General features: G+C 48.4%; 2 protein-coding genes across 5 annotated transcripts in view; one reads left to right on the top strand and one right to left on the bottom strand.

The window, feature by feature from the left end:
- The first annotated feature begins 19155 nt into the window (after nt 1-19155).
- LOC139268003 (netrin-G1-like) lies at nt 19156-59927 on the top strand. The gene is made up of 6 exons (XM_070885967.1): nt 19156-19398; nt 45626-46269; nt 52226-52398; nt 53765-53791; nt 56001-56066; nt 59647-59927. The coding sequence occupies exons 1-6, from the start codon at nt 19156-19158 to the stop codon at nt 59874-59876; spliced, it is 1383 nt and encodes a 460-aa protein (XP_070742068.1). The 3' UTR covers nt 59877-59927.
- An 8220-nt stretch (nt 59928-68147) lies between these two features.
- LOC139268394 (leucine-rich repeat and IQ domain-containing protein 3-like) overlaps nt 68148-72089 on the bottom strand; it is a 74593-nt gene continuing 70651 nt past the window's right edge. For all 4 annotated transcript variants that reach the window (XM_070886487.1, XM_070886489.1, XM_070886490.1 and 1 more), the window contains one exon: nt 68148-70721. In XM_070886487.1, coding sequence (XP_070742588.1) covers nt 70484-70721 — 238 coding nt within the window. In that variant the 3' untranslated portion in view covers nt 68148-70483. The remainder of the gene's footprint in view (nt 70722-72089) is intronic.

The raw sequence follows: 72089 nt of genomic DNA, 5'->3' as shown, positions 1-72089 counted from the left end.
TCGTTCCTAAATGGCTTACCCCTTATCCTTAGACTGTGATCCCTGGTTCTGGACTTCCCCAACATTGGGAACATTCTTCCTGCATTTAACCTGCCTAAACCCGTCAGAATTTTAAACGTTTCTATGAGATTCCCTCTCATTCTTCTGAACTCCAAGTTGATACAAGCCCAGTTGATCCAGTCTTTCTTGATACGTCAGTCCCGCCATCCCAGGAATCAATCTGGTGAACCTTCGCTGCACTCCCTCAATAGCAAGAATGTCCTTCCTCAAGTTGGGAGACCAAAACTGTACACAATACTCCAGATGTGGCCTCACCAATGCCCTGTACAACTGTAGTAACACCTCCCTACCCCTGTACTCAAATCCCCTCGCTATGAAGGCCAACATACCATTTGCTTTCTTAACCGCCTGCTGTACCTGTATGCCAACCTTCAATGACTGATGTACCATGACACCCAGGTCTCGTTGCACCTCCCCTTTTCCTACTCTGTCACCATTCAGATAATAGTCTGTCTTTTGTTTTTACCACCAAAGTGGATAACCTCACATTTATCCACATTATACTTCATCTGCCATGCATTTGCCCACTCACCTAACCTATCCAAGTCACTTTGCAGCCTCATAGCATCCTCCTCACAGCTCACACTGCCACCTGTAAATAGTGTCATCCGTAAATTTGGAGACACTACATTTAATCCCCTCGTCTAAATCATTAATGTACAATGTAAACAGCTGGGGCCCCAGCACAGAACCTTGCGGTAATTATACTGTGAATGGGAGTGGGCTTGGGGCTGGGGGAACAGGGCCACAGGTCATTAAAGGCAGCACCTCAGGGGAATAATGCTGTGTAAAAAGTTAATGGAATTCTAGGTTTTATCTCCAAGTATAGAATATAAAAGCCCAGAGGTAATGATGAGTTTGTCTAAAACCTTAATAACTCTCAGTTCGAGCACTGTGTGCAGTATTGGGCTCCACACTATAGGGAGGGTAGTGAGGCTTTAGATAGGGAACAGCACAGATTCACTCGGATGCTGCCTGGTGTGAGGGAATACAAATATGGAGAAAGACTTGGAAAATAGCTCTCTGTTTTTCTCTACCTGTGTCTCTGTCGGTCTCGCTGTATCTCTGTCTGTTTTCTCTCTCTCTCTCTCTTTGTCTGTTCTGTATCTGTCTCTGTTTCTCAGTCTCACTTTTTCTGTCTCTGTTTCTCTATATCTGTATCTGCACCTGTCTATCTATCTACTTCTTTCTACCTATCTCTTTCTCTTTCCCTCGCTCTCTCTATCTCTCTTGGGTTGAATGAGACAGGATCTTACAGAGCTGTATATGACATAAGTGAAATAGAAAAGGTGTATCCCCCATCACTATGTGAAGTTAAGTGGTGACTGCAGGACAAGGAGACAAAGGGACAGGCTGGGAAAAGGCAGGTTCAGGACTGGTGTCACACCGACAGTGACCAATATGTGAAATGGGCATGGGGCAGGGAGTGGGATTGAAACCTCTGGGGCCATTCACAAGGGTCAGTGGGAGGCTGTGATGGGCGGGGCTGGGGGATTTGAAGGATTTCTGGGAAAGTGGGCCTTATGGGCTGAACGGCCTCCCACTACATCTCTCTTAAAGCTGCCGGACTTGCCTTCATTTCTCGAGTTAAATGCCGCAAGCACAAAGGGTCCAAGAACCTCTCACTCCAAGATTTATGTGTTTAATACTTCCACAAATTTGCACAGCACAGGAGGAGGCCATTCGCACCATCATGCCTGTGCCGGCTCTTTGAAAGAGCTACCCGATCAGTCCCCCTCCCTGCCCTTTCCCCAGAGCCCTGTATAGATGGGACATTAGTCAGCTCTCCCGGGAAGATTGTAAACAGAAACAGGACAGATCCCTGAAGCAGTGCAGGAATCTGATCTCCACCCTGGACTTTCACCTCCGCTCCCCCGTATTATTAAACTTGTAATTACCGCATTTCATGTGGGTTTTATATATAAATAACAGCAGAACACTTTTCACCGCACAAACCGTGCTGAATATCCGAGTCATTGTGATTGGGGCAGACGAATGTTAAAGGAATGGGACAGTGTAACCGGGCGGGCTTACGGACCTGGCGGGCTTTAGGGCCGCGCGGAATGCTGAGCTGGGATGTTCCCAGTCTGAGCCCCTGGATTGAGATTTCATTTTTCTCTCTGTGAATTTCGGGAGCTCTATTTCTCTCTCTCTCTCTCGTTTTCTTTCCCCCTTTTCTCTTTCTCTCCCAATCAAATTTTCTCTTTCTGTTTCTCATTCCCTTTACTCACTTCTATCCATTTCTCCTTTCTCTTTTGCTCTCTTTCCTCACTCATTCTCCCTCCCTCTCAATCTTTCTCCCTCTCCCTCTCTCTCTCACTCACTCTCTCTCTATCTCCCTCTCACCCTCTCTCTCTCCCCCCCCCCCCCTCTATCTCACTCCCTCCCTCCCTCCCCCTCTCCCTCTCTCTCTCTTTCCCTTCCTCTCTCTCTCTCTCTCTCTCCCTCCCCTGAGTGCGGATTCTGATCTAAACTCCTCGGGTCCATTGAAGAGCCTCCTGGACTTGTTGCTGAGCGCTGCGGAGCTGGCTCCGGGATCTCGCCCCGTCCGGAGCTCGCTGATCTCCCCCAGAGTGAGTCAGACTCTGTCCCGGGATCTCCCGGGATCGCCTTACTGTTTCCAGCAGCGATTGGCGGGTTGGCCCGGGGATCAGACGCGTTCCTGTGTGTATTGTGTGGGAGGGCTGGAGAATTGGAGAGGAAGATTCTGTGTGCATTCGGGAGCAGCAATGTCCCATTGGATAAGGGGCTTCTGTGCATTGTATCTGAGGGTTGCAGCATTGTATCGGGGGGGGGGGGGTGTGAATTGTATCGGGGGCTGTGCATTGTATAGGGGGGTCTGTGAATTATATAGGGGGGCTGTGAATTGTATAGGAGGGCTGTGAATTGTATAGGGGGGCTGTGCGTTGTATAGGGGGGCTGTGCGTTGTATAGGGGCTGTGAATTGTATAGGGGGGCTATATGCATTCTATAGAATGAGTGATCGCATTGTACAACAATGTGCATTTATATAGCGCCTTTAACGTAGTAAAGGCGCTTCACAGGAGTGTAAATCGACAAACTTTGACACCGAGCCACGTAAGGAGAGATTAGGACAGATGATCAAAAGCTCGGTCAAAGAGGGAGGTTTTAAGGTGCGTCTTAAAAGAGGAGAGAGAGGTGGAGAGGTTTAGGGAGGGAATAGCAGAGTTTAGGGCCCAGGTAGCTGAAGGCACGGCCACCGATGGTGGAGTGAAGGAGCTGGGGGAATGGACAAGAGGCCAGAATTGGAGGAGCGCAGAGATCTCGGTGGGTGTCGGGCTGGAGGGGGATCCAGTGATAGGGAGGGGCGAGGCCATGGAGGGATTTGAAAACAGGGAGCCAATGTGGGTCAGCGAGCACAAGGGCGATGGGTGAACGGGACTTGGTGCGAGTTTTGGATGAGCTCATGTTTATGTCGGGTGGAGATGTGAGGCCAGCCAGGAGAACATTGGAATAGTCGAGTCTGGAGGTAACAAAGGCATGGATGGGGGTTTTAGCAGCAGATGAGCTGAGACAGGCGCGGAGACGGGCGATGTTATGGAGATGGAAGTCGGCAGTCTTGTTATTGGCGAGTATATGGGGTCGGAAGCTAGTCTCGGGGTAAAATACAACACCAAGGTTGTGAACAGCCTGGTTCAGCATCAGACAGTTGGCAGGGAGAGGGATGGAGTCGGTGAATAGGGAATGGAGTTTGTGGCGGGGATTGAAGATAATGGATTTGATCTTCTCAATATTTAGTTGGAGGAAATTTCTCCTCATTCATTTCTGGATAAGAGGATGACATGCATTGTAGAAGGGGCTGTGTGCATTGTACAGTGGGATGTGTACATTGTATAGGGTGTGTGTGCATTGTATAGGGTGTGTGTGCATTGTATAGGGTGTGTGTGCATTGTATATAGACGTATGCATTTTATAGGGGTGTGAGTGCATTGTATGGGAAGCTGTGAGAAGTGCAGGGTGAGTTACACTGCTTCCTGCAATCTGCCAATCACCAACACTCCCAGAGTCACATTCCCATTCACCCTGGGATGGAGCGGCTGGAACACTGAACAGCGCCCCCTGCCGCTCGGGCCCAGTCTCACACCCTGGACCACTCCCAGTGATGGGGACAATTGGCTCTCACTGAGCCTCTCCCCATTCACTCATTCCCACATTGTCGGACTTTAGAAATGATCGGAGATGCAGAAGGAGCTTTCTTTGTTTCATGGTTAATGAAGAAATAATCCTGAACACACAAACACTGGGATTGGATGAGCCTTAAATCAGCGCTGATAGAAATGAGTTTTTGATGAAGAGCCTGACCCTGAACTTGTTCTGTTTTCCCGCCGTGTGTTTAATGCTCCTGTCTGGCATTAGATTCACTTTCTCCCACATTTCATTTAACGTTAAATCAGAGAGTGTCCAGAGCGAGGGCATCACACCAGCCCACATCCCAGAACCACACACTGGGCAAGATTCAAACTCCCCTCAGCTCTGAGCTCTCTATAAAATCAAACCCAACTCGCCTGTTCTCAAGGTGTCATTATTTATATTGATCTGCAGCTTGTGAAGATAATGTGATCACTGAAAATAATCTCCCCTCAACTAGGCAGAAAATATCACCATCTCATCAAACTCTAGTGATGTCTGACTGTGAGAACATCAGCCCTACAACCCCTCGAGATCTCTGCACTCCTCCAATTCTGGCCTCTTGTCCATCCCCCACTCCCTTCGCCCCACCATTGGCGGCCGTGCCTTCAGCTGCCTGCGCCCTAAACTCTGGAATTCCCTCCCTAAACCTTTCTGCCTCTTTAAATCTCTCTCCTGCTCTTCAGACTCACCTTAAAACCCACCTCTTTCACTAAGAACATAAGAAATAGGAGCAGGAGTAGGCCATACGGCCCCTTGAGCCTGCTCCACCATTTAATACGATCTTGGCTGATCCGATCATGGACTCAGGTCCACTTTCCTGCCCGCTCCCCCTAACCCCTTATTCCCTTATCGGTTAAGAAATTCTATCTTAAATGTATTCCATGTCCCAGCTTCCACAGCTCTCTGAGGCAGCGAATTCCACAGATTTACAACCCTCTGAGAAAAGAAATTTCTCCTCATCTCAGTTTTAAATGGGGCAACCCCTTATTCTAAGATTATGCCCCCTAGTTCTAGTCTCCCCCATCAGTGGAAACATTCTCTCTGCATCCACCTTGTCAAGCCCCCTCATAATCTTATATGTTTCGGTAAGATCACCTCTCAATCTTCTGAATTCCAATGAGTAGAGGCCCAACCTATTCAACCTTTCCTCATAAGTCAAACACCTCATCTCGGAATCAACCTAGTGAACCTTCTCTGAACTGCTTCCAAAGCAAGTATATCCTTTCATAAATATGGAAACCAAACTGCATGCAGTATTCCAGGTGTGGCCTCACCAATACCCTGTCTAACTGTAGCAAGACTTCCCTGCTTTTATACTCCATCCCTTTGCAAAAAAGGCCAAGATTCCATTGGCTGCCTTGATCACTTGCTCTACCTGCATACCAGCCTTTTGTGTTTCATGCATAAATACCCACAGGTCCTATTGTACTATAGCACTTTGCAATCGTACTCCATTTAAATAATAACTTGCTCTTTGATTTTTTTCTGCCAATGTGCATGACCTCACACTTTCCAACATTATACTCCATCTGCCAAATTTTTGCCCACTCACTTAGCCTGTCTATGTCCTTTTGCAGATTTTGTGTGTCCTTCTCACACATTGCTTCTCCTCCCATCTTTGTATTGTCAGCAAACTTGGCTACGTTACATTCAGTCCCTTCTTCCAAGTCATTAATATAGATTGTAAATAGTTGGGTCCCAGCACTGATCCCTGCAGCACCCCACTAGTTGCTCATTGCCAACGCGAGAATGAACGATTTATCCCAACTCTCTATTTTATGTTCATTAACCAATCCTCTATCCATGCTAATATATTACCCCCAACCCCGTGAACTTTTATCTTGTGCAGTAACCTTTTATGTGGCACCTTGTCCAATGCCTCCTGGAAGTCCAAATACACCACATCCACTGGTTCCCCTTTATCCACCCTCTTCGTTACATCCTCAAAGAATTCCAACAAATTTGTCAAACATGACTTCCCCTTCATAAATTCATGCTGACTCTGCCTGACTGAATTATGCTTTTCAAAATGTCCTGCTACTGCTTCTTTAATAATGGACTACAACATTTTCCCAACCACAGATGTTAAGCTAACTGGTCTATAATTTCCTGCTTTTTGTCTGCCTCCTTTTTCAAATAGGGGTGTTACATTTGCAGTTTCCAATCTGCTGGGACCTCCCCAGAATCCAGGGAATCCACTACTCCTGCCACTACTTCTGTTAAGATCCTAGGATGCAAGCCATCAGGTCCAGGGATTTATCTGCCTTAGTCCCATTATCTTACTGATTACCACCTCTTTAGTGATTGTGATTATGTTAAGCTCCTCCCCCCTATAGTCCCTTGATTATTCACTGTTGGGATATTGTTAGTGTCCTCTACTGTAAAGAATGATACAAAATATTTGTTCAGAGTTTCTGCCACCTCCATGTTCCCCATTACTAATTCCCCGGTCTTGTCCTCTAATGGACCAACATTTACTTTAGCCACTCTTTTCCTTTTTATATACCTACAGAAACTCTTGCTATCTGCTTTTATATTTTGTGCTAGTTTACTTTCATAGTCTATCCTCCCTTAATCATTTTTTAAAATCATTCTTTGCTGGCTTTTAAAATCTTCCCAATCTTCTGTCCTCCCACTAGTTTTGGCCACTTTGTATGCCCTTGTTTTTAATTGGATACCGTCCTTTATTTCTTTAGTTAGCCACGGATGACTATTTTTCCTGTTACACCCTTTCCTCCTCACTGGAATATATTTTTCTTGAGAGTTGTGAAATATTTCCTTAAATGTACACGACTGTTCATCAACCGTCCTACACTTTAATCTATTTAGCCAACTCTGTCCTCATACCTTCATAATCTCCTTTATTTAAGCTTAGTACGCTGGTTCGAGATCCAACTTTCTCACCCTCCATCTGAATTTGAAATTCAATCATGCTATGATCACTCACTCCAAGGGGATCCTTTACTATGAGATCATTTATTAATCCTGTCTCATTACACAGGACCAGATCTAAGATAGCCTGCCCCCTGGTTCCATTCCATGCTGCTCAAGGAACCCATCCCTTATGCACTCTATGACCCCTTCTAAAGGCTACCCTGTCCAATTTGATTTGTCCAATCAATACAGGTCACCTGTCCTAATATCTCCAGACATGTCGCGGTGATACATTTTATCAGATTTATGCACCTGTGAAGCACCTTGGGGCGTGTTACTATGTTAAAGGCGCTATATAAGGCAAGTTGTGGTTGTGTGTGTGACTGGAGATGGTGAGTGTGTGTTGGTGTAACTGGGGATGGTGAGCGTGTGTTGGGGGTGTGACTGGAGATGGTGAGTGTGTGTTGGGGGTGTGTCTGGAGATGGTGAGTGTGTGTTGGGGGTGTGTCTGGAGATGGTGAGTGTCTGTTGGGGGTGTGACTGGAGATGGTGAGTGTGTGTTGGGGGTGTGACTGGAGATGGTGAGTGTGTGCTGGGGGTGTGACTGGAGATGGTGAGTGTGTTTTGGGGATGTGACTGGAGATGGTGAGTGTGTGTTGGGGGTGTGACTGGAGATGGTGAGTGTGTTTTGGGGATGTGACTGGAGATGGTGAGTGTGTGTTGGGGGTGTGACTGGAGATGGTGAGTGTGTGTTGGGGGTGTGACTGGAGATGGTGAGTGTGTGTTGGTGAGACCGGCGATGGTGAATCTTATGACATATTATTTACGACATCACAAACACATAAGACTCCAAAGATGGCTGTTAACTCAGGAACTTTTCAGGTGACCTAACACCTGATGTCTTTATTGCATTTACAGCTATGGCTGCATTATCGCAGTAGTCCACTAAGCGGAGCAGTAGTCCATTAGGTGGAACTATGACCCTGAAATCCCGGTCCTCTGCTGCCCCCGGGCACTCGCCAGAAAATGGCTAAAAAGATCTGCACCTAGCTTTTCCTGCTGCACTCACCAGAGATCCCGGACTCTCAAGGCTTCGTCCTCTTGCGCAACGGAGCGCATTCACTTTGGGACGTCCGGAGGAGACATGTGGGCCTGGACACTCAGTCAGGTTACAATATTTTCTCATTCATAGTAGTCGGAGTTTCGTAAGTTTTGTAAGTACTGTGAACGAAAAACATCCCACAAACATCCAAACACTACATAACATTTTTTTTTAAACTCTTTATCTAAATACATTATCGAAATTAAAGTTGATAGAAATGTTTTTGAAAAAAATATATATTTGCCGATTTTTAAAAAACATTTTAATTATGGTTTAAAATAAACTTGCCTTCGTGGGCAGGGTTTTCAAACATTAAAATGTGCTTTAAAAGTTGTATTTTTATATGTTTTTGTGTGTTTTAAAACTCTTACGCTGGTAACAGTAGGCTTTGGGCCTGCTTTTTCCAGGCACAAGAGTTTTAAGGACATTCGCAGCGCAGGAAATGGGCAAATAGCCCAATCTCTGCCGTGGGAATATCCTTCTCCCCGAGATGCATGCCATCTGTCCAGCCAGAAACGTGACAGATTGGAAAAGCCGGTTTTCGGCGCATGTGCATTGCACGCCGAAAACCAACTTTTGCGATGCCTTCCCGGTTCCATACACACTCCTACGGACCCGGGGAGGCCAGGATTTCAAGACCACTATATTACACTTCTCCCTCCTTAATGGAGAATTAATTATAACAAACAATCATCATACATAACTTGCATGGTTATATAAAACAAAAGATATGGACATATTTTGCCATATTTAGTAATCATACTTAACCATTGGTTTTCTGTTTCAAAGAGGATACCATCATTCTCGAACAGAACTTTCCAAACAGGGTGTCAAACTTAGACTCATTCGAGGCTGATCCTGAGGAAAGTTTTCCTCCAAGGGATGCCCTTTTGAACTCTCTACAATTTCAGACTTTGTCTGCCTAACTCGGACTCAGATTAAATTCTGACTTTCTCTTGGACTTGTTTCTAGTACATTTGATGAAAGATTTGCTATTGGTACTTTACTTGTAATAAGACTATCTGGTGAGTCAGAAATAATCGAATCATTCCAACTTTCAACTCCTTCCACATCTGTAGGTAAAATATGATCAATGTGAACAAACCTAACCTGTCCATGATCAAACATCTTGAGCAAATATGTACGAGGACCACATATCTTCATCACCTTTCCTGGTAACCACCTTAACCATTTATGGTGATGGTTCTTCACTTTCAGCTTCTGATTTAATTTCACGCTTCTCTCTCTTACTCTACCTCTATCATGATTCCATTTAGATACTTCATAGTGGACTAACATGGTGTTCTCTGCCAACTGGCTTTTACACTGCTTGAATGCTGCATCACATTCTTCTGACCACTTCCAATGATTTGTTTTGTTCAACAGCTCATTCAGTGGATGTAACACTGTAGCCAAATTTGGTAGGAACTTCTCCAAATAGTTCAGAAGACACACAAAAAGATCGAAGTTCAGTAACATTCTTGAGAGTGGGTGCATTTTTAATTGCTTCCAGTTTTCCCTTGGTTGCATGTAAACCATCTTTGTCTACTCTGCCCTAAGTACGCCACTGAGTTTTGAAATAACTCACACTTGCGAGCAGTCACTCGTACTATGTGCTTCTCTAGCCATTTGAGGACTTCATTCAATATGTTATTATGGGTTTGCCGATTTGGTGCTGAAATTAGTATATCATCTAAATAACATACTACCCCTTCAATGCCTTGCAAAATCTGGTTCATTATCCCTTGGAATATGGCAGGGGTGGAAGACACTCCAAATGGTAGCCTATTAAATTGATATAGGCCTAGATAAGCATTTATAGTCAAGCATGACTTGGACTTTTCATTTGGCTCCAATTGTCAGTCGGCATTTGTAAGATCCAACTTTGAGAAGCTCTAACGACCTGTCAGTGTTGTGAACAAATCTTCTACATTTGGCAATGTATTGAGGAGATTATCCTCTAGAACCTGGTTTACAGTTACTTTATAATCACTACACAACCTTACCTTACCATCAGACTTAGGTACAACAAGAATGGGTGCAGCTCAATTACATAGATCTATCTTAGAGATAATGTTCTCAGTCTCTAGTCTTTTGAGTTCTTGCTCAACTTTCTCCTTGAGTAAATATGCTACGGGACGTTGCCCGCAATAAACTGGTCTAGCGTCCTTCTGTACCCTGACACTCGCCCTGAAGCCTTGGATCGGACTATCTGTTTTGCAGAAAACCTTCGGATTCTTCATGATGACATCATCCTTTGATGCAAATCTCATTTCAATACGAAAAATCTTGCTCCAATCCAGCTTCAGTGATCCCAACCAATTTCTACCTAGCAAGGCAGGCTTGTCTCCTGCCACTACTAAGAGAGGCAAACTCTGAAATTGAACCTTGTATTTCACCGGTACGGTGATACGACAAACCACAGGAATGTTTCTCCTGAGTAGCTTCGCAGTTCTATCTTGGATTTCTCCAATGGGAAAACATGAAATTTGTCGAGAAATAGCGATTCTGGTACTACACTCACGGATGCATCAGTGTCGATTTCCATGGGTATCTTGGTTCCTGCAACATCTACTTGGATGATGATACATTTCAAATCGCTGTTAGATAACTTCATGATCCTGATGACATGCATCTCCTGTTGCTTTTCTTCCGTGCTATGTAGTCTCTGGGGATTTCTACTTAAAGCCTTGAAAGTTGGTTTACTCTTCAGTCGGCATGCCTTCGCAAGATGCCCAGTTTTCCTGCAGAAGAAACACTCTTCACATATGGGTAACTTTGAGCAATGTGTTGTCCCAGGCACCAATAGCATGACTTTAGTATATTGTTACTTTGGACAGTTGCTGAGGCCTTGGGGCCCAACTGCCTTTTACTTTTAACCTGCAGACGATTCACTTCGGTTGTCTGATGACTGGAAATTATTGTGTTACTAACACAGATGAGGCTGCACACAAGGAGGTTAAAGTAACAGTGACCTCAGTCTTTATTAAGACACTCCAGAGTGAGGAACAGGCCTTAGGGGCCGGCTTATATACAGTGCACCCAAGGGATGCTGAGATCCCTTGGGACTTCAGGGGATGAGCTCCCTGGTGGCGGAACATGGGAGTGCATGCTTTACAGATACACAACATCACTCCCCCCCAAAAGTCAAAGTGAAAACTATTTACAAGGTGAGGCGGTCGGGAGCCTTTCTTTCCCTGGTGGCCTGCCTCGGTACAAATGTCTGTTCTGGTGTGTTGGCTGTGTCCTTGCTGGGCTGACGTGTTGTGGGCCCTGCAAGGCTGCTAGGTGAGCCTGGCCTTGCTGGGCTGTTGGCCGTGATGGGTTCGATTTCCTGGTCCGGCGTGGTGTCGTTGATCCTTTGGGTGTGTGTTGTGGGCTCAAAAGATGGTGTCTGCAGTGGCTTGTTCAGAGCAGTCTGTGAACCGCAGCCTCGTTTGGTCCAGGTGCTTTCTGCAAATTTGTCCATTGTCTAGCTTGACTACAAACAGCCTATTCCCTTCTTTTAGCTATCACCGTGCCCGCGATCCACTTGGGACCATGTCCATAGTTTAGCACATACACAGGGTCATTCAGATCAATTTCCCATGACACAGTGGCACGACCATCATTTACATTTTGTTGCTGCCGCCTGCTCTCTACCTGATCATGCAGGTTGGGATGAACCAGCGAGAGTCTGGTTTTAAGTGTCCTTTTCATGAGCAGCTCAGCTTGGGGCACCCCTGTGAGCGAGTGGGGTCTCGTGCGGTAGCTGAGCAGTACTCGAGACAGGCGGGTTTGGAGTGAGCCTTCTGTGACTCGTTTAAGGCTCTGTTTCATGGTTTGTACTGTCCGCTCTGCCTGCCCATTGGAGGCTGGTTTAAACGTGGCCGAGGTGACATGTTTGATCCCATTGCGGGTCATGAATACTTTAAATTCGGCACTGATGAAACATGGCCCGTTGTCACTGACCAGTATGTCAGGCAGGCCGTGGGTGGCAAACATGGCCCTCAGGCTTTCAATGTGGCGGTGGCAGTGCTTCCCGACATTATTTCACGTTCAATCCATTTGGAAAAAGCATCCACCACCACCAGGAACATTTTACCGAGAAACGGGCCCACATAGTCGCCATGGATCCTTGACCATGGTCTGGAGGACCAGGACCACAAACTTAGTGGTGCCTCTCTGGGCGCGTTGCTCAACTGAGCACATACGCTGCATTGCCGCACACAGGACTCTAAGTCAGAGTCGATACCGGGCCACCACACGTGTGATCTGGCTATCGCTTTCATCATTACTATATGCGGGTGTGTGCTGTGGAGATCCGAGATGAACGTCTCCCTGCCCTTTTTTGGTAGCACTACGCGGTTACCCCACAACAGGCAGTCTGCTTGAATGGACAGCTCGTCCTTTCGCCACTGGAACGGCTTGATTAGCTCTTGCATTTTAATGGGGACGCTGGCCCAGCTCCCATGCAGTGCACAATTTTTTACTTGGGACAGCAGAGGATCTTGGCTGGTCCAAGTCCTAATCTGGCGGGCCGTGACAGGTGATTAATCATTTTCAAATGCTTCCATGACCATCAACAAGTCTCCAGGCTGCGCTAACATGAACAAGTTTGCAGGCTGCGCCATTTCCACCCCCTTGGTGGGCAATGGTAGCCAACTGAGAGCATCCACACAGTTCTCGGTGCCTGGCCTGTGGCGGATGGTAGAGTTATACGCTGATAGCGTGAGTGCCCACCTTTGTATGCGGGCTGAGGCATTAGTATTTATCCCCTTGTTTTCAGCGAACAGGGATGTGAGGGGCTTGTGATCGGTTTCCAGCTCAAATTTGAGGCCAAACAGGTACTGATGCATTTTCTTTACCCCGAACACACACGCTAATGCCTCTTTCTCAAATCATGCTGTAGGCCCTCTCGGCCTTAGACAAGTTCCTGGAGGCATTGGCAACAGGTTGCAACATCCCCGCAACGTTAGCTTGTTGTAATATACACCCGACTCCGTACGACGACATGTCACATGCTTCCACAAGTCTTTTACACGGGTTATACAATACAAGCAGCTTGTTGGAGCATAAAATGTTTCTGGTTTTCTCAAAAGCAATTACTTGGTATTTTCCCCATACCCAGTTCTCACCTTTGTGCAATAACACATGTAGGGGCTCTAAAAGGGTGCTTAACCCCGGTAGGAAGTTACCAAAATAGTTGAGGAGTCCCAGGAACGACCGCAGCTCCATGACGTTCTGTGGCCTGGGCACCTTCCTGATAGCCTCTGTCTTGGCGTCTGTGGGCTGAATGCCGTCCGCCGCGATCTTTCTTCCCAAAAACTCCACTTCTGTTGCCATGAAGATGCATTTCGACCTCTTCAGCCGCAGCCCTACGCGATCCAGTCGCTGGAAGATCTCCTCCAGGTTTTATAGGTGCTCAGTGGTGTCCCGACCTGTGACTAATATGTCGTCCTGAAAGACCACCTTGTGCGGTACCGACTTGAGTAGGCTCTCCATGTTTCTCTGGAAGATCGCTGCAGCCGACTGAATTCCAAACGGGCATCTGTTGTAGATGAACAGTCCCTTGTGTGTGTTGGTGCAGGTGAGGCCCTTCAAAGACTCCTCCAGCTCCTGTGTCATGTAGGCCGAAGTCAGGTCGAGCTTGGTGAATGTTTTGCCTCCTACCAGCGTCGCAAATAGGTCGTCTGCCTTAGGTAGCGGGTATTGGTCCTGTAGCGAGAAACGATTAATAGTTACTTTATAATTACCGCAAATCCTGACCTTCACTTTTGTGTACTAGAACAATCGGGCTGGCCCACTCACTGAATTCCACTGGGGAGATGATGCCCTCGCGTTGCAGCCTGTCCAGCTCGATTTCCACTCTCTCCCTCATCATGTGAGGTACCGCTCGTGCCTTGTGGTGAATGGATCGTGCCTCTGGGACCAAGTGGATCCGCACCTTCATCCCGGAAAAGTTTCCAATGCCTGGCTCAAAAAGGGAAGGAAATTTGTTAAGAACCTGGATACATGAGGCCTCATCAACATGTGATAGAATGTCATCCCAGTTCCAGCTGATTTTGCCCAGCCAGCTCCTTCCAAGCAGTGTGGGGCCATCGCCCGGGACAATCCAGAGTGGCAGTTCGTGCACCGTGCCCTCATAGATGACCTTGACCATGGCGCTGCCCAGGACAGTGATAAGTTCTTTGGTGTTCGTTCTCAGTTTCGTGTGGATGGGGCTCATGGCTGGTCTGAATGCCTTGTTGCACCACAGTCTCTCAAACATCTTTTTACTCATGATGGATTGGCTAGCGCCAGTGTCCAGTTCCATGGCTACGGGTAAGCCATTCAATTTTACGTTTAGCATTATAAGTGGACATCTCGTCGAAAATGTGTGCACCCCGTGTACTTCAGCATCTGCCTCCTCTCTCTGAGGCTCAAAATTGCTTTGATCCACCATGGACCGATATTCCTCTGCCACGTGGTGGTTAGCAGGTTTTTCAGAGCTTTCAGCTCGTTTGCAAGCTCGTTGGATGTGCCCCATTGTTCCATAGCTCTTTCAAACATATCCTTTGAAGCAGCATGAATAGTCTGAATGGAAGCCTCCAGAATGCCAACAAGGTGTGAATTGCCTTGCATTCATCCTTTGTTGGGGACTCAGTCATCTGGGTCACCTGAGGCCTGCTGGCAGTTGCAGACTTGTGGTTTCTGCCCTGTACATTTCTGCTCGTAAACACAGTTCCAGTTAATTTATGAACATTGCTAGCACTTGTGTGCTGAGAGATTTGTTTGGTGTTATCACTGGTGGACATAAACGCCTGTGCTATCGCAATGGCCTTACTGAGGGTCGGTGTCTCTGCAGTCAAAAGTTTTCGTAGGATAGTTTCATGGCCAATGCCCAGTCCAAAAAAGTCTCTGAGCATTTGCTCCAGTTAGCCATCAAACTCACATTGTCCTGCAAGTTGCCTTAGCTCGGCGACGTAGCTCACCACTTCCTGACCTTCAGTTCGCTGGCACGTGTAGAACCGATACCTCGCCATCAGCACGCTCTCCCTCGGGTTAAGTGCTCCCGAACCAGTGTACACAGCTCTTCATACGACTTATCTGTGGGTTTCACCGGAGCCAGAAGACTCTTCATGAGGCTGTAGGTCGGTGTCCCGCAGACCGTGAGGAGGACCACTCTCCTTTTTGCAGCGCTTCCTTCTCCGTCCAGCTCATTGGCTACAAAGTACTGGTCTAGCCATTCGACATAAGCTTCCCAGTCCTCACCCTCCGAGAACTTCTCCAGGATGCCCACAGTTTGCTGCATCTTTGCGTTGGATTCGTATTCTCGTTGCCAGTTATTGTCTTCCTAACACAGATGAGGCTGCACACAGGGAGGTTAAAGTAACAGTGACCTCAGTCTTTAATAAGACACTCCAGAGTGAGGAACAGGCCTTAGGGACCGGCTTATATAAAGTGCTCCCAAGAGATGCTGGGATCCCTTGGGACTTCAGGGGATGAGCTCCCCGGTGGCGGAACATGGGAGTGCATGCTTTACTGATACACAACAGAAATGGTATGAAATTCTCGGGAATATTGGTCGGCCATATCCATTGACATAACCTTCTGACAAGCTAAATCAAAAGTTAGGAGTTGTCAACAACTTTTTTCTGATTGTTCATCCCACAAACAAAGCGGTCACACAATGCTCGGTCCTGAAAGTTTACGAAATGACAGTGAATGGATAGCTTTTTGAATGCTACAATGTACTGACTGATATTTTCATCAATTACCTGATCTCATGTTCCAAAATGATAACTTTCAGCAATTTCCAGGGCCTCAGGACTTTAAAGCTGTTCTAACTTCCTTAGAATCTCCATAAATGAGGTGTCCTTTAGCTTGACGGGCACAAGCAACTTTTTCAGGGTTTCATACAACTCGGGGCCTGCTTCAGTCAGGAAAATAGTCCATTTTCTTTCCAACACCACCCGGCTAAGGTTTTCATCATCGAGGACTTCAATGATACTATTCATGGTGAAAAACATTTCTAGCTGCTTCTCATACGCTCTGAATATTTCAATGTCACGTTGAAACTCCACCAAGCGCCCTATTATACCCATAGGTGTGGATATTTGGATGCTGGCAGTTCAGTCAAGTGTGCTTGTAATTTACCTTCGACTTCAAAGTATCGCTCTGTTATTTCGCTGGAATTATTCACCAACAAAAATATCAGCTAGGGAATCAAGAAATCCTATCCGTCGTCACCAATGTGATATATTGCTTACAATATCACAAACACTCAAGATTCCAAAGATGGCTGTTAACTCAGGAACTTGTCAGGTGACGTATTAGAATGGATAGAGGATTGGCTAACTAACAGAAAACAGAGAGTCAGGATAAATGGTTCATTCTCTGGTTGGTAATCAGTAACTAGTGGGGTGCCGCAGGGATCAGTTCTGGGACCCCAACTATTTACAATCTATATTGACGACTTGGAAGAAGGGACTGAGTTTGCCAAGTTTGCTGACAATACAAAGATGGGAGGAGAAGCAATGTGTGAGGAGGACACACAAAATCTGCAAAAGGACATAGACAGGCTAAGTGAGTGGGCAAAAATTTGGCAGATGGAGTATAATGTTGGAAAGTGTGAGGTCATGCACTTTGGCAGAAATGATCAAAGAACAAGATATTATTTAAATGGAGAAAGATTGCAAAATGCTGCAGTACAGCGGGACCTGAGGGCACTTGTGCATGAAACACAAAAGGATAATATGCAGGTAGAGCAAGTGATCAGGAAAGCCAATGCAATCTTGGCCTTTATTGCAAAGGGGATGGAGTATAAAAGCAGGGAAGTCTTGCTGCAGCTATACATGGTATTGTTGAGGCCACACCTGGAATACTGCGTGCAGTTTTGGTTTCCATATTTATGAAAGGATATACTTGCTTAGTTCAGAGAAGGTTTACTAGGTTGATTCCGGAGATGAGGGGGTTGACTTCTGAGGAAAGGTTGAGTAGGTTGGGCCTCTACTCAATGGAATTCAATAGAATGAATGGTGATCTTATTGAAACATATAAGGTTGACAAGGTGGATGCACAGAGGATGTTTCCACTGATAGGGGAGACTAGAACTAGGGGGCATAATCTTTGAATAAGGGGCCGCCCATTTAAAACTGAGATGAGGAGAAATTTCTTCTTTGAGGGTTGTAAATCTGTGGAATTCGCTGCCTCAGAGAGCTGTGGAAGCTGGGACATTGAATAAATTTAAGACAGAAATAGACAGTTTCTTAAACGATAAGGCGATATGGGGAGCGGGCAGGGAAGTGGACCTGAGTCCATGATCGTACTAGCCATGATCGTATTAAATGGCGGAGCAGGATCGAGGGGCCGTATGGCCTACTCCTGCTCCTATAATTCTTATGTTGTTATGTTCTTATGTCTCTGTTGAATTTACAGCAATGGCTGCATTACCATATATTACAAGTTTGTATTGGGGGTGTGATTGGTGATGATGAGTGTGTGTTGGTGTGACTGGAGATGGTGAGTGTGTGTTGGTGTGACTGGAGATGGTGAGTGTGTGTTGGGGGTGTGACTGGAGAGGCTGAGCGTGTGTTGGTGTGACTGGAGATGGTGAGTGTGTGTTGGGGGTGTGACTGGAGATGGTGAGTGTGTGTTGGGGTTGTGACTGGAGATGGTGAGTGTGTGTTGGGGGTGTTACTGGAGATGGTGAGTGTGTGTTGAGGGTTTGAGCAGGAGGAGTGACGTCGGGCCCAGAAGGTGACTGTGGATTATGATGCTCGAGCTGAAGGGGAACAGCATTATCGGGGAGGTCGTGAGACATTCAGAGACTATTCCTGCTCGCAGTGTAGCAGTTTATAAAACCCGTGGTATTTATTATAGAAACTGGGTTATAAATATCCCCATTACTAGTCTGTATATCAGTCACAACCCAGAGTAACACCTTATGTCATAAAACAGACCGTAGGAGAGTCACCAAACTTGGAATGTGTCAGTGTTTAAAGGGGAATTTTTAAAATCAAAATGAGAATAATTTTGCTTTTCCAGTGTGAGCTGCGGCTGAGATTGAGATGAGATGATGGAGGAAGGAAAATCGATTTTGCTTTTGCAGTTCCTCCCCCTCCCCTGCAGGAGCTGACTCAATCCCAGTCCAGAGACTCGAGCCTAGAATCCAGGCTGACGCTCCTGGTGCAGTACTGAGGGAGTGCTGCACTGTCATGGGGGCAGTACTGAGGGAGCACTGCACTGTCGGAGGGGCAGTACTGAGGGAGTGTTGCACTGTCAGAGGGGCAGTACTGAGGGAGTGCTGCACTGTCTGAGGTGCCATCTTTTGCATGAGACATTAAACCTCGGCCCCATCTGCCCTCTCTGGTAGATAGAAAAGATCCCATGGTCATATAAAGTCATGAAATATAGGATAATTGACATTTGTCTCTTTTGGGATCTTAACAAGAGTCAATTAGCTGCTTCCTATTGGCTGCTGTGATTCTCAACTGATGATTATTCCTGCAGCCAATGGGAGACGTAGTCTGAGATTGGGGATCGAAGGTCGGAGGTCGAAGGTCAGGAGCAGCACCTGTTCCGAAATGCATTGATTTTATTTCTCCCCTAACAGGGAACTGATGCCAAAAGGGAGAGATGATCGATGGGAAACAGACTCTGGTCAGGAGACAGTCACCTCATTGGGTCCCAGTACTGACTGACCAGCCAATCAGAGCATCTGTCTGACACTGTGAACAGCTGGGGGAAACAGTTGGAGTCCCAACACCTGGCACATCTGCACCAATACTCAGAAAAACAGCTGATATCCCAACACATCTGCATCAACACTGGGAAAACAGCTGGAATCCCAACATACGTAACATCTGCACCAATACTCAGAAAACAGCTGGAATCCAAAGACCTGGAACATCTGCACCAACACTGGGAAAACCGCTGAAATCCCAACAACTGTAACATCTGCAAGCACCGAGATCCCTCTCTCTGAGCGGGGTCCAGTCAGAGCGATGCTTCTGTCTGGTTTGTTGCCCCTTCAGGCCCTTTGGGCGGCCCTGTCTCTCGCTGCGCAGCACTTCCCGTCCTGGGGTCACTACGACCTATGTAAGGCTGAGCTTCACTGGGACCAGGGGATGAGTTGGGATTACATGGCCTGCCAGCCCGAGGCCACCCTGCTCACCAGGTTCTTGAAGGTCAGCTTGGATCCCGTCGATAGTACGTGTGGAGAGACCCCCGAGATGTACTGCTCGCTGGTGAGTAGAAGCCTTTCTGAGACAGCCTCTGTTGCCTGTGGTGCTGTGAATGAACGCTCACTGAACGGCCTTTATCAAAGTCAATTCCATCCAAACTCCTACATTTGCTTCATTAACAGAGGCATCGAGTACAAAAGCAAGGGAGTTATGGTGAACCTTTATAAATCACTGGTTAGGCCCCAGCTGGAGTATTGTGTCCAATTCTGGGCAGCGCACTTTAGGAAGGATGTCAAGGCCTTGGAGAGGGTGGAGAGGGGATTTACCAGAATGGTACCTGGGATATGGGACGTCGGTTATGTGGAGAGACTGGAGAAGCTGGGATTTTCCTCCTTCGAGCAGAGAAGGTTAGGGGGAGATTTAATAGAGGTGTTTAAAATCATGAAGTGATTTGATCGAGTAAATAAGGAGAAACTGTTTCCAGTCGGTAACCAGAGGACACAGATTGAAGGTAATTGGAAAAAAAGCCACAGAGGGAGATGAGGAGAATTTTTTCAAGCAGCGAGTTTTTATGATCTGGAATGTGCTGAAAGGGAATTGTAAACAGATTCAATCATAACAAGTCAAAAGGGAATTGGATAAATACTGGAAAAGGAGATGTTTGGAGAGCATTGGGATAAGAGCAGGAGAGTGGGACTAATTGGATAGCTCTGAGCTAGTGGCAGAGAGAGACGATATTAGTGGGAGGAGGATACAGGGATAGGGAGGGGTGTAGGGTGGGAGGGGGTTACAGAGATAGGGAGGGGTGTAGGGTGGGAGGGGGTTACAGAGATAGGGAGGGGTGTAGGGTGGGAGTGGATTACAGAGATAGGGAGGGGTGTAAGGTGGGAGTGGGTTACAGAGATAGGGAGGGGTGTAGGGTGGGAGGGGGTTACAGAGATAGGGAGGGGTGTAGGGTGGGAGGGGGTTACAAAGATAGGAAGGGGTGTAGGATGGGAGGGGGTTACAGGGATAGGGAGGGGTGTAGGATGGGAGTGGGTTACAGAGATAGGGAGGGGAGTAGGATGGGAGTGGGTTACAGAGATAGGGAGGGGTGTAGGGTGGGAGGAGGTTACAAGGATTGGGAGGGGTGTAGGGTGGGAGGGGGTTACAGGGATTGGGAGGGGTGTAGGGTGGGAGGGGGTTACAGAGATAGGGAGGGGCGTAGGGTGGGAGGGGATTACAGGGATAGGGAGAGGTGTAGGGTGGGAGGGGGTTACAGAGATAGGGAGGGGCGTAGGGTGGGAGGGGATTACAGGGATAGGGAGAGGTGTAGGGTGGGAGGGGGTTACAGAGATAGGGAGGGGTGTAGGGTGGGAGGGGGTTACAGAGATAGGGAGGGGTGTAGGATGGGAGGGGGTTACAGGGATAGGGAGGGGTGTAGGATCGGAGTGGGTTACAGAGATAGGGAGGGGTGTAGGAAGGGAGTGGGTTACAGAGATAGGGAGGGGTGTAGGGTGGGAGGGGGTTACAGGGATTGGGAGGGGTGTAGGGTGGGAGGGGGTTACAGAGATAGGGAGGGGCGTAGGGTGGGAGGGGATTACAGGGATAGGGCGAGGTGTAGGGTGGGAGGGGGTTACAGGGATAGGGAGGGGTGTAGGGTGGGAGGGGGTTACAGAGATAGCGAGGGGCGTAGGGTGGGAGGGGATTACAGGGATAGGGAGAGGTGTAGGGTGGGAGGGGGTTACAGGGATAGGGAGGGGTGTAGGGTGGGAGGGGGTTACAGGGATAGGGAGGGGTGTAGGAACTGGAGGGGGCTACAGAGATAGGAGGAGTTTATGGTGGGAGGGGGTTACAGAGATAGGGAGGGGTATAGGGCTGGAGAGGGTTACAGAGATAGGGAGAGATGTAGGGCTGAAGAGGGTTACAGAGATAGGGAGAGGTTAAGGGCTGGAAGGGGTTACAGAGATAGGGAGGGGTGAGGCTATGCCATGATTTCAAAACGAGGATGAGTATTTTAGAATTGAAGCGTTGCTGGACTGGGAGCCAATGTCTGTCAGCGAGCACAGGAGTGATGGGTGAACGGGACTTGGTGTGTGTCAGGATATGGGCAGCAGAGTTTTGGATGAACTTACAGAGGGAGCAAGCTGGGACGCCGGCTGGGAAAGTGTTGGAATAGTCGGGTCGAGAGGTAACAAAGGCAAGGATGAGGGTTTAAGCAGCAGTTGAGCCAGGGGCAGGGACGGGCGATGTGACTGAGGTGTAAGTAGGTGGTCTTGGTGAAGGAGGAGATATGGGGATGGAATAACAGTCTGATAAGTTGCAGTTAGTGGAACAATGAGGAGATGTTACACTGCTGGACTGAACAGGAAAGGTCAGGACAGTTAAACCCCAAAATTCACTGGTTCCCAGTGTCACACCGGAAGGGGGGCAGTGTTTGTAAAATTAGACACGGTAATAGATGTGAGGAGGGTGGTCGAATGTTTATAAACACCCCCTGGAGCCCCTGACCCTGTGTCTGAGCCCTGTCCCATATCCCAGTGGGGAATATGTCCCATTGTGTCTGAGCCCTGTCCCATATCCCAGTGGGGAATATGTCCCACTGTGTCTGAGCCCTGTCCCATGTCCCCAGTGGGAAATATGTCCCATTGTGTCTGAGCTCTGTCCCATATCCCCAGTGGGGAATATGTCATTGAGATGTAAATTCAGGCCTGTTTCTAAATATTAATGATCCTCTCGGTGAGTTAATCATCTCCTCAGGATAACTGGTTCCGACATCACTGTTCGAGGGGAAATTCCTGGTTTAATAATCAGCTGTATTATTCAGCAATAATTGAAATGTATAATTTATTGCAGAACATGCAGTTTATCGGAGGGAATTATTCTCCAGCTCAATTAGTGATCTGTTATAAAAACAATCCAAGTCTTTGAGGTAAACCTTCCAGCTGTTGCATATTGCACTGTGGGAGCTGTGTGTGAAACACTGCCCGGACCCAGTGAGACCAGACTAGGTGTTACTGTGTCAATCTCACACCTCAGGACATCCCAAAGCTTTTTTCTTAATTTTGCACACCAATCTCTTGTGTGGGACCTTGTCAAAAGCCTTTTGAAAGTCCAAATACACCACATCCACTGGTTTTCCCTTGTCCACTCTGCTAGTTACATCCTCAAAAAAACTCCAGAAGATTCGTCAAGCATGATTTCCCTTTCACAAATCCATGCTGACTTGGACCGATCCTGTCACTGCTTTCCAAATGCGCTGCTATTTCATCCTTAATGATTGATTCCAACATTTTCCCCACTACTGATGTCAGGCTAACTGGTCTATAATTACCCGTTTTCTCTCTCCCTCCTTTCTTAAAAAGTGATGTTACATTAGCTACCCTCCAGTCCATAGGAACTGATCCAGAGTCGATAGACTGTTGGAAAATGATCACCAATACATCCATTATTTCTAGGGCAACTTCCTTAAGTACTCTGGGATGCAGACGATCAGGCCCCGGGGATTTATCGGCCTTCAATCCCATCAATTTCCCTAACACAATTTCCCGTCTAATAAGGATATCCTTCAGTTCCTCCTTCTCACTAGACCCTTAGTCCCCTAGTACCTCCGGAAGGTTATTTGTGTCTTCTTTTGTGAAGAGAGAACCAATGTATTTGTTCAATTGGTCTGTGATTTCTTTGTTCCCCATTATAAATTCACCTGAATCCGACTGCAAGGGATCTACGTTTGTCTTCACTAATCTTTTTCTCTTCACATATCTATAGAAGCTTTTGCAGTCAGTTTTTATGTTGCCAACAAGCTTCCCCCCGTACTCTATTTTCCCCCTCTTAATTAAATCCTGAGTCCTCCTCTGCTGAATTCCAAATTTCTCCCAGTCCTCAGGTTTGCTGCTTTTTCTGGCCAATTTATATGCCTCTTCCTTGGATTTAACACTATCCTTAATTTCCCTTGGTTAGCCACGGTTGAGCCACCTTCCCCATTTTATTTTTACTCCAGACAGGGATGTACAATTATTGAAGTTCATCCATGTGATCTTTAAATATTTGCGATTGCCTATCCACCGTCAACCCTTTAAGTATCATTTGCCAGTCTATTCTAGCCAATTCATGCCTCAAACCATCGAAGTTATCTTTCCTTAAGTTCAGGATCCTAGTTTCTGAATTAACTGTGTCACTCTCCATCTTAATAAAGAATTCTACCATATTATGGTCACTCTTCTCCAAGGGACTATGCGCAACAAGATTGCTAATTAGTCCCTTCTCATTACATATCACCCAGTCTAGGATGGCCAGTTCTCTCGTTGGTTCCTCAACATATTGGTCTTGAAAACCATCCTTAATACACTCTAGGAAATCCTCCTCCACCACATTGCTACCAGTTTGGTTAGCCCAATCAATATGCAGGTTAAAGTTGCCCATGATAACTGCTGTACCTTTATTGCACACGTCCCTTATTTCTTGTTTGATGCTGTCCCCAACCTCACTACTACTGTTTGGTGGTCTGTACACAACTCCCACTAGCGTTTTCTGCCCTTTGGTATTCCGCAGCTCCACCTATACCGATTCCACATCATCCAAGCTAATGTCCCTCCTTACTATTGCATTAATTTCCTCTTTAACCAGCAACGCCACCCCACCTCCTTTTCCTTTCTGTCTATCCTTCCTAAATGTTGAATACCCCTGGATGTTGAGTTCCAAGCCTTGGTCACCCCGGAGCCATGTCTCCGTGATGCCAATTACATCATATCCGTTAACTGCTATCTAGGCAGTTAATTTGTCCACCTTATTCCGAATACTCCTCGCATTGAAGCACAGAGCCTTCTGGCTTGTCTTTTTAACATACTTTGTCCCTTTAGCATTTTGCTGTAATGTGGCCCTTTTTGTTTTTTGCATTGGATTTCTCTGCCCTCCACTTTTACTATTCTCCTTTCTATATTTTACTTCTGCCTCCATTTTATTCCCTCTGTCTCCCTGCATAGGTTCCCGTCCCCCTGCCATATTAGTTCAACTCCTCCCCAACAACACTCGCAAACACTCCCCCTAGGACACTGGTTCCGGTCCTGCCCAGGTGCAGACTGTCTGGTTTGTACTGGACCCACCTCCCCCAGAACTGGTTCCAATGTCCCAGGAATTTGAATCCCTTCTGCACCACTAATCAAGCTGAGCTATCCTGCGATTCCTATTCTGACTAGCACGTGGCACTGGTAGCAATCCTGAGATTACTACTTTTGAGGTTCTACTTATTAATTTAGCTCCTAGCTCCCTACATTCATCTCATCCCGTTGGACCTCATCCCGTTTTTTTACCTATATCATTGGTACCTATATGTACCACGACAACTGGCTGTTCACCCTCCCTTTTCAGAATGTCCTGCACCTGCTCAGAGACACCCTTGACCCTTGCACCAGGGAGGCAACATACCATCCTGGAGTCTCGGTTGTGGCCACAGAAACGTCTATCTATTCCCCTTACAATCGAATTCCCTATCAGTATAGCTCTCCCACTCTTTTTCCTGCCCTCCTGTGCAGCAGAGCCACCCATGATGCCATGAACTTGGCTGCTGCTGCTCTCCCCTCAACAGTACCCAAAGCGATGTATCTGTTTTGCAGGGGGATGACTGCAGGGGACCCCTGCATTACCTTCCTTGCACTGCTCTTCCTGTTGGTCACCCATTCCCTAACTGGCTGTGTACCCTTTACCTGCGTTAAGACCAACTCGCTAAACGTGCTATTCATGTCATCCTCAGCATCGTGGATGCTCCAGGGTAAATCCACCCTCAGCTCCAGTGCCATAATGCTGTCTGTCAGGTGCTGCAGGTGGATGCACTTCCTGCATATGTCGTCATCAGGGACACTGGAAGCGTCCCTGACTTCCCACATATTACAGGAAGAGCATAACACGTGTCCGAGCTCTCCTGCCATAACTTAATTTGGCAACAACAATGCTAAAGGTTACTTACTGATAAAGGAAAAGAAAAAGAAAAGCTACTCACCATTTTCCAGCCGATCACTTACCCCCTTGGCTGTGACGTCATCTTTCGATTTCTTTCTGCTTTTTTGCCTTCTGCCCTTGGTGCAGCTGCACCAGCTAGCTTCCTCGACCACAAACTCCTGCTGGGCCTTTTATAGGCCTCCCCACGCTGCCTCCGACTACTCTGCTCGAACTCCCCTCTTGCCTCCTGTTCTGCCCACCTGACCAGTACATTGATATCTTCCTGCAGTCTACAGCTTTCTTCTTCATTATCAACCACACATCCGATTTTAGTATCATCTGCAAACTTCTTTACCATACCCAGTCCATTCAAGTCTAAATCATTGATATATACCACAAAAAGCAAAGGACCTAGAACTGAGCCCTGTGGAACCCCACTGCGAACAGCCTTCCAGTTACAAAAACACCCATCAACAATTATACTTTGCTTCCTGCCTCTGAGCCAATTTTGAATCCATCTTGCCACTTTGTCCTGGATCCCATGGGCTTTTACTTTCGTGACCAGTCTGCCATGTGGGACCTAATTAAAAGCCTTGCTAAAATTCATATACACTACATCAAATGCAGCACCCTCATCGACCCTCTTTGTTACCTCTTCAAAAAATTCAATCAAGTGACCTTCCCTTAACAAATCCATGCTGACTGTCCTTGATTAATCCGTGTCTTTCTGAATGAAGATTTATCCTGTCCCTCAGAATTTTCTCCAATAATTTTCCCACCAGAGGTTAGGCTGACTGGCCTGTAATTACTCGGTCTATACCTTTCTCCCTTTTTAAACAAAGGTACCATGTTCGCAGTCTTCCAGTCCTGTTACTGGACCAGTAATCCAGAGAACGAGACTTCCAATCCCACCATGGGCTTTGAGACTGGGCAGAGGGAGATACTGCCGGTCCTGCTGGGAGACTCAGTCCCAGTCACATTCTTCATTTTTTAAACATTTGTTCACGGGATGTGGGCGTCGCTGGCAAGACTGGCATTTATTGCCCATCCCTAATTGCCCTCAAGAAGGTGGTGGTGAGCTGCCTTCTTGAACCACTGCAGTCCGTGTGGTGAAGGTACTCCCACAGTGCTGTTAGGGAGGGAGTTCCAGGATTCTGACCCAGCGATGATGAAGGAACAGCGATATACTTCCAGGTCAGGATGGTGTGTGACTTGGAGCGGAATCTGGAGGTGATGCTGCTCCCATGCGCGTGCTGCCCTTGTCCTTCTCGGTGGTAGAGGTCACGGGTTTGGGAGGTGCTGCCGAAGAAGCCTTGGTGAATTGTTGTAGTGTATCTTGGAGATGGTACATACTGCAGACACGGTACGTCCTTGGTGAGGGACTGAATGTTTAAGCCGCTGGGTGGGGTGCTGATCAAGCGGGCTGCTTTGTGTTGGATAGTGTCGAGCTTTTTGAGTGTTGTTGGAGCTGCACTCATCCAGGCAAGTGGATGACTTGCGCCCTGAAGATGGTGGAAATACTTTGGGGAGTCAGGAGGTGAGACACTCGCCACTTGGGTGTTGCCGGACCGGGAGCCAACGTTGGTCAGTGAGCACAGGGGTGATGGGGGAATGGGATTTGGTGTGAGTTAGGATACGGAGAGGCTGAGTTTTGAACAAGCTGAAGGTTACGGAGGGTGGAAGGTGGGAGGCCGGCCAGGGGAACACTGGATTAGTCGAGTCTGGAGGTAACAAAGGCTTGGATGAGGGTTTCAGCAGCAGATGAGCCGAGGGAGGACGGAGACGGGCGATGTTACAGAGGTGGAAGTGGGTGATCTTGGTGATGGAGCGGATATGATTTTTTTTTAGTTTTTCCAGACCAAAGGTGTCAGTTAATCCTCATCGATCTCATTGTGGGAAATAGAATCTCCCGCTGGCTCTGTAATCCTCAATTTGTTCATCTCTGGCACCAGCTCAAAGGATTTGCCTCCTATTCCACTTCAGTGCCGATTTGTTCATTCATTTGAGTGTTTCTCGTGCTGCAAAGCTAAACTCACAGTGACTCTGCACAAACCGAGGGAGAGGCACATCTGGAATACTGCGGGCAGAGTGGGCTCCTCATTGTAGGAGGGGCACAGTGACACAGTGTGACCGGGGGGAGGGGAGAGAGAGATGGGACACGGGGCACCGTGACACAGTGTGCCCAGGGGTAAGGGGAGAGAGAGATGGGACACAGGGCACAGTGACACAGTGTGCCCAGGGGTGAGGGGAGAGAGAGATGGGACACTGGGCACAGTGACAGTGTGACCAAGGGTGAGGGGAGAGCGAGATGGGACACAGGGCACAGTGACAGTGTGACCAAGGGTGAGGGGAGGGAGAGATGGGACACGGAGCACAGTGACACAGTGTGACCAGGGGTGAGGGGGTGAGGGGAGAGAGAGAGATGGGACATGAGGCACAGTGACAGTGTGACCAAGGGTGAGGGGAGAGAGACATGGGACACAGTGATACAGTGTGACCAGGGGTGAGGGGGTGAGGGGAGAGAGACATGGGACACAGTGATACAGTGTGACCAGGGGTGAGGGGGTGAGGGGAGAGAGAGATGGGACACAGGGCACAGTGACACAATGTAACCAGGGGTGAGGAGAGGCAGATGAGATACAGGGCACAGTGACACAGTGTGACCAGGGGTGAGGGGGTGAGGGGAGAGAGAGATGGGACACAGGGCACCGTGACACAGACTGACCAGGGGAGAATTAATTTATAAAGTGACAGATTCACCTCACTATTTCGCTCCCTTTAAATTCAGTCACTCTCGATGAGTTTGAAGGATGATGTGGTTAACTAGAAATCCTCATCTCAGTGAATTCACTACATGTGTTGTGAGGTTTGCTCGAACTGTCGAATTAAAGGGAGGATCATCACTACTTCTATAGAAACACAGTCTGGGCCTTGCTCAGCTAAAAGGCTGACAAGACAATTATTTCTGAATCCGAGCACCAATTATGGAAATCCCAGCGAGTCGTGACAGCAGGTGAATGTAAATATGGAGTTTCTCCTTCTCAACTTCAAAATAAAAAGACTTGCATTTCTGTATCACCTTTCATGGCCTCACAATGTCCCATTGTGTGATTGATAGGACAGTGTAGAGGGAGCTTTATTCTGTATCTAACCCCGTGCTGTACCTGCCCTGGGAGTGTTTGATGGGACAGTGTCGAGGGAGCTTTATTCTGTATCTAACCCCGTGCTGTACCTGCCCTGGGAGTGTTTGATGGGACAGTGTCGAGGGAGCTTTACTCTGTATCTAACCCCGTGCTGTACCTGCCCTGGGAGTGTTTGATGGGACAGTTTAGGAGGAGTGTTACTCTATTTCCAACCCATGCTGTACCTGTCCAGACCACAGCGTGAGCAGCGAATACAGTATACTAAATTGAAAGAAGTACAAGTAAATCATTGTTTCACCTGGAAGGAGTATTTGGGGTCCTGGATAGTGGGAAGAGAGGAGGTAAAAGGGAAGGTGTTGCATTTCCTGCGCTTGCACGGGATAGTGCCGAGGGGGTGCTGGGGGTGACTGCGGAATGGACCAGGGTGTTGCAGAGGGAGCGATCCCTTCGGAATGATGAGGGGGAGGGGAGGGGAAGGTGGTGGGATCACACTGGAGGTGGCAGAAATGGTGGAGGATGATCTGTCCAAATTAACCTTTTTCTAACTTCTGCCATTACCTTTTCAGTTCAGCCCATCATCCCATTTGTCTCTCTAATCTCTCCTGCCTTCCACCCTATCACAGACCTTCCCTTTTGTTCTTGCCTCCTCTCCCCCTTTCACTGCTCCTTAAAAATCTGTTCTTTTCGAACATTCGCCATTCTGACGACGGGTCATCGACCTGAAACGTTAACTCTGTTTTTCCCTCCACAGATGCTGCCTGACCCGCTGAGTATTTCCAACATTTTACTTGGAAACATAGAAAATAGGTGCAGGAGTAGGCCATTCGGCCCTTCGAGCCTGCACCACCATTCAATGAGTTCATGGCTGAACATGCAACTTCAGTACCCCATTCCTGCTTTCTCGCCATACCCCTTGATCCCCCTAGTAGTAAGGACTACATCTAACTCCTTTTTGAATATATTTAGTGAATTGGCCTCAACAACTTTCTGTGGTAGAGAATTCCACAGGTTCATCACTCTCTGGGTGAAGACGTTTCTCCTCATCTCAGTCCTAAATGGCTTACCCCTTATCCTTAGACTGTGACCCCTGGTTCTGGACTTCCCCAACATTGGGAACATTCTTCCCTCATCTAACCTGTCTAAACCCGTCAGAATTTTAAACGTTTCTATGAGATCCCCTCTCATTCTTCTGAACTCCAGTGAATACAAGCCCAGTTGATCCAGTCTTTCTTGATATGTCAGTCCCGCCATCCTAGGAATCAGTCTGGTGAACCTTCGCTGCACTCCCTCAATAGCAAGAATGTCCTTCCTCAAGTTAGGAGACCAAAACTGTACACAATACTCCAGGTGTGGCCTCACCAAGGCCCTGTACAACTGTAGTAACACCTCCATGCCCCTGTACTCAAATCCCCTCGCTATGAAGGCCAACATGCCATTTTCTTTCTTAACTGCCTGCTGTACCTGCATGCCAACCTTCAATGACTGATGTACCATGACACCCAGGTCTCGTTGCACCTCCCCTTTTCCTAATCTGTCACCAAAGTGGATAACCTCACATTTATCCACATTATACTTAATCTGTTTTTATTTCATGTTCCAGCATCCGCAGTATTTTGCTTTTATATTATATAGAATTAGGGAAGTCCTGCTACAACTGTACAGGGCGTTGGTGAGGCCACACCTGGAGCACTGCGTACAGGTTTGGTCTCCTTATTTAAGGAGGGATACACTTGCATTGGAGGCAGTTCAGAGAAGGTTCACGAGATTGATTCCTGACATGAAGGGATTGCCTTATGAAGAAAGGTTGATAAGTGAGTCAAGGGTTATGGGGAGCGGGCAGGGAAGTGGATTTGATGCCCAGATCAGAGGGACCATAAATGGCAGAGCAGGTTTGAGGGGCCAAATGGCCTACTCCTGCTCCTATTTCTTATGTTCTTATTTTCTGTGCTGTGAGATTCTGTGATATTTCCCCTCTTTTAAGGGAGTTTGCTTTAAGCAGGTTGGAACAGCAGACGGGATGTCAGTCTGAACGAGCCAAACATTCACTCTGTAATATCGCAGTCCATTCTATTGGGTCTGGGACTAAACCTTTAACACTCAGACAGGAAATCGAGGGCCCGGGAGAGGCGACAGTAAGTGGATTAAACCTGAGACTATAGACTTTATCCCCATAAATCCTGTCCCTGACCAATGTCTCACTCACTGCCCACTGTCCCCAGTAAACCGGCTGCACATTAAACTTTCCCAGTCTCTTTATTCCTGGATCAGAGCTCCCTCACTGCGCTGCTGTCTCTGACAATGTTCTGCTCACTTTAGCAGCTCAGACAGGAGAATGTTTGAAGAATGATTTACTGTTGTTGTGGCGAAGGCTGACTGACCCCTGACCCTGTCACCAGCGGATGGATTTTTCTATCGAGCAGTTTGAATGATGAGGAGTCTCGGTTCCATCTCCTGTTATTCTCTGTTTCCCGTTCTCTGTATTGCCCACGCGCAAATTTAATCATAAACACAGATAGAGGCAGACAAGCAAGGTCGAGAGTTCAAGTCCCACTCCAGAGACTAGAGTACATAATCCAGACCGACACTCCCAGTGCAGTACTGAGGGACTGCTGCACTGTCTGAGGCGCAGTACTGAGGAAGTGCTGCACTGTTGAAGGGGCAGTACTGAGGGAGTGCTGCATTATCGGAAGGACAGTACTGAGGGAGTGCTGCACTGTCGGAGGGGCAGTACTGAGGGAGTGCTGCACTGTTGGAGGGCCAGTACTGAGGGAGTGCTGCATTATCGGAAGGACAGTATTGAGGGAGTGCTGCACTGTCGGAGGGGCAGTACTGAGGGGGCGCTGCACTGTCATAGGTGCAGTACTGAGGGAGTGCTGCACTGTTGGAGGGGCAGTACTTAGGGAGCGCTGCACTGTCGAAGGGGCAGGGCTGAGGGAGCGCTGCACTGTCGGAGGGGCAGTACTGAGTGAGCGCTGCACTGTCGGAGGGGCAGTACTGAGTGAGCACTGCACTGTCGGAGGGGCAGTACTGAGGGAGTGCTGCACTGTCGGAGGGGCAGTACTGAGGGAGCGCTGCATTGTCGGAGGGGCAGTACTGAGGGAGTGCTGCACTGTTAGAGGGTCAGTACTGAGGTTGTGAATGGTGCTTTAGAATTCATTCTTCCCTCTCCCTCTCCCTCCCACATTATGTGAGCTCATTCACCAGAAGCACTGTGTATTTTGTGGGTGGAGTTCAGTTCTCGCTGCCAGCTCCTATTTGATTCATCCCCCCCCCACCCTCCCCGCCCACCCCTCCCCCACCCAGTAACCCGCTCACTGACGGAGCTGAAATGAGCCTGGGATTACAGTGTGTATTTAAATCTGGTTTGTCAGACAGTCGGTGGGTTCCTTGAACACCTGCTCACAGCCCTGTTTCCCCGTGAGGCTGGGGCACTGGGGAAATTAGTTTGGGGAAAAGGCCCTTTATTGGCGACCTTCCATTAGCAGGAGGTCACCCATTGGGGACGGACGGTTTACAATTGGAAGCTCAGTGTTTAATGAACGATGGCTGTGGTCTATAAGGACCGATCGACACAGGCCTGTCAGTAATGTGGGATTACACCACAGCCTGTTGAAGGTTTGGTGGAGATTTTCATTCTTTCCCCAGTCTGGTTTCCGTTCTCTGAAACCTCCCTCTGGGCTTCTCATTGCTGAAATGTTTAGACACAAACACCAGGTGCAGAGGTCTAGGTTTAATTAACTTGAGCAAACATTCATTTCTGCCGGCTCACATTATTTGTAATTAAATTCAAAAGCATCGAATCCCATCAAGCTCCCTGGGAAGATGTTGACTTAAAACCGCCGTTCCTTTATTAAATTCATTCTGGGGATGTGGGTGTCGCTGGTATGGCTGGCATTTATTGCCCGTCCCCAAATGCCCGGAGAAGGTGGGCGTCAGCCTTCTTCTTGAACTTGGAGTGTCGGCCTGGATTACGTGCTCCAGTCTCTGGAGTGGGACTCGAACCTTCGATCTTCTGACTGGGAGGTGAGAGTGTCGGGTCAGCGTCTCGTGATGGGGAGTCTGACGATGGTCTCCCAGGTGTCAGTGGTGATGTCACACTTTATCAGGGAGGCTTTGAGCGTATCCTTGTAATGCTTCCGCTGCCCACCTTAGGCTCATTTACCATGAAGGAGCTCCGCATAAAGCATTTGCTTAGGGAGTCATGTATCTGGCATGCGAACTATGTGGCCTGCGAAGTTGATCGAGTGTGGTCAGTGCTTCAATACTGGGGATGTTAGCCTGGACGAGGACACTGATGTTGGTGCGCCTGTCCTCCCAGGAGATTTACAGGATCCTGCGGAGACATCGTTGGTGATATATCTCCAGCAACTTGAGGTGCCTTCTGTACATCGTCCATGCCTCAGATCCATACAGGAGGGTGGATATTACTACAGCCCTGTACACCATGAGCTTGGTGGTAGATTTGAGGGCCTAGTCTTCAAACACTCTTTTCCTCAGACGACCGAAGGCTGCACTGGCGCAATGGAGGCGATGTTGAATCTCCGCATCAATGTCTGCCTTTGTTGATAAGAGGCTCCCGAGATATGGGAAATGGTCCACGTTGTGGATCTTGATGATTGGAGCGCAGTGCTGTGCGGCGGGGACAGGCTGCTGGAGGACCTTTGTCTTACCGATGTTAAGCGTAAGGCCCATGCTTTCATATGCCTCAGTGAATACATTGACTGTATCCTGGAGTTCAGCCTCTGAATGTACGCAGACGCAGGCATCGTCCATGTATTGCAGCAGAGGTTGGGGTAACCTTGGACCTGGCCTGGAGGCGGCGTAGGTTAAACAGCTTCCCACTGGTTCTGTAGTTTAGTTCCACTCCAGCGGGGAGCTTGTTGATTGCGAGATGGAGCATGGTGGTGAGGAAGATTGAGAAGAAGGTTGGAGCGATGACGCAGCCCTGTTTGACCCCGGTCCGGATGTGAATTGGGTCTGTAATGGATCCGTTGGTAAGGATCACAGCCTATATGTCATCGTGAAGCAGGCGAAGGATGTTGACAAATATTTGGCGGCATCCGAAACGGAGGAGGACATTCCAAAGACCCTCATGGTTGAGAGTGTCAAAGGCCTTTGTAAGATCGAAAAAGGCCATGTATAAGGGCTGGCGCTGCTCCCTGCATTTTTCCTGCAATTGTCGCGCTGCAAAGATCATGTCTGTTGTGCCCCGTAGGGGACGAAATCCACACTGTGATTCCAGGAGGAGCTCCTCGGCCACAGGGAAAAGACAGTTGAGGAGAACTCGAGCGACAACCTTCCCAGTGGCTGATAGCAGAGAGATTCCCCTGTAGTTGCTACAGTTGGATTTGTCCCCTTTTTAAAAAATGGTCACAATCACTGCATCTCTGAGAACTCCTGGCATGCTCTCCTGCCTTCAGATGAGAGAGATGAGGTCATGTATCCGCGCCAACAGCGCCTCTCTGCCATACTTTAGTGCCTCAGCAGGGATTCCATCTGCACCCATAGCCTTGTTATTCTTAAGCTGTTTTATGGCTTTGCCTACCTTGTGCAACGTTGGAGTTTCACTGAGCTGGTGGTGGGTGGCATGCTGCGGGATGGAATCGAGAACACTCGAGTCAAAGGCAGAGTCTTGATTGAGGAGACTTTCAAAGTGCTCCTTCCATCGGGCCCTGACAGCCTCAGTGTCCTTGATGAGTGTTTCCCCGTTCTTGGCCAGGAGTGGGGTGGGGCCTTGGGAGTTTGGACAGTAGGTGGCCTTGGCTGCAATGAAGAATCCTCGCATAACGTGGCTGTCGGCCAGTTGTTGTATCTCTTGTGCTTTCTCCAATCACCACCTGTTCTTTAGGTCCCGGGTTTTTTGTTGGACCTTGTGATATATTCACAGAGCACAGCACACACAGCTTCTAACATGGCAGGCAGCTCTGTCAGAAGCTTCCGGAACATGCCTGGTTCTGTTTATTATTAACTCTGTAGTTGCAGTACACAATACGTCCACATCCACAGTGTGGAGCCACAAACATTACAAGCTTACAGACATTACACTTCTCCCTCCTTAATGAAGAAGTTATTATTACAACATCATACATAACTTGCATATTTATACATAACACAGGATATAGACTCTTTTTTCCTCTTTACAAATTTAACTTAACCACTTGTTTTCTGTTTCGAAGAGGATACCTTCACTCTCGAATAGAACCTTCCAAACATGGTGTCGAATTTACTCTCATTCGAGGCTCATCCTGAGGAACATTTTCCTCCACAGAATTTCCTTGATTTTCATTTGAACTCACTCTAACTTCTAGCTAGGCGTACATTCAGACTTACATTCTGATTTTCTCTTGGATTTGTTTCCAGTACATTAGATGTAGGATATGCTACTGGTATATCAAAACTATCTGATAAGTCAGAAATAATTGAATCATTCCCACTTTCAACTCCTTCCACGTCTGTAAGTAAAATATGATCAATATGAACAAACCTAACCAGTCCATGATCAAACATTTTGATCAAATATGTGCGAGGACCACATATCTTCACCATCTTGGTAACCACTTTAACCATTTATGGTGATGGTTCTTCACTCTCGCCTTCTGGTTTAATTTCACATTTCTCTCTTTTACTCTACCTCTGTCATGATTCTCTTTCTGTCTTAATTGTGTCTCTTCTACCGATTGTGCCAAATTTGGTTTTAACAACGAGAATCTGGTTCAAGGCTGTCATTTGAGAAACAACCAGTAGTTGTATGAGGAGTATTACGATATGTTATCAAAAAATTTGCCAATTTGTGATCCAATGACAACTGTTGTTTCTTTGGATTTGGATCTAACATTTGTTTTATGAGGGCACGTTTTACAATTTGTACAGTGCGCTCTGCTGCACCATTCGAAGCAGGGTAATAAGGTGGAACCTTGGTCTGTTTCACACCATTTTTGCTTGTGAACTGTGCAAATTCTTCTGAACGAAATTGTGGTCCATTATCCAAAACAATTTCTTCAGGGAGGCCAAATGAAGAAAATAAACTTCGCAAAATGTCCAGTGTTTTACTTGTTATTTTCCCACATTGGAAACACATCAACCCACTTCGAATGGCTATCAATCACAATGAACAATTGTTGTTCTTCTAACTCAGCAAAATCAATATGTAGCCTTAACCACACCCTGGGAGGCCATTTTCATGGCTATAATGGTACTAATGGTGGTTGCTTGCTTACCGATAGAATGTCGTACATTGACTCACGATGTACTCTACATCTTTATCAAGACCTGGCCACCATAAATAACTGCGTGCAAAACTCTTGGTCAAGCACATTCCCAGGTGCTGGTCATGGAGGTCTCCTAATAAGTTGAACCTAAATTTATTTGGTATAACCACTCTTGCACCCCACATGATACAATCTTTCTCGACTGATAATTCATTCCTACGAATGAAGAATGGATGAATAGCTTTGTTTGATACCTGGTTTGGCCATCCATTTGCAATAAAATCATACACCCTTGACATCACTGGGTCACGTTTGGTTGCTCTACCAATCTCTTCAGCCTGAACTGGTAGCTCATCAATGTATGAAAAATAAAACACTTCTTCCCTATCGGGTGTAACTTGTGATGGGGAAGGCAATCTAGACATTGCATCAGCATTACTGTGATCATCTGTACTCAATGCTGACAAAATCAAGGCACATCTCTGCATTCAGGCTGCAGCTAATGTTGGAACTGGGGACTTTGGATGGAGGATTGCTGTTAGGGGCGTATGTTCCGTAACAATGGTAAACTTACGACCATATAAAGTATTTGTGAAACTTCTTGACCCCAAAAATTAATGCCAAAGCTTCCCTTTCAATTTGCGCATAATTACTCTCACTGGCACTGAGAGTGCATGAAGCAAAAGCAATTGGTCTCTCCTCCCCACTACGTGGAACATGAGAGATCACTGCCCCAACTCCATACGGAGAGGCATCACATGCTAGCTTAATCTCCTTAGATTTGTCATAGTGAACTGACATGGTGCTCTCGACCAATTTGCTTTTACACTCCTTGAATGCTGTATCACATTCTTTCACTTCCAATGGACCTGTTTTTTACAATAGCCAAATTTGGTAGGAACTTCCCATAATAGTTCAAAAGATCCAAGAATGAACGAAGTTCAGTGACATTCCTGGGAGTGGGTGCATTTCTAATTGCATCCAGCTTTCCCATGTTTGGATGTAAACCATCTTTGTCTACTCTGTATCCCAAGTACTCCACTGAGTTTTTAAATAACTCACACTTACGAGCAGACACTCGTACTCTGTGCTTCTCTAGCCGTTTGAGGACTTCATTCAATATGTTATTATGAATTTGCCTATTTGGTGCTGAAATGAGTATGTCATCCAAATAACATACTACCCCTTCAATACCTTGCAAAATCTGGTTCATCACCCCTTGGAATAAGGCAGGGGCGGAAGACACTCCAAACGGTAGCCTATTAAATTGATATAGTCCTAGATGAGTATTTATAATCAAACATGACTTGGACTCCTCATCTAGTTCAAGCTGTAAGTAGGCATTCGTAAGATCCAGTTTTGAGAAGATCTGACACCTGTCAGTGTTGTGAACAAAACTTCTATATTCGGCAATGTATTGGGAACATTACCCTCTAGAACCTGGTTTACGGTTACCTTATAATCATCTCACAATCTTACCTTACCATCGGACTTGGGTACAACAATGGGTGTAGCCCAATTATATCGATCTATCTTACAAATAATGTTCTCAGTCTCGTCTTTTGAATTTTTGCTCAACTTTCTCCTTGAGTGCATATGGTACGGAACGTGGCTTGTAATAAACCGATCTAGCGTCCTTCTGTACCCTGACACTCACCTTGAAGCCTTGGATCAGACTGCCCGTTTTGCAGAGCACCTTCGGATACTTTTTGATAACATCATCCGTTGATGCAAATCTCGCTTCCACACAGGAAATCTCACTCCAATCCAGCTTCAGTGATCTCAACCAATTTCTTCCTAGTAAGGCAGGCTTGTCTCCTTTCAATACTATTACAGGCAAGTTCTGAAATTGATCCTTCTATTTCACCAGTACGGTGATACGACCTACCACAGGAATTTTCTCTCTCAGTAGCCTCGCAGCTCTATATTGGCTTTCACCAATGGGAAATCCCGCAATTTGTCGCGGTATAGCAACTCCGGTACTACACTCACGGATGCACCCGTGTCGATTTCCATTGGTATCTTGAATCCCGCAACATCTATGTGGATTTTGATACTTTCCGAATCGCTGTCCGTTAACCTCGTGCTCCTGATGACGTGTAACTCTAAAATCTCCATGTCCTGTTGTTCTTCTTCCATGCTTCTATGTAGTCTCTGGGGATTTCTACTCATAGCTTTTAACGCTGGACTCACAGCTTTGAAAGCTGTTTTACCCTTCAGTCGGCATGCCTTCGCAAGATGCCCAGGCTTTCTGCAGAAGAAACACTCTGCCTTCACATATGGACAACTTTGAGCAATGTGTTGTCCCAGGCATCTATAGCACGACTTTAACACTCTATTCGAATTTCCAGTTTCTGAGACTTTGGGCCCCCCAACGCCTTTTACTTTGAATCTGCAGGCAATTCACCTCGGTTGACTGACGACCGTAATTATTATGAAATTCTCGGGAATATTGATCGGCCATGCCCATCGAGCTTGCTGTCTGACAAGCAATCACAAAAGTCAAGTCATCTGTCGTCAATCATTTTCTTCTGATCGCATCATTTTTCACCCCAGACACAAAACGATCCCGCAATGCTCGGTTTTGAAAGTCTCTGAAATTACAGTGCATAAATAGCTTTTTTAATGCTACAATTCATTGCGAGATGGATTGAGTACAAAAGCAGGGACGTCCTTCTGCAACTGTATAGGGTATTGGTGAGGCCGCACCTGGAGTACTGCGTGCAGTTTTGGTCACATTACTTAAAGAAGGATATACTAGCTTTGGAGGGGGTATAGAGACGATTCACGAGGCTGATTCCGGAGATGAGGGGGTTACCTTATGATGATAGATTGAGTAGACTGGGTCTTTACTCGTTGGAGTTCAGAAGGATGTGGGGTGATCTTATAGAAACATTTAAAATAATGAAAGGGATAGACAAGATAGAGGCAGAGACATTGTTTCCACTGGTCGGGGAGACTAGAACTAGGGGGCACAGCCTCAAAATACGGGGGAGCCAATTTAAAACCGAGTTGAGAAGGAATTTCTTCTCCCAGAGGGTTGTGAATCTGTGGAATTCTCTGCCCAGGGAAGCAGTTGAGGCTAGCTCATTGAATGTATTCAAATCACAGATAGATAGATTTTTAACCAATAAGGGAATTAAGGATTATGGGGAGTGGGCGGGTAATAGAAACATAGAAACATAGAAAATAGGTGCAGGAGCAGGCCATTCAGCCCTTCTAGCCTGCACCGCCATTCAATGAGTTCATGGCTGAACATGAAACTTCAGTACCCCCTTCCTGCTTTCTCGCCATAACCCTTGATCCCCCGAGTAGTAAGGACTTCATCTAACTCCCTTTTGAATATATTTAGTGAATTGGCCTCAACTACTTTCTGTGGTAGAGAATTCCACAGGTTCACCACTCTCTGGGTGAAGAAGTTTCTCCTCATCTCGGTCCTAAATGGCTTACCCCTTATCCTCAGACTGTGACCCCTGGTTCTGGACTTCCCCAACATTGGGAACATTCTTTCTGCATCTAACCTGTCTAAACCCGTCAGAATTTTAAACGTTTCTATGAGGTCCCCTCTCATTCTTCTGAACTCCAGTGAATACAAGCCCAATTGATCCAATCTTTCTTGATAGGTCAGTCCCGCCATCCCGGGAATCAGTCTGGTGAACCTTCGCTGCACTCCCTCAATAGCAAGAATGTCCTTCCTCAAGTTAGGAGACCAAAACTGTACACAATACTCCAGGTGTGGCCTCACCAAGGCCCTGTACAACTGTAGCAACACCTCCCTGCCCCTGTATTCAAATCCCCTCGCTATGAAGGCCAACATGCCATTTGCTTTCTTAACCGCCTGCTGTACCTGCATGCCAACCTTCAATGACTGATGTACCATGACACCCAGGTCTCGTTGCACCTTCCCTTTTCCTAATCTGTCACCATTCAGATAATAGTCTGTCTCTCTGTTTTTACCACCAAAGTGGATAACCTCACATTTATCCACATTATACTTCATCTGCCATGCATTTGCCCACTCACCTAACCTATCCAAGTCACTCTGCAGCCTAATAGCATCCTCCTCGCAGCTCACACTGCCACCCAACTTAGTATCATCCGCAAATTTGGAGATACTGCATTTAATCCCCTCGTCTAAATCATTAATGTACAATGTAAACAGCTGGGGCCCCAGCACAGAACCTTGCGGCACTCCACTAGTCACTGCCTGCCATTCTGAAAAGTACCCGTTTACTCCTACTCTTTGCTTCCTGTCTGACAACCAGTTCTCAATCCACGTCAGCACACTACCCCCAATCCCATGTGCTTTAACTTTGCACATTAATCTCTTGTGTGGGACCTTGTCGAAAGCCTTCTGAAAGTCCAAATATACCACATCAACTGGTTCTCCTTTGTCCACTTTACTGGAAACATCCTCAAAAAATTCCAGAAGATTTGTCAAGCATGATTTCCCTTTCACAAATCCATGCTGACTTGGACCTATCATGTCACCATTTTCCAGATGCACTGCTATGACATCCTTAATAATTGATTCCATCATTTTACCCACTACTGAGGTCAGGCTGACCGGTCTATAATTCCCTGTTTTCTCTCTCCCTCCTTTTTTAAAAAGTGGGGTTACATTGGCTACCCTCCACTCCATAGGAACTGATCCAGAGTCAATGGAATGTTGGAAAATGACTGTCAATGCATCCGCTATTTCCAAGGCCACCTCCTTAAGTACTCTAGGATGCAGGCCATCAGGCCCTGGGGATTTATCTGCCTTCAATCCCATCAATTTCCCCAACACAATTTCCCGACTAATAAAGATTTCCCTCAGTTCCTCTTCCTTACTAGACCCTCTGACCCCTTTTATATCCGGAAGGTTGTTTGTATCCTCCTTAGTGAATACCGAACCAAAGTACTTGTTCAATTGATCCGCCATTTCTTTGTTCCCCGTTATGACTTCCCCTGATTCTGACTGCAGGGGACCTACGTTTGTCTTCACCAACCTTTTTCTCTTTACATACCTATAGAAACTTTTGCAATCCGCCTTAATGTTCCCTGCAAGCTTCTTCTCGTACTCCATTTTCCCTGTCCTAATCAAACCCTTTGTCCTCCTCTGCTGAGTTCTAAATTTCTCCCAGTCCCCAGGTAAGTGGAGCTGAGTCCACGGCTAGATCAGCCAAGATCTTGAGTGGCGGAGCAGGCTCGAGGGGCTAGATGGCCTACTCCTGTTCTTAATTCTTTTGTCCTTATGGGTCATCAAGGCACACAAGATTGGCTGTGAGGCACTGGCTGCATAGGGCTCTCTTAGCTGGGTCTCTCAGTGCCCCGGCATTAACTTTTTTGCGGCACTGCTTCTGCTGTCCCCTCTGCTTTGGGGCAATGTTAATGTTGATGATGGATCGGATTAGGCGGTGGTCCGTCCAGCAGTCATCAGCTCCTGTCATGGCGCGGGTGATGCGCACATCCTTGTGATCGGACAATGACCTAGTCAAGCAGGTGTGTGGAGCGAGGGTGTTGCCACGATGTCCTGTATTGTCCCTCTGGTAGAACAGGGTGTTGGTGATGAGGAGTTCATGTTCCAGACATTTTGTCAGGAGTAGGGTACCGCTGGAATTCCCTTTCCCTACCCCCTCTCTGCCAATCACACCTCCCCAGAGGGCTGTGTCTTTACTGACCCTGGCATTAAAATCACCCAGGAGGATCAATTTGTCGCCCGTGGGGATGCGGGACAAGGATGTCTCGAGGTTGGAATAAAAACCCTCTTTAGCCTCATCCATTGCATCGAGTATAGGGGCGTATGCACTGATGATTGTGGCACATTGTTTCCGAGATGGGGTGAGACGAATAGTCACGAGGCTTTCGTTAACCCCACAGGGGAAGTCTTTGAGGCGATTGACCAGCTCATTCTTGACGGCAAAGCCGACTCCATTACGGCGGCATTCTTCCTCTGGTTTTCCTTTCCAGAAAAAGGTATAACCTCCACCATGTTCCTTCAACTGTCCTTCCCCTGCCTGCCGTGTCTCGCTTAGGGCAGCGATGTCAATGTCAAAACGTCTGAGTTCCCAGGGTGTGTGATGGGCTGTTGGGAGGAGCTTTGTGCAGTGTGTTCAATCACTTACTTCTGTTCCCTCATTAATTCCCACCGCCTGTCGACAGCAGCTCCGGAATCCTGTGCTGTCAGCCCCGCTCCCTCTGCCTTGTCCCCATGAGCTGCCGGCTGCTTCACTGATTTGTGTGAAGGAGAATGGAGGCAGAAACGTCACCATTCCATGGACAGTTTTGTTAATATTTCCCCATCACAGACAGAGTCCCAGAAACCAAACAATGCGGATAAATGTCAGGGCGGCTCCAGCACACGAGGGAAGATATCCTGGAGCGTCACTCACAGGGGAGCTCGCCCAGCATTTATCTCACAGGCTGCTGACATGTCAGATCCATCTGCTAATGTTGCAGTGTATGCTGGCAGTGTTGGGCAGGCCAATTGGCTCTGAAATTGGCACTGACAGCAGGCAGTGCAAATCTGGGAATCACAGGATCCGATCCGTTAATGATCACCTCCGAGATTGGGAGAGAATCAGTTTTATCTAATATCCCATGGATTATTATGTTCCAAGATACTGAGGCCCTAAGCTCTGGAATTCCCTTCCAAAACCTCTCTGCCTCTCCTCCTAAAAGACACTCTTTAAAACCTTCCTCTTTGCTGTGGCGAGATGAACCTTCTCCCTGACCCACTGTGGGCCGTGGGAAGATGGACCTTCTCCCTGACCCACTGTGGACCGTGGGGAGATGGACCTTCTCCCTGACCCACTGTGGGCCGTGGGGAGATGGACCTTCTCCCTGACCCACTGTGGGCCGTGGGGAGATGGACCTTCTCCCTGACCCACTGTAGGCCGTGGGGAGATGGACCTTCTCCCTGACCCACTGTAGGCCGTGGGGAGATGGACCTTCTCCCTGACCCACTGTGGGCCGTGGAGAGATGGACCTTCTCCCTGACCCACTGTGGGCCGTGGGGAGATGGACCTTCTCCCTGACCCACTGTGGGCCATGGGGAGATGGACCTTCTCCCTGACCCACATAATTGATGACTGATTCCTGGGATGAGGGGATTGTCCGATGAGGAGAGATTAAGGAGACTAGGCCTATTCCATAGTATTTAGAGAAATAAGATGTCATCTCTTTGAAACATACACAATTATTACAGGACTTTACAGAGTAGATGCAGGAAGGATGTTTCCCCTGGCTGCGGAGTCTAGAACTAGGTGTCACAGTCTCAGAATAAGGGGTCAGCCATTTAGGACTGAGATGAGGAGAAATGTTTTCACTCAAAGGGTTGTGAATATTTGGAATTCTGTACCCCAGAGAGCTGTGGAGGCTCAGTCATTGAGTATATTAAAGACAGAGATTGATAGATTTTTGGAGACTAAGGGAATTAAGGGATTTGGGGATAGTGTTGAGATAGATGATCAGCTATGATCTTATTGAATGGTGAAGCAGTCTCAAGCGGCCGAATGGCCTCCTCCAGCTCCTATTTCTTATGTAAACAAGCCATCACTCAAAATAGTGGGGTTTATGATAAAAGTCAGCGATCCGTCACAATAATGAGCAGGATGTCCATGTGCTGTTGGGGTTTGTCAATGAGTTGGTGCAAAAGTCTCGGGGTTTGGAGCTGATTTATTGTCTCTTTAACCCTCAGACAGTATCAAGTATCTGGGTGAATCTCTGACCCCTTTTATCATCTCGCTGCCTCTGTCCTGTCGCCATTCCTGGAGAACCTTTCAGCTCAGCACTGGCCCACTAAATGCTGCTTATTGTATTCTTGGCCCAATCATTCACCTCCTAACTGAGCAACTCTGCTCGACAATTAACCCCAACAAAGGGCCTGATTACTGGGTGATGGGAAGTGACAGCAACCTGCGGGGTGTACTTTATGGAGCCACTAACTTCTGTACTCAATAATACACTGATTCACATCATTAACCAGGGACTGAACCGTGCTGATAGCGAGGGCTTTAGTTAGTGATAACACCAGGCCCTTCGTCACACCACAGTGTTAATCCCCGATAGCAACACTTAAAGCCCGGAAATAAATGTCAAGGGCTGAGTGGATTTGTAGAAGTAACAATGATTCATAAGATGCTCCATTTACACTCCAGTGTCACAGGAGCAGTTTCTGTAATATATGATCCTTATATTGAAATATCTTCCCTTCCCTTGTTGATGCAGCCACACACAGCAGGAGCCTGTTGTGTCTCTCTCTCCCTGGGCTGTATGGTGATGTTTCATTACTGCTTCAACAACAACTGCCATTTATATAGCACCTTTAACAAAGTAAATCCTCCCAAAGCTTTTCAAAGGAGCAAAAATCAGACAATAATTGGCACCAAGCCACATAATCACCGTTCCATTATTCATTCTTACTTTACACAGCTTTAGGATTCTGTTACTAATGTTCACTCCATTCTTTCTACACAGAGAATGAACAATAATCTATTCCAATATGCGACTTTAGTCAAAGCCTTTAGTCGATGCTGTGCTAATTGTAGATTCATTAATCTCGATGATCTCTGTATTTTGCCGCGTTCTCCATATTTATCACACGCATTAGTTTTATTGATTGCTGCAACAGCCACTTGCAGGAGATTGGGGTCTAACAGGCGAGCTGTCTGATCATTGGGAAAAGGATGTTGGGCTGATTCTGTGTTGCCGATGTCAGATAGAGTCGCAGTGTGTCCGATCCACAAGATGCACTGCAGCAACTCACCAAGGCTTCTTCAGCAGCACCTCCCAAACCCGACACCTCAACCACCTAGAAGGTCAAGGGCAGCAGGTGCCTGGGAACACCATCACCTCCAAGATCCCCTCCGAGTCACAAACTGTCCCGACTTAGAATCACAGAATCATTGAATGATACAGCACAGAAAGAGGCCATTCGACCCATCGTGCCTGTGCCGGCTCTGTGAAAGAGCGATCCGATTACTCCCACTCTCCTGCTCTTTCCCCATAGCCCTGTAAATCTTTCCTTTTCAAGTATTTATCCAATTCCCTATTGAATCTGCCCTTTCAGATTCACAAGGATGATTCCAGAACTGAGAGGTTAGAACTATCGGGAAAGGCTGAGCAGGCTGGGAAATGTCAGTGTCATGAAGCTATTTTTAGTTCGACAGCTAACATCGTTCTTCGACACTCCAGCGATTATAATTACCCAGCTGTCTAACTGTCCAGCACACAGTGCAGTGCGGGGGAGTGCGTACAGCTTTATTATCATCCCTGAGAAATGTGGAGTGCGTGGAAATTCCTGGATTGCAAGACACTGTCAAGGGAGCTTTGCTCTGTATCTAACCCGTGCTGTACCTGCCCTGGGAGTGTTTGATGGGACAGTGTAGAGGGAGCTTTACTCTGTATCTAACACGTGCTGTACCTGCCCTGGGAGTGTTTGATGGGACAGTGTAGAGGGAGCTTTGCTCTGTATCTAACACGTGCTGTACCTGCCCTGGGAGTGTTTGATGGGACAGTGTAGAGGGAGCTTTGCTCTGTATCTAACCCGTGCTGTACCTGCTCTGGGAGTGTTTGATGGGACAGTGTAGAGGGAGCTTTTCTCTGTATCTAACCCCGTGCTGTACCTGCCCTGGGAGTGTTTGATGGGACAGTGTAGAGGGAGCTTTACTCTGTATCTAACCCGTGCTGTACCTGCTCTGGGAGTGTTTGCTGGGACAGTATAGAGGGAGCTTTACTCTGTATCTAACCCGTGCTGTACCTACCCTGGGAGTGTTTGCTGGGACAGTGTGGAGCGAGCTTTACTCTGTATCTAACCCGTGCTGTACCTGCCCTGGGAGTGTATGATGGGACAGTGTACAGGGAGCTTTACTCTGTATCTAACCCGTGCTGTACCTGCCCTGGGAGTGTTTGCTGGGACAGTGTGGAGCGAGCTTTACTCTGTATCTAACCCGTGCTGTACCTGCCCTGGGAGTGTTTGCTGGGACAGTGTAGAGGGAGCTTTACTCTGTATCTAACCCATGTTGTTCCTGTCTCGGTTTCCAGGACAACCCATACATGTGCAACAATGAGTGTGATGCTCACACGCCCGAGCTCGCACACCCGCCCGAGCTGATGCTGGATGCCGAGGGGCGGATTCCCAACACCTTTTGGCAAAGTGTCTCTTGGAGGAGTTTCCCCGAGCCCCTCCTGATCAACATCACTCTGTCCTGGGGCAAGACCATCGAGCTGACCGAGGACATGGTCATCACCTTCGAGTCAGGCCGGCCGGAGCAGATGGTCCTGGAGAAGTCTCTGGACCACGGCCGGACGTGGCAGCCCTACCAGTTCTACGCGGCCGACTGCCTCACCTCCTTCGGGATGGAGCCGAGAAGGGCCCGGGATCTGAGCCCGGTCTCGGTGCTGGACATCATCTGCACAGAGGAGTACTCCAGGGGCTACGTGTGGAAGGTGGACAAGATGGTGCGCTTGGAGATCCAGGAGCGTTTCGCCCTGTTCGGGGGGCCCCGTCTCCGCGATATGGCCTCACTGTACGGCCAGCTGGACACCACCAAGGACCTGAGGGACTTCTTCACCCTGACCGACCTGCGGGTCAGGCTGCTCCGGCCGGCCACTGGGGCCACCAGTGTTGACCAGCACAACCTCTCCAAATACTTCTACGCCATCTCCAACCTGGACATTCGCGGCCGGTGAGAGCTCCTCGCCCCTTCTGGTCAGAGTCGCTGATCCCACACTTCACACGCAGGGGGAGCCGTCGGGCCAACATCTGGGGCACTCGCCGGGCAACATCTGGGGGCCACTCACAGGGCCAACATCTGGGGGCCACTCACAGGGCCAACATCTGGGGGCACTCACAGGGCCAACATCTGGGGGCACTCAGAGCAACATCTGGGGCACTCACAGGGCAAATTCTGGGGCACTCATAGGGCCAACATCTAGGGAGGCAATCACATGGGCAACATCCTCGGGCACTCTCGGGACATTATGTCAATGCTATTCAACCGGGGCCAACATCTGGGGAATATTATCATTTTATCATCATGGCAATAATCCAACAGGGCAAACATTTGGGGGAATACTCTCAGGGCTAACATCTGGGATACTATCAGGGATAACATCTGGCAGGACACTCTATCAGTTATCATCTGGAGGGTACTTTATTGGAGTTAACAGCAGACAAGGCAATCTCAATTAACATCTGAAGGGCAGTCTATCAGGCCCAACACCTAATTACGAGGAGAGATTACAAAATCTCGAATTGTATTCCCTGGAATTTAGAAGGTTATTTGATCGAAGGTTTCAATTTATTAAAGGGAACTGAACGGGTAGATAGAGAGAAACCATTTCCAAGAATTCCACTGGTTGGTTATTCTAGGACTTGGGGCAAAGTCTGAAAATTAGAGCCAATCCTTTACGGAGTGATGTTGGGAAACAGTTTTACACAAAGGGTGGTCGAAGGTTGGAATTCTCTACTGCAAACGGCAGTTGATGCTAGATCAATTGTTAATTTTAAATCTGAGATTGATAGATTTTAATAACCAGAGGTATTAATGGATATGGGGCAAAGGCGGGTATATAGAGTTAGGTCACAGATCAGCCATGATCACATTGAATGACGGAGCAGGCTCGAGGGGCTGAATGGCCTCCTCCTGTTCCTATGTGAGCGCTGGGTAACTGGGAGGTTTTACAGCGATAGATGGTGATCCCTCCCCCGGCCCACTTGGCACGGTCAGCTGCCCGTGTCGGGTGTTTGAGCTTCCCTGAATGGCTGTGTGACACTGTGCACAGACCAGCACTGTGCCAGCTCCCCCTGCCCCTGGTGATGGGCTCGGTAGCGAGCTTTCACAGTCCTGCTAGCTGGCTGGCGATGAGTCAGCGAGTTCCTGCTCAGTGTTCAGCCAATCGAGCAGCACGGAGCGAGCAGAATCTGTCCCTTTACTCTCAACACTGCCGAGCTCCAGTCTCATCAGGATTCAGAGAGTCCGAGAATCAGACCGCAAAGGAGGAGGCCATTTGGCCCATCGGGCCTGTGCTGGCTCTGTGAAAGAGCTCTCTAATTAGTCCCACTCCCCACTCTTTCCCCATTGCCCTGCAAATCTTTCCCTTCAAGTATTTATCCAATTCCCTTTCCAACTCGCGGTGTAAATAAACTCTTCTCATCTCCCTCTGGTCCTTATGCCAATGACCTTCAATCTGTGCCCTCTGGTTCCCGACCCTCCTGCCACGGGAAACAGTGTCTCTCTATTTACTCTATCAAAGCCTTTCCTGGTTTGATGAATGATTGTGACTCAACACCCCCTTCGTGTTCAATCTATATTCAGTCTGGCTCAGTGAGTTCCCATTGGCCCATCACACAATCTGCTGGGCTCTGAGCCATTCCCTCATTATTCTACACTCAGTTTCTGGGAGGCTCGCTCCAGCTTTTAGTCACGGAGAATCTTCAGGCACTAATTGGAGACCAGGAGCAGTAAAATGTTTACGCTGCCGTTAATGTGACTCCAAGGAACTGTCTGGGTTTCTGCTTAGTTCAGCAAACAGAGCCCAGAACTGCCAATTTGCTGAATGTGCAACGTACAATGTGCGGATTGTGAAGCTTCACCTTCGCAGTAAGTTAAACAGCGGCTCGATGCTGTTAGCACAGAGTCACCGAGACCAGCGTTCTCACGCTTCACGGCAGAGAGACCTTCACAGCATGTTGGGCCTTTCCAAATCGCATTTACTGAAAAACAACAACTGCCATTTACAAAGCGCCTTTAACGTAGTGAAACGTCCCAAGGTGCTTCACAGGAGCATAAATCAGACACAATTAACACCGAGCCACAGAAGGAGATATTAAGACTGGAGACCAAAAGCTTGCTCAAGGATGTTGGTTTAAGGAGCGTCTTAGAGGAGGGAGAGGCGGAGAGGTTTAGGGAGGGAAACATTGCTGTTTGTGGGAGCTTGCTGTGCACATATTGGCTGCTGAGTTTCCAACATTACAACAGAGACTACACTCCAAAAGTGCTTCATTGGCTGTGAAACGCTTTGGGACGTCCTGAGGAGGTGAAATGCTCTATAGAAATACAAGTTCATTCTGTTTTAGAATGAGGGGCCAGAGAAAGATGAAATGTGAGAGATTGAGGAGGGGGCAGGAAAAAGGTCTTCACACAGAGCATGGTGAGGCTGTGGGATTCACTCCCAGGGTCAGAGGGTGAGGAGTTGGCGATTGGGGGAGGGGAGGAGCCGGGACAGAGTTCCCGCTGTGTGGGGTGGGGGTAAACTCCATCCTTTCATCTTTTGGAATGTGGGATTGTACAGGAGTAAAGTCGATCAGCGAATCTATCCACTGATCCCAAATCTCACACTGTGCTTCCTCTTTATATCCTGAATCACTGAGATCCACGTCTGTTAGTTTCCCTGTCCCGTTTCCTGGTGATTTGTGTGGAAAAGGAGAGTAATTTGTTGTGTAAACCACTCATTCTCTCGCTGTAAATGTCCCGTCATTGATGATTGAGGAATCATTCAATATTAACTCTCTCACACTAAACACTGAACCAATACGGGCCACCTCTTTTGCTGGCTGTTTTATAAACTCTCATTCATTCATTCATTTGAAGATTGAATTCTCTGTTGTGGTTCCAGTGTTAGTTCACCATGAGCTCCTCGCCCAGTGGGTTGCAAAACATAAAAACAGATAGTAAAAGCTTTTACAAATATATAAAACGGAAAAGAGTGACTAATGTAAATGTTAGTCCCTTAGAAGATGAGAAGGGGGATTTAATAATGGGAAATGTGGAAACGGCTGAGACCTTAAACAATTATTTTGCTTCGGTCTTCACAGTGGAAGATACAAAAACCATGCCAAAAATTGCTGGTCACAGGAATGTGGGAAGGGAGGACCTTGAGACAATCACTATCACTAAGGGGGTAGTGCTGGACAGGCTAATGGGACTCAAGGTAGACAAGTCCCCTGGTCCTGATGAAATGCATCCCAGGGTATTAAAAGAGATGGCAGAAGTTATAGCAGATGCATTCGTTATAATATACCAAAATTCTCTGGACTCTGGGGAGGTACCAGCGGATTGGAAAGCAGCTAATGTAACGCCTCTGTTTAAAAAAGGGGGCAGACAAAAGGCAGGTAACTATAGGCCGGTTAGTTTAATATCTGTAGTGGGGAAAATGCTTGAAACTATCATTCAGGAAAAAATAGCAGGACATCTAGATAGGAATAGTGCAATCAAGCAGACACAGCATGGATTCATGAAGGGGAAATCATGTTTAACTAATTTACTGGAATTCTTTGAGGATATAATGAGCATGGTGGATAGAGGTGTACCGATGGATGTGGTGTATTTAGGTTTCCAAAAGGCATTCGATAAGGTGCCACACAAAAGGTTACTGCAGAAGATAGAGGTACGCGGAGTCAGAGGAAATGTATTAGCATGGATAGAGAATTGGTGGCGAATAGAAAGCAGAGAGTCGGGATAAATGGGTCCTTTTCGGGTTGGAAATCGGTGGTTAGTGGTGTGCCACAGAGATCGGTGCTGGGACCAAAACTGTTTACAATATACATAGATGACCTGGAAGAGGGGACAGAGTGTAGTGTAACAAAATGTGCAGATGACACAAAGATTAGTGGGAAAGCGGGTTGTGTAGAGGACACAGAGAGGCTGCAAAGAGATTTGGATAGGTTAAGCGAACGGGCTAAGGTTTGGCAGATGGAATACAATGTCGGAAAGTGTGAGGTCATCCACCTTGGGGGGAAAAAAAACAGTAAAAGGGAATATTATTTGAATGGGGAAAAATTACAACATGCTGAGGTGCAGAGGGACTTGGGGGTCCCGTGCATGAATCCCAAAAAGTTAGTTTGCAGGTGAAGCAGGTAATCAGGAAGGCGAATGAAATGTTATTGCGAGAGGGATGGAGTACAAAAGCAGGGAGGTCCTGCTGCAACTGTGTAGGTTATTGGTGAGGCCGCACCTGGTGTACTGCGTGCAGTTTTGGTCACCTTACTTAAGGAAGGATATACTGGCTTTGGAGGGGGTACAGAGACGATTCACTTGGCTGATTTCGGAGATGAGGGGGTTACCTTATGATGATAGATTGAGTAGACTGGGTCTTTACTCGTTGGAGTTCAGAAGGATGAGGGTGATCTTATAGAAACATTTAAAATAATGAAAGGGATAGACAAGATAGAGGCAGAGAGGTTGTTTCCACTGGTCGGGGAGACTAGAACCTCAAAATACAGGGGAGCCAATTTAAAACCGAGTTGAGAAGGAATTTCTTCTCCCAGAGGGTTGTGAATCTGTGGAATTCTCTGCCCAAGGAAGCAGTTGAGGCTAGCTCATTGAATGTATTCAAGTCACAGATTGATAGATTTTTAACCAATAAGGGAATTAAGGGTTATGGGGAGCGGGCGGGTAAGTGGAGCTGAGTCCATGTCCAGATCAGCCATGATCTTGTTGAATGGCGGAGCAGGCTCGAGGGGCTAGATGGCCTACCCCTGTTCATAATTCTTATGTTCTTATGGATCGAATAGTTTCACTTTAAACCTTGAAAGAGATTCCCAGGTTTAACCCTTTCTGAGCAAACCCTGGGGACAATCCGGCCGCTTTGGTGTTTGGGTGAAAATGGGGAAAGTGGGGACTGAGCCAGGAGAAGAGGGAAGGTGGAGATTATCAGTCTTTCCATCTTCATCTTCAGTCTCCGAGTTTTTCCTCCTCATGTGTCCCGGTCTCAAATTCTGCCTGATTTACGCTGCTGTGAAGCACCTTGGGACGTTGTACTATGTCAAAGATGCTATATAAAGGCAAGTTGTTGTAGTTGTCATTTGTTGTTGTTGCTGACCTACATTGGCGACTGGTCCGCAAACGCCCCGATTTTTAAAATTCTCATCCTTATCTTCAAATCCCTCCATGGCCTCTCCCCTCCCTATCTCTGAAACCTCTTCCAGCCCTACACCCCTCCGAGATCTCCACGCTCATCCAATTCTGGCCTCTTGCACAGCCCTAATTTCCATCGCCCCACCATTGGCGGCCGTGCCTGAGCCCGAAACTCCAGAATTCCCTCCCTAAACCTCTCCGCCTCTCTCTCCTTTAAGACACTCCTTAAAACCTACCTCTTTGACCAATCTTTGGGTCACCTGCCCTAATATTTCATGTGTCCGGGTGTCACTTTTTGTCTGATTTATGTTCCTGTGACGTTTTACTACATTAAAGATGCTATATAAATGCAGGTTGTTGTAGTTGTAGTTGCAGGTATTTTTGTTGTTAAGAATGTACTTACATTTCTATCGCACCTTTCACGCCCTCAGGACGTCCCAAGGTGCTTTACAGCCAATGATCTATTTTGCTGGGAGATGCTGAGGGTTTTGAGAGGCGCTACATAAATACAAACTCTTTCTCTGAGGGGCCTGGAACGCTGGAGCTGATCAGAAACTCTCTCCTAACTTGTTCTTGTTGCTGCCCAGAATCTGATCGTCAATCAGCGGAAACACACCCAGAAACTGTCCTGCCACCTGGTTTGAAATGCAATAATTGGGAGAAAAATGTTGCTGTTTGCAGAGTGAAGCTGGAAAAGGGAGAGCGGACTCCCGGAGCGGGCAGTCCCCAGTCTAACCCAGCTGCTCAGCTTATTTGAAACCAGCTTGCCCTTGTTTTTTGCCAGGTGTAAGTGCAATCTTCACGCCAACAACTGTATCTGGGAGAAGGGGAAGCTGAGTTGCGAGTGCGAGCACAACACGACGGGGCCGGACTGCGGGAGATGCAAGAAAGGCTTTCAAGGCCGAGTGTGGAGAGCGGGCTCGTACCTCCCAATCCCCAAAGGGACGGCCAATGTCTGTGAGTAACCAGAGCTGCTCCGGCCCGGCCCAGTGCCGGCGCTAGATTCCATTCACATTTCATTCTCAGCCCAACTCCCGACAACACATCGACTCCAAAATACAGCCCCATGGGTGTCTGTGATTGTGTTAATGTGGGAACAGAGGCTCACAGCGGGAGATTGGACAGAGCCAGGGACAGAAATAGAGTCCGTGTCCACGGCTCCACACTGAGTGAGAGGGAAGGAGAGGGAGTGAGAGAGAGAGAGAGAGGGAGAGAGGTAAGGGGGGGGGGGGAGAGAGGAGAGGGAAAAAGAATGAGAGATAAAGAGAGAGAACAAAGGAAATGAAAAAGAAAGTGGGAGACAAAAAGAAATAAAGAAAGTGAAAAAGAGTGAAAGAGAGGAGAGAAAGAAAGTAAGAATGAGAGAACGGAAGAGATATAGAGAGGGAAAGAAAGAAAAATGATCCAATTAGTCCCACTTCCTGCTGTTTCCCCACAGCCTTTTGAAAGTTACTATTGAATCTGCTCCCACCGCCCTTTCAGGCAGTGCATTCCAGATCACAACAACTCGCTGTGTAAATAAACTCTCCTCACCTCCCCTCTGGTCCTTTTGCCAATCACCTTCAATCTGTGACCTCTGGTTCCTGACCCTCCTGCCACTGGAAACAGATTCTCATTATTTACTCTATCGAAACCCTTCCTGATTTTGAAGCCCTCTATCAATGTAATGTCGGGGTCAGTGAGTGAGGGGGAATCACTGGCATTATGTAGAGGGTGAGGTTAGAATAGCTGCAGGGGTTCAATTTGATGGAAGCTCACTCCGGACACACCTACAGATACAGAGCCAGCACTGAGGTGTAGACTGATGTGAGAATGGAATGTTAATGGCTGGATGAACAGCTGGGGAAGAGCTGGGGAGGGTGAGAGGAGAATAAGCCTCTGTGTAATCAATATCTGAAGCAGATCAGGAAGTGAAGGTTGTGAGGGACATCTGTGGCCATTGCTGTGTGTGGAATGTCCCGAGATCAATATCCAGATAGTGACATGACTGGGCAGTGGGAGAGGGGTCTCTGTGATGACTGATGCCCTTGCGTATTAACCCAGCGTACTTACACACTAATCGCACATAGTGGGAGTGTACCCACGCACTAACCTCACGCTCACCTTACGGGAGCACTATAGCAACTCTACCTGGTCTCACATAGGGCTGGTGTGAGCTCTCAGAGGGTGCAGTACGCAATCCCCGATGTGTTCTTTGTTCGTGAGTTTAAGTGATGTCGATCTCATGAACACTCCGTGTGACGGGTTGTATTAGTGTGTTTATTGATAAAGATTGTTAATCAGACGTCTCTCTAACTTTCATTGTTTCCGTTTCCCTCTCCAGGCCTCCCTGACACTGTCGCAAGTGGCCGTAAGTAGGATCTACGCTCTCTGACCTGCTGACCCAGAGCCCATTTCTGTATCAGGAACAAACCGCTCCCCTCAAACCTCCCTCATCGTCCACTGACCAAGGGACAAGTGTAGGTGTGAACAGGGACTGAGTGTGAACAGGCGTGGGTGTGAGCAGGGCTGGGATCAGGAGGCTGTGTGTCCATGTATCTATGGAGTAAAGTATAATCTCCTTGAGCGGGACAGCAGATATGAAGCAGGGAAGATGTAATATATACGACGCACATCTTAGCTGAGAGGAAAGTGCTTCTTAACTCTGTCTCAGTGAGAATGTTCAATGGGAAGTGGAGGGAAGATTTGTAGAAAGCTGATTGGTTGCTGAGGCAAAGATCAACGGGGATCTGTTGTAATCCCGTTATCCCAGATACAGGAATGGGAACTGGGTGAGTGTCTCAGATTTTGCATCAACTTGTTCCTGTTTATTTAACCCTTCGCATGCTGTCCGTGTCATTCCAAACCATTCTCCACATTGAATCCCCAAACCAACACACAGACTGACCGGAAGTGACCATATATCTCCCATACTGACCGGAAGTGACCATAACTCCCCACACTGACCGGGAATGACCATAACTCCCCACACTGACCGGGAGTGACCATAACCCCCCATACTGACCGGGAGTGACCATAACCCCCCATACTGACCAGGAGCAGCGTGACCATAGCTCCCCACACTGGCCGGGAGTGACCATAACCCCCCATACTGACCGGGAGTGACCATAACTCCCCATACTGACCGGGAGTGACCATAACTCCCCATACTGACCGGGAGTGACCATAATTCACACACTGACCAGGAGCAGCGTGACCATAGCTCCCCACACTGGCCGGGAGTGACCATAATTCCCCATACTGACCGGGAGTGACCATAACTCCCCATACTGACCGGGAGTGACCATAATGCCCCATACTGACCTGGAGTGACCATAACTCCCCATACTGACAAGGAGTGACCATAATTCACACACTGACCAGGAGCAGCGTGACCATAACTCCCCATACTGACCGGGAGTGACCATAACTCCCCACGGTGACTGGGATTGGGGCTCTGGGGCACCCTGGGCTTCGATGAAACATTACACTTTGACCCCAATCCTGCCCCTTTCCTGCCCAGGTACAGCCAGAACCAACAGGAAGAAACAGACACTCAAAACCTTTATCACTGACACAAACTGAACTGAAGATAAACGAGTTCTAATGCCTGCCGATGAATTTCTATGTTGCACTGAATTACTGAGCGTGTTGTTGCTGGATTCAGTCATGCTGAATAATAACAGGACGGTTCAGTCACATCCTGCATTACACAGTTTTCCTTTCACACCCTCAACCTACTCGAATGTACCCAAATCCCACAATAACCTGTCACCGTCCTCACCCTATTAAACCCTTGCTCCGCGGACCAGATTCCCGCTAATTAGCGACCGATCCACTTTGAGCGATGGCCTGGGCAGTGAGCAGATCCGGAGAAGCGATTGATTGAGCCGACATTGGCCCCTGGTCCAGCAACGTCTCCAATTTAGAATTCTCATCCTCGCGTTCAAATCGCTCTGTGGTCTCAGCCCTCCCTATCTCTGTAACCCCCTCCCACTCCACACCCCTGCTTATCTCTGTAACCCCTCCCACCCTACACCCCTCCCTATCTCTGTAACCCCCTCCCACCCTACACACCTCGCTATCTCTGTAACCCCCTCCCACCCTACATACCTCCCTATCTCTGTAACCTCCTCAAGCCCTACAATCCGCCCTAACTTTGTAACCTCCTCCTGCCCTACACCCTCCAAGATCTCTGCGTTCCTCCGATTCTGGCCCTTGAGCATCCCTCACTCATTTTGCCCCACCATTGGTGGCCTTCAGCTGCCAAGCCCTAAGCTCTGGAATTGTCTCCCTAATCCTCACTATCTCTCTCTCCTCCTTTAAGTCGCTGATAAAACCTACCTAATTGACCAAGCTTTTGGTCCCCTGTCCCACTATCACCTTCCATGTCTCGGTGTCAGTCTCTGTCTGAATGGTGGTGAGATGGAGATGGAAATGTCTGCATGCTTGTCTCTCGGACCCTCTTGCAGTCCCGGGCAGTCTCCTCTCAATGTGTGCAAATTACAGATGCTCTGTTCAGCCCGCGTGTTGTTCTCCAGCTGGGATCAATAATTGCTGATTTCCCCCGACACATGCAGCTGACCCAAAGCTCGATCACACACGGCCACGAATCTCATCACTAGAGGTCGTGAACCCAGCGCAAGGTAGGAGCTTGCAAACAAAGCGACTGGCTCAGATCAGGAAGAGAAAGCAAGGATTGCATTTAGAAACATAGAAAATAGAAACATAGAAAATAGGTGCAGGAGTAGGCCATTCGGCCCTTCGAACCTGCACCACTATTCAATAAGATCATGACTGATCATTCCCTCAGTACCCCTTTCCCGCTTTCTCTCCATACCCCTTGATCCTTTTAGCCGTAAGGGCCATATCTAACTCCCTCTTGAATATATCCAATGAACTGGCATCAACAATTCTCTGCGGCAGGGAATTCCACAGGTTAACAACTCTCTGAGTGAAGAAGTTTCTCCTCATCTCAGTCCTAAATGGCCTACCATCCCTGGTTCTGGACTTCCCCAACATTTGGAACATTCTTCCTGCATTGAACCTGTCCAGTCCCGTCAGAATCTTATACGTTTCTATGAGATCCCTTCTCAGCCTTCTAAACACTAGTGAATAAGGCCCAGTTGATCCAGTCTCTCCTCATATGTCAGTCCAGCCATCCCGGGAATCAGTCTGGTGAACCTTCGCTGCACTCCCTCAATAGCAAGAACGTCCTTCCTCAGATTAGGATCCCGAGACCAAAACTGAACACAGTATTCCAGCTGAGGCCTCACCAAGGCCCTGTACAACTGTAATAATACTTCCCTACGCCTAAACTCAAATCCCCGAGCTATGAAGGCCAACATACCATTTGTCTTCTTCACCGTCTGCTGTACCTGCATGCCCACTTTCAGTGACTGATGAACCATGACACCAGGTCTCGTTGCACCTCCCCTTTTTCTAGTCTGCCGCCATTCAGATAATATTCTGCCTTCATGTTTTTGCCCCCAAAATGGATAACCTCACATTTATCTACAGTATACTGCATCTGCCATGCATTTGCCCACTCACCTAACCTGTCCAAGTCACCCTGCAACCTCTTAGCGTCCTCCTCACAGCTCACACCGCCACCCAGCTTAGTGTCATCTGCAAACATGGAGATATTACATTGATTACCTTCGTCTAAATCATTAATGTATATTGTAAAGAGCTGGGGTCCCAGCACTGAGCCCTGCGGCATTCCACTAGTCACTGCCTGCCATTCTGAAAAGGACCTGTTTATCCCGACTCTCTGCTTCCTGTCTGCCATCCAGTTCTCTATCCACGTCAGTACATTACCCCCAATACCATGTGCTTAGATTTTGCACAACAATCTCTTGTGCGGGACCTTGTCAAAAGCCTTTTGAAAGTCCAAATACACATCTACTGGTGCAGCATTCCCTCAGTAGTGCCCCATCGACAGTGCGGCACTCCCTCAGTACTGTCCCTCCGACAGTGCGGCACTCCCTCAGTATTGCCCCTCCGACAGTGCAGCACTCCCTCAGTACTGTCCCTCCGACAGTGCGGCACTCCCTCAGTACTGTCCCTTCGACAGTGCGGCACTCCCTCAGTCTTCTCTTCTTAGGCAGTCCACCAGAGTCGAGGATGACTTGCTTCCACACTACAGTTCTAAGGTGACTGATGAGTCCAATGTGGGATCTACAGACTCTGTCACAGGTGGGGCAGGTGGTGGTTGAAGGGACGGGTGGGTGGGGTGCTTGATTTGTCGTACACGCCTTCTTCCGCTGTTTGTACTTGGCTTCCGCGTACTCCCGACGAAGAGACTCAAAGTGTTCGACGCCTTCCCGAATTGAAGCTGTTTGTAAAGTGTTGGAGACTTGTTTCACCCCCACAGTCTGAGCCTCCCTTGCCCCGGCTCGCACTCATTCCTGTCGCTGAGGTTGTGTCGCTATGTTTTATTGGGATCAACCGTGTGCAGTGTGTGTCTTGTCTTGTTTCTGCAGATTGTGAGTGTCACCCTGATGGCTCGCTCCACCATCGCTGTAATGACACGGGATATTGTGAGTGTAAGAAGGGGGCGACAGGGCCCAAGTGTGACAAGTGCCTGCCCGGATATTACTGGCACAGAGGCTGTCGAGGTAAGTAACCGTACCAGCCCCTCCCCTCACTCTGCCCCGGCTTCTGTGTGTCAGGGTCAGCAAAGTATCCGTTAGCAGAGATACCGTGGGGCGAAACACAGACGCATTTAGTGAGTGAACCCTCCTGGAATCTCCCATCACCTGCCACACAATTAGTGGCACTGTTCCTCACAAAGGGAGGTCTGGAGTTCAGTGAGGGGAGTTTCATAGAATCACACAGCACAGGAGGAGGCCATTTGGCCCATCGTGTCTGTGCTGGTTCTGTGAAAGATCTATCCGATTAGTCCCACTCCCCTGCTCTTTCCCCATGGCCCTGCTAATTTTTTCTTTTCAAGTATGTGGTGTCCTTACATCCTGCTATAGAATCACACGAGGCATGTACTGCAGGCAAGGTCACTGTGTGACCTGAACCTTTATTCCCAGGACAAAGAAGTGATGACCCTCCATGGGACCTCCCTTTATATACCTGGATGACCAGGTGAGGAGTGCCTCCCACAAGTTCACCCCCTGTGGTCAAGGTGTGCATTACTCAGGTATATACAGTGTACAGTGTTGTTACATAAAGGTTACAATTGTGTGAAGGTTACAAACATGACAAAGTATTTATCCAATCCACTTTTGAAAGTTACCATTGAATCTGCTCCCACCGCCCTTTCAGGCAGCGCATTTCAGATCACAACAACTCGCTGCGTCCAAAAAATTCCAAATATATTGTATACTACATTACCTTTATCGACCCTTTCTGGTGGTACTTCATAGAATTGAATAAGGTTGGCCAAGCATGACCTTCCCTTTTGAAATCCGTGCTGACTACTCTTTATTATATTTTCAGTGTCTAGATGTTTTTCTATTACATCTTTGAGTAAAGATTCCATTATCTTTCCTACCACCGACGTTAAGTTAATTGGTCTATAGTTTCCTGGACTTGTTCTATCTCCTTTTTTAAATATAGGAAGCACATTAACTGTCCACCAGTCCTCTGGCACTATTCCCTTTTCTAATGAATCTTTATATATATGTAACAGTGCCTCTGCTATCTCTTCCCAACTTCTTTTAATATGCGCAGATACAATCCATCTGGACCAGGGGTTTTATCGTCTCTAAGTTTGATCAGTTTATCAATTATCTCACCCTTTCCATCTTAAATTTCTTTATAACTTTTTGATCTCTTCTTCTAATGTCATGTCCACCATGTTAGTGTCCCTGGTAAATGCTGAGGCAAAGTAATTATTGAATATTTCTGCCATTTCGCTGTCATTACCTGTGAGTTTATCGTGTGTGTCCCTCAGTGGCCCTCTCCCGATCCTCATTCCCCTTTTGTTATTTATGTGTCTGTCGAATACTTTACTGTTGCTTTCGATATTCCGTGATCATTGAATTCTCTACTTCCTCTTTCCTAATTGTTTCTTCACTTCCTTCCTCACCTCTCCGTTTTCCCTTTTGGAACCCGGGCTGACTATTCTTTGTTATATTCTCGGTTTCTGGATGTTTCTCTAATAAAATGTTGCTGTGACAGTGCGAGCCTGGGAGCGGCGATGGTTGGAACAATCTGTAACCGGGGGAGATTTTCAATGAGCTGACCTTTCTTTTCTCTGGCCTCTTGCAGCGGGCGTGTGCGATAACTTGCTGACGCGGTGTGAGAACGGAGGAGTGTGTGAGGACAATGGGAGGTGTGTGTGCCCCGCTCCCTACACTGGGCTCCTGTGTGAGAAAGGCCAGTGTGGGGAGGGAGTGGGAGGGTGTGTCTCCCAATCCCCGCGGGACCCCACCTTACACCAGGTGCTGCTGTCGCTGACTGTGCTGCTAACCGCCGCTAACGGCCGCCCGCCGCTCTGACCGGCCTCCAGCGCCATGGCCGCTCACGGGAAGCTGAGAAGAGTGCAGGAGAATCCAGCATTTACTGCATCGCCGGTAAAACACGCTCCCCTCCCCCACCCCCCGGGAAAGGCAAACTGGAACCGAGGCCGGAGCCCACCCACCCACCCAGCCCGACTGGATCTGAGAGCCCGGAAGGAATGGGCAGTCAGTGGGGACTGGACTCTCGCACTCTCCGCGGGGCCGAGGCAGCTGCTAATATTCATTCTGTAATCGCCAGCCGCTCGGCCCATGTCCAGCTTTAGGACAAAGACAGAAAGAAAGGACTCACATTTCTACAGCGCCTGTCACCACCTCAGGACGGCCCAAAGCGCCTCACAGACAATCGAGGACTTTTTCAACAAACAGCAATGTGATAATGGCCAGACAATCTGTTCTAGTGATGTTGGTTGAGGGATAAATATTGGCCAGGACACCGGGGAGAACTCCCCTGCTCTTCTTCGAATAGTGAAATGGGATCTTTTACATCCACCTGAGAGCAGACGGGGCCTCGGTTTAACGTCTCATCCGAAAGGCAGCACTCCGTCAGTGCAACACTCCCTCCCTCCCTCACAAACTAAACACGCATGTTACACGCCATCACTCATTCCATCCACTCCCTCCCTCTCGCTTCTGCCCTCACACTCACCCACCCTCTCTCCCTTCCTCCCTCTCTCCCCCACCCTCGCTCTCGCTTTCCCTTTCACACTCACTCACAGCCTCCTCCTCTCCCACTCTCATTCTACCTCTCCCTCCCACACTGCCTCCCTCCCTCACTCTCCCCCTCCCTCTCTCTCTCTCTCTCTCCCTCCCTCTCCCCCTGCGAGGGTTGCTGAGTGGGGACCAGGTATTCCTCCCTCCCTCCCCCTTCCTGCGAGGTATGCTGTGTGGGGACCAGGCCTCTCTCTCGGTGCATTGTGACCTGAGGGAATGTGAGGGGGGCTTCAGTGAGCATTGCTGTGATCCTTGTCGCTGGGTTTTTGTGTAATCACTTCCCCCGACCCCCTCCTTCTGAAATCCCGCTCCTATCCTGGTCTATCCACGGAGGCCGCATCAGTCCCTTATGGGAATAATCCTGAGCAGCGATCAGAGCATCAATGCGTTTATTTTATTTTGTATTAAGATGAAGTTATTTTTTTGCTATCCCACAAGTTGCGATGTAATTTGTGTATGAATCGTAGTTTGTGTTGGTGAATATATCTGCCACTGTGGAACTCCCAGCGATGGAAGCAATGAGACCATTTTCTGCGTCTGATTTTCCTGCAACTGCAATTTGCTGCATCAAAGAATTGGAGTTTCCGGCTCGGGAAAGTGTCCTAAGATCCAGCAAAGGACTCGTCCCTTTACACTGGACAACAATAAATGCTCCTGCAGCAAGTGTCCTAGGTCAGGGTCCGGGTCCGAGGGAGGGGGAGGGGGTGGGTTCAGATGGAACAGTGGATTCAGGAGAAGCAGGAGGTGGAGGTTTTCCCCGGGGGTTCAGACTTTGTGGATTCCAGGAGCCGGTTGTACGGAGGCGGCCCCACATACCCACAATGCAATGCAGCAGAGAAAAGGCCCCATCGCCAGCTCATGCCCCTCCGATAGTGCAGCACTCCCTCAGTACTGCCCCTCCGACAGTGCCGCACTCCCTCAGTACTGCCCCTCCGACAGTGCAGTGCTCCCTCAGTACTGCCCCTCCGACAGTGCAGCGCTCCCTCAGTACTGCCCCTCCGACAGTGCCGCACTCCCTCAGTACTGCCCCTCCGACAGTGCAGCACTCCCTCAGTACTGCTCCTCCGACAGTGCAGCACTCCTTCAGTTCTGCCCTTCCGACAGTGCAGTGCTCCCTCAGTACTGCCCCTCCGACAGTGCAGCGCTCCCTCAGTACTGCCCCTCTGACAGTGCAGCACACCCTCAGTTCTGCCCTTCCGACAGTGTATTGCTCCCTCAGTACTGCCCCTCCGACAGTGTAGTGCTCCCTCAGTACTGCCCCTCCGGCAGTGCAGCGCTCCCTCAGTACTGTCCCTCCGGCAGTGTATTGCTCCCTCAGTACTGCCCCTCCGACAGTGTAGTGCTCCCTCAGTACTGCCCCTCCGGCAGTGCAGCGCTCCCTCAGTACTGTCCCTCCGGCAGTGCAGCGCTCCCTCAGTACTGCCCCTCCGACAGTGTAGTGCTCCCTCAGTACTGCCCCTCCGACAGTGCAGCGCTCCCTCAGTACTGTCCCTCCGACAGTGCAGCACTCCCTCAGTACTGTCCCTCCGACAGTGCAGCACTCCCTCAGTACTGTCCCTCTGCCAATGCAGCACTCCCTCAGTACTGCCCCTCCGACAGTGTGGCATTCCCTCAGTCTTCTCTTCTTAGGCAGTCCACCAGAGTCGAGGATGACTTGCTTCCACACTACAGTTCTAAGGTGACTGATGAGTCCAATGCGGGATCTACAGACTCTGTCACAGGTGGAGCAGGTGGTGGTTGAAGGGACGGGTGGGTGGGGTGCTTGATTTGTCGTACGCGCCTCCTTCCGCTGTTTGTACTTGGCTTCCGCGTACTCCCAACGAAGAGACTCAAAGTGTTCGACGCCTTCCTGAATGCTTCTTCTCCACTCTGAGCGGTCATGGGCCAGGGATTCCCAGGAGTCGGTGGGTCGTGACATTTTTTCAGGGAGGCTTTGAGGGTGTCCTTGAAGTGTTTTCTCTGCCTCCTGGGGCTCGCTTGCCGTGACGGAGCTCGGAGTAGAGCGCTTGTTTCGGGAGTCTAGCATCGGGCATGTGGACAATGTGGCCCATCCATCGGAGCTGATCAAGTGTGGTCAATGCTTCGATGCTGGCGATGTTGGCCTGGGAGAGAACACTGATGTTGGTGTGCCTATTCTACCAATGGATTTGCAGAATTTTGCAGAGGCAGCGTTGGTGGTACTTCTCCCTCAGTGCTACACTGTGAATGTTGGTCTGGATTGTGTGCTCGTGTCTGTGAAGAGAATGAGTGTGAACAGTGAGCCAAGGCTGACACCTCGAGCCTGCCTATTGAAATGGTTTGTCCAGCAGTAAATGTGCCCTTGATGCTGTTCCCCCTCTGGGTAAAGCTGCCCGAGCCTCCCTTTCTCTCTGTCGCTCGGTCACTGCCCCATTGGGTCGCTGCGCTGAACAATTGTCGGGGACAATGTGAGGGGCTGGGAGCGAGAGAGTGATGGGCAAGTGCAGATTAGTGTATTTATATAGCGCCTTTAACAGTGTAAAACGTCCCAAGGCACTTCACAGGAGTGTTATAAGACAAACATTTTTCACCGAGCCACAAAAGAAGAAATTACGGCAGGTGACCAAAAACTTGGTCAAAGAGGTAGGTTTAAGGAGTGTCTTGAAGGAGGAAAGAGAGGTAGAGAGGCGGAGGGAATTCCAGAGCTTAGGACCCAGGCAGCTGAAGCCACGACCACCAATGGTTGAGTGATTATAATCAGGGATGCTCAAGAGGGCAGAATTTGAGGAGCGCAGACATCCTGGGGGGTTGTGAGGCTGAAGGAGATTACAGGGAGGGGCAAGACCATGGAAGGATTTGTAAACAAGGATGAGAACTTTGAAATCGAGGCATTGCATAACCGGGAGCCAATGTAGGTCAGCGAGCACCGGGGTGATGGGTGAACGGAACTTGGTGCGAGTTAGGACACGGGCTGCCGAGTTTTGGATGACCTCAAATTTACGTAGGATAGATTGTGAGAGGCCAGCCAGGAGTGCATGGAGGAATCAAGTCTAGAGGTAACAAAGGCATGGATGAGGGCTTCAGCAGCAGATGAGCTGAGCCAAGGGCGGAGATGGGCGATGTTATGGAGGTGGAAATAGGCGGTTTTAGGTAATGCCGCGGATATGTAATCAGAATCTCATTTTACAGTCAAATATGACACCAGGGTTGTGAGCAGTCTGATTCAGCCTCAGACACATGCTAGGGAGAGGAACGGAGTTAGTGATGGGGACCAAAGACAATGGCTTCGGTCTTCCCGATATTTAATTGGAGAAAATTTCTGTTCATCTGGATGGAGACCTTGTAGGGGTCGAGAGAAGTGGTAGTGAGGTAGAGCTGGGTGTCGTCAGCGTACATGTGGAAACTGACTCCATGTTTTCAGATGATGTCGCCAAGGGGCAGCATATAAATGAGATAGGAGGGACCAAGGATAGATCCTTGGGGGACACCAGAGGTAACGATGCGGGGGTGGGAAGAGAAGCCATTGCAGGTGATTCTCTGGCTACGATTAGATAGATCAGAATGGAACCAGGCGAGTGCAGTCCCACCCAGCGGGCTGTTGGTGGAGAGACGGAGGAGGATGGAGTGGTCAACCGTGTCAAAGGCTGCAGACAGGTCCAGGAGGACGAGGAGGGATAGTTTACCTTTGTCACAGTCACAAAGGATGTCATTTGTGACTTTGATGAGAGCCGTTTCAGTACTGTGGCTGGCGTGGAAATCGGATTGAAGGGATTCAAACATGGAGTTTCAGGAAAGGTGGACACGGATTTGGGAGACGACTTTGGAGAGGAAAGGGAGATTGCCGATTGGGTGGTAGTTTACAAGGATGGAGGGGTCGCGGGTTATTTTTTTGAGGCGAGGGGTGATGACGGCAGATTTGAAGGAGAGGGGGACACTACCTGAGGAGAGAGAACCGTTAACAATATTGGCTAACATGGGAGCCAGAAAAGAAAGTTGGGTGGTCAGTAGTTTGATGGGAATAGGGTCAAGGGAGCAGGAAGTGGGTCTCAAGGGCACGATAAACGTGGAGAGGTCATGAGGGGAGATCGGAGAGAAACTGGAGAAAGATGCGAGAAGAAGAAAGGCTAGACTCCCAGCTGCGGCTCTCAGTCACAGGCTCCTTCTCACTGGGACAAAGCCCAGTTACTGAGCAGCCCCAGCAAGCTCCAGGCTGACCGTGCAACCACTGGCCTCCCAAATGCTGCCGAGATGGAGCAGCATTTCATCTCAAGCTTCGGGCTCAGGCTCTGGGACTGAGAGCAGCCACTGGGCACATTGCAAACTGGCTCCTTCCTGCTTCTGTCTGCATCCACTTGGGGAGCAGCTCTGTTCCCCTGGGAGGGGTTGTGGCCATTCTCAGCATACCTTCCCCTGGGTGCCAGTAAATCTATGCAACAAGCGCTGGCTGGGGAGGGAGGGGAAAGGGCAGTGAGTCTGCTCTGGGACTCACACATATCACACACACGCTGGGCCTTTTTCAGCTGGTGCACTCGGCAGATGGACGCTGAGGAAATGCCACTTTAATCAGCAATAATTCCACACAGGGAAAAGTCCTGCTCATCCCAGCTTTCCTCTCAAAGAAACTGTTTCACAGCCAAAGGCTGTCATAAATAAACAGGAACATTGGGAGCAGGAGGAGGCCATTCAGCCCCTCGAACCATTCAAAGAGATGGAGGCTGGTCTGTATCTGAATCTGAACCCACTGACCCTCCATTGCTCCATATCCCCCGATACCCTTACCCAACAAAACCCATTCCATCTCAGTCTGAAAGCTCCAATTGACCCCCGGCACCTTTTGGGGGAGAGTTCCAGATTCCCACTGCCCTTTGTGTGAAGAAGTGCTTCCTAACATCACCCCCAAACGGCCTGGCTCTAATTTTAAGGTTAGGCCCCCTTGTTCTGGACTCCCCCCGCTCCCCCCCCCCCCCCCCAGAGGGAACAGTTTCTATCGATCCTCTCAACTCCTCTGACCATCTCAAACTGTCCTCACAGTTTAACCCGCTAATCCCGCTTCATTGAGGGAGGGGCCTGTTCATTCTGATCAATGAGGGAGGGGTCTGTTCATTCTGATCAATGACGGAGGGGCCTGTTCATTCTGATCTCACCTCTCCCTCTAAACTGACCCCTCGCTCCCAAACTGACCCCTCGCTCCCAAACTGACCCCATGCTCCCAAATTGACCCCACGCTCCCAAACTGACCCCACAATCCCACACTGACCCCTCGCTCCCAAACTGACCCCTCGCTCCCATACTGACCCCTCACTCCACACTGACCCCTCACTCCACACTGACCCCTCACTCCCAAACTGACCCCTCATTCCCAAACTGACCCCTCACTCCACACTGACCCCTCACTCCCACACTGACCCCTCACTCCCACACTGACCCCTCACTCCCACATTGACTCCTCACTCCCACATTGACTCCTCACTCCCACATTGACCCCTCACTCCACACTGACCCCTCGTTCCCAAACTGACCCCTCGCTCCACACTGACCCCTCGCTCCCAAACTGACCCTTCGCTGCACACTGACCCCTCATTCCACACTGACTCATTACTCCCAAACTGACCCCTCACTCTCACTGACCGCAGGAGGCCGTCCAGGCAACAGACAAGTGTGCAGTGGGAGCATAGAATCATAGAATGGTTACAGCACGAAAGGAGGCTAATCGGTCGTCGAACCTGTGCCGGCTCTCTGCAAGAGCACATCAGCTAGTCCCATTCCCCCAAACTGATCATTGCCAGGAAGGAGTATATAGCCACGAGGACCTGGACTCGGTTCAGGAAGAAGTTTAATGACCTCACACACATAGTCAAGGTCAGTGAATTTATCAAATGCCATATCCCACCTTCTGCACCACTAAACTCACCCGCTCAATGCACCACCCCCATATCACTCACCTACCAACAATCTCTACCAAACACAACTCATACTTCACATTCATAGCTTCACCTCACCCTCACACACTTAGCACTGCTGCAAACCTCGAATGGACACGTTAGCATAGTGGTTATGTTACTGGACTAATAATCCAGAGACATGAGTTCAAATCCCATCATGGGAATTTAAATTCCGTTAATTAAATACATTTGGAAATAAGAAGCTAGTGTCAACAATGGTGACCATGAAACTAATGGATTGTCATAAAAACCCTGGTCTGGGATATATGTGACTCCAGACCCACAGCAATGTGGTTGACTCTTAACTGCCTAGTGCGGTTCAAGAAGGTGGGTCACCACCACCTTCTCATGGGCAATAAATGCCGGCCTTGGCAGCGATGCCCACATCCCATGAATGAATAACAAAAAAACACACTTCACAGCTTGAACACACTGTCAGCTATTCAACCATGACATTATACCACATTCACTGACACACTTCCCTTTTCTCTTGCATAACATACACCAGCAGATCTTAACCGGCGGGGATAGGCTAGCCTGCATCATCTCACCGCCTTGGAGGAGACGGTGCTGGCCATTCTTGGCGTGAGCATAGCTGAGCCAGTGGCAGGGCTGAAATAATAAAGTGTCGGTATCCTCTTATGTTATCCTTCTCACATCCCACCTCCCCCTGATCCCACAGTCTCTTCCGAGTTACAATCTACACATGGTATAAGCATGCAATTCTTGCTTCCGCACCACCCTAACCCTGCTCATTCCCAAGAAATCCAGCTTGCCCAGCCTGTGGTCGAACAACAAGAGGAGAGAAAAGTGAAGAAGAAACACTGTCACTGGATTCACACTCCCAGTCACCAGCTCGGATACAGACACTCCGCGTACTTTAAAGGATAGATTAGACGCGGGACCTGCACGTGGTGAGACTCCGGGCACGAATGGCCTGCAGTCAAGGCAGACAGAAAGGTTAGCTTAGATGCCAACTTCCTAGAGGGACAAGGTCACACATCAGTTCTGCTGCACAGGACTCAGATGAAGACCTTGATGGGGCAGCCTACAGAAGAACGCTGATGGGTACGCACAATGAAATACTTGGTGCACTGGCAGGCCTGCCAAAAAGCCTGAATGCAATGTCAAGGAGCATAGAGAAGTCCAGCTTCGGCCTTGCACAGAGCTTTGGGCAGAGCTTGGCGCCCATCCTTTCCAGCGTGCAAGGGCTGGGCAGATCCATTAACGCACTTGTGGACCCAACCATCGTCGTCTTGGAAGGCTCAGTTTCCATTGCAGCACAGGCAGAAGCCGCCCAACATCTGAGTGCTGCAGTGGATACTCAGACTGAAGTCATGCAAGCACAGACTGCTGCCATCATGGCTGTTTGCCAGTACTGAAAGTGGCTTGCAGGGTGCCACTGCAGTTTGTACTCCAGTAGGTTACTAGGGTCGCTGAGGTGCTGCCCCGGGGGAGTGGATGTGGCTCCGTGGAGGATGACCTTGCTGTCCTCCCTCAGGACGACAGCATTCGTCCTCCCACTACTACCACTCCGACAGCGCCCTGTCAGCCAGCCAGCCCAGACTGCTGTCACCCATGCCGAGGTACTAAGCCTGGAAGCTCCTCAAGGTCGTCCAGCAAGGCCATCTGCAGTCTCCCTCACTGAAAGTCAGCAGCCTTCCACCAGCCATGCTGCAGCCACTGAGGTAGTACTGCGTAGGAGCACTAGAAATATAGAAACATAGAAATTAGGTGCAGGAGCAGGCCATTCGGCCCCTCGAGCCTGCACCGCCATTCAATAAGATCATGGCTGATCATTCAACCTCAGTACCCCTTTCCTGCTTTCTCTCCATACCCTCCATACTAGGATAGGCAAAGACACTAAGGGAAGGCACAAGGGTGATTAGTTGAATTTTTGATGTAATAATGGATGGATATATGGATAAAGTTGCATTAGAAAGTTTTCTTTGTGGTTACTTTTATTTCAGCATTGTGGCCAAGAGGACACTGCGACGGTCAGTAACAGAGGGAAGGGAAAGTATGCGACTAATGTTTAATGGGGAATTTGGGTTACGTTCACGGATATCCCTGCCAGAAAGGGGCTATCTAAGTTGCTTCCTTCCTTCCGCTTCCTCCTCCTGCTCCTGGGCTGGTGGCCGTAACCCTAGTGGCAAGGGCTGTGCCCTCATGATGGACAGGTTGAGGAGAATACAGCAGACCATGATGATTTGGGACACACACTCCAGTGAGTACTGTAGGGCTCCTCCAGAGCGGTCCAGGCAGCGGAAGCATTGTGTAAGGATGTTCTCCTCTATGATGTTTCGTGTGGCAGCATGGTTCTTGTTATACGCATGTTGCCCATGTGTGGTTGGCTTGCGGGGCAGAGTCATGAGCCAGATGGTCAAGGGTAGCCTTTGTCACCAAGGAGCCACGCTCTTGGTGGCTCAAAGACTGCGGAAACAATGGACTGGTGCAGCATAAAAGCATCATGAATGCTGCCAGGATATTGGGCATTCCAACTGCACATTCAGCGAGTGGTAACCTATGCGCTTGCGGTACAACTCAACAGTTATATACGGTGCCCACAAAGCCATGTGTGTGCCCTGCACAATGGGGAAGTCCGCTAACCTGGCAAAGCCATGTGCATGCTCTGTCTGCTTCTTTTTGGGCAGGAAAAAGACAAAATGCCCTCTCCTGGCATAAAGAGCTTCTGTCACCTCTCTTATGCAGCGTTGGAGAGCAAACTGCATGTTACAGATGTCGCCTGCTCCAGCCTGGAAGGATCTTGACGCAAAGAAATTCAGGGCCACCGTCACTTCCACAGCCATTGGCAGCGCTGTCCTTGCCCTGGAGTGAGGCTCCAGATCTGGTTGCAAGAAGTGGCATAGTGCTTTGTAAAGCCCAGATGCCTCGCAGATTGCTCCTGGCTCAGGTTGAGGTACGAGAATAGCTCTCGGAAGACCCTAGATGTGTAAGGCCTCCTGCTGAGAGCTTATCTCCCCCTCCTCCTCCTCCCTCTGTGAGCAGCTAGTCCCCTTTGCTGCCTCTGCTCCATCTCCCGGTCATCCTGCTGGCCAAGGGGGATGACAACTAGAGCACCCATGACTGGGAGCAAGTGGTCTGAAGAGAACCCTTGAGTTCAGAAGCAAGGCCTTCTCCACTTGCAGCACCGTGCCCTGTCACCTCACCAACTTTATACAACTCTAGAAAGCTGCAAACACTTGCACAGAGCCAGTAGAAATCAAAAAGCAAGTTAGCTGAAAGTTAATGATGATCCCTTTAAATATCGCTGGTGGGATATCCTTCCTGCTGCTGAACACATGTTTAGCTGTACGAGGTTAGGAGAAGGAATCCAGTCCAGCGATGACGACCAAGATGGCAGCACTGTTGAATCAGCATTGCTGCATGATGTCACGATCTGCCTACTCACCATTCTTCCAGTGCACGCTCCTAACGGCCGCCTTAACACCATCACCAAGATGGCGTCCGGCACGACCCCCACCACCAGAAGTGTGCGCTCGCTGCTCGGACACCATCTTGGTCCCAATTCGGTCTCCGTAGCGCCCAAACAAAGGGAGCTACGCAACCGAATTTCTCCGCCGGTGTATTTCCAGTATTTTCATTTCAGATTTTCGCAGCCGCAATATTTTTCTTTTGTGGAGATGATCCAGGCGTTGGGCTGAGGGGCCAGACGGGAGTGAATCGTTCCCTTTCACCCACTGTATACTGTACAGAAGCTGACACTGAGACACACGTGAGCCACACAGTCTCTGACAGGAGTGAATCGTTCCCTTTCATCCACTGTATACTGTACAGAAGCTGACACTAAGAGATACACACGGGCCTGTAATCAGTGCTTTAAATAATTACTAATTCATACAATGCATTGACAGATGCGGGCTATTATACACTAAAATAATTAAACCAGTCTTAGTCAAATTGCCACTGCACTTGTGGCAGACTGCCTGGGAGACTGATGAAACCACATGGCTGTCATATTTCTGGAGCAGATGGCTTGGATGAGGGTCGAGGGGAAATGGCTGGCTGCACCGGTCGGTTGAGGGCGCTTTGTTCAGCTGAGTCAGTAGTTTTAGTTTTAGCGGCGTGCGGGCCTGCCTTCAGGGCTGCGACCCTGGATCTGGCGTTCAGCAGTCTCTCTTTTGACGCTTGCAAGAGAATAGTATTAGTGGCTGTCCTTGCGGCATTGTTCTCCAGTTGCATGACCAATTGCCTTGAGGGGGGAGAAAAAGAAGATTGCCGCTTGAGTCAAATGCAACATTCACTGTAGCTCGGGTCAGCATTCAAGCACTGCACACTGCACATTAACATTAAAAGGGAAGCGGGGGAATTGGTCGATTCTATATCCCAGTCGTAAAACAGAAGCAACGAGAGGCAATTTTAGAGCGGTACTGTCCTGGCACGATTCGCGCCTGGAGTACGGGCACCACCATATTGGCAGGAGAGGCTTCCCCGGTGCCCGCGGGACCCTCTCGAAACAGGCCATTCGTTAGTTCCCTCGCAACTTACAAATGAGAGGCTTTATTTCTCCATGTCTCCGCTCTGTGTTACCTGAGTGGAGTCTTCATCTGATTGGCTCTTGCGACGAAGGCAGCTCCTCATCTGACTGAGAGATTTTTATTGTATGTACAGCAAACAGGCCATTCGCGCAGCTGCTCTGTGCTCCTCAACTACCTCCTCTTTCACTAAGACATAGGCAGTATCTTCTTCCATGGTGAAGACAAGAGGCAAAGTATTCATTTAGTACCTCAGTGATGCCCTCTGCCTCCATGCCTAGGTCTCCTATTTGGTCCCTAATCGGCCCCACCCCTTCTCTTACTACCCGTTTACTATTTATATGCCTATAGAAACCTTCTGGATTCCCTTATATGTTAGCTGCCAATCTATTCTCATTGCCCCATTTATTTTCTTTTTCGCTTCCCCTCTGAACTTTCTATATTCAGCCTGGTTCTTATGTGTATTCTCAACCTGACATCTGTCATACGACCCTTTTTTCTACTTCATCTCACTCTCTGCCTCTCTCGTCATCCGGGGAGCTCTGACTTTGATTGCTCTATCTATCCCCGTCATGGGGATGTTCCTCAACTGTGCCACATTATCGGCTTGCCAGCAAAGTTGAAGCCCATGGAATAAAAGGGATAGTGGCAGCATGGATACGAAATTGGCTAGGTTATTTAGCTTCTCCTTAAATGCATCTATGCTATTTACCGCAACCACTCTCTGTGGTAGTGAGATCCACATTCTCACCACTCTCTGGGTACAGAAGTTTTTCCTGAATTACCCATTGGATTTATTAGTGACTGTCCTATATTTATGGCCGCTAGTTTTGGTCTCCCCACAAGAGGAAACATCTCTTTGTCTGTCCTATCAAACCCCATCATAATCTTAATGATCTCTATCAGGTCACTCCTCAGCCTTCTCTTTTCCAGCCTGTTCAGTTTTCTCTGATCGTTATACCCTCTCAGTTCCTGGACTATCCCAGTAAATCTTTTTTGCACCTTCACCAGTGCCTCTGTATCCTTTTTGTAACATGGAGAACTGCGCTCGGTATATGGAGACCAGAACTGTGTTCGGTATATGG

The sequence above is a fragment of the Pristiophorus japonicus genome, chromosome 8 (genome assembly GCF_044704955.1).
Source record: "Pristiophorus japonicus isolate sPriJap1 chromosome 8, sPriJap1.hap1, whole genome shotgun sequence".
Lineage (NCBI taxonomy): Eukaryota > Metazoa > Chordata > Chondrichthyes > Pristiophoridae > Pristiophorus > Pristiophorus japonicus.
The sequence above is the reverse complement of the archived record's forward strand: the minus strand, read 5'-3'. Positions and strand labels throughout refer to the sequence as shown.

Coding starts and splice junctions, on each gene's coding strand:
- LOC139268003 (XM_070885967.1), top strand. CDS start 19,156: ATGCTTCTGTCTGGTTTGTTGCCCCTTCAGGCCCTTTGGGCGGCCCTG. Junction 52,399..53,764: donor CAAAGGGACGGCCAATGTCT/GTGAGTAACCAG, acceptor TTCCCTCTCCAG/GCCTCCCTGACACTGTCGCA. Junction 53,792..56,000: donor TGACACTGTCGCAAGTGGCC/GTAAGTAGGATC, acceptor CGACACATGCAG/CTGACCCAAAGCTCGATCAC.